General features: G+C 39.4%; 1 protein-coding gene across 1 annotated transcript; it reads right to left on the bottom strand.

Moving 5' to 3' along the window:
* Nucleotides 1-31,781: 31,781 nt before the first annotated feature.
* Nucleotides 31,782-68,561, bottom strand: Dnajc10 (DnaJ heat shock protein family (Hsp40) member C10). The gene is made up of 23 exons (XM_052182793.1): nucleotides 68,254-68,561; nucleotides 66,535-66,885; nucleotides 65,072-65,234; nucleotides 63,508-63,558; nucleotides 60,113-60,195; nucleotides 59,731-59,862; nucleotides 59,151-59,244; nucleotides 58,287-58,364; nucleotides 56,821-56,864; nucleotides 52,967-53,104; nucleotides 50,862-50,951; nucleotides 49,996-50,109; nucleotides 48,059-48,173; nucleotides 45,334-45,461; nucleotides 45,008-45,124; nucleotides 41,689-41,790; nucleotides 40,601-40,756; nucleotides 39,243-39,376; nucleotides 38,514-38,567; nucleotides 37,958-38,105; nucleotides 36,398-36,517; nucleotides 35,272-35,376; nucleotides 31,782-32,990 (listed from the first exon to the last, which is right to left on the bottom strand). The coding sequence occupies exons 2-23, from the start codon at nucleotides 66,736-66,738 to the stop codon at nucleotides 32,979-32,981; spliced, it is 2,382 nt and encodes a 793-aa protein (XP_052038753.1). The 5' UTR covers nucleotides 66,739-66,885; nucleotides 68,254-68,561; the 3' UTR covers nucleotides 31,782-32,978.
* Nucleotides 68,562-72,089: the final 3,528 nt, after the last annotated feature.

The raw sequence follows: 72,089 nt of genomic DNA, 5'->3' as shown, positions 1-72,089 counted from the left end.
GTGTGCTGGACAGTCCTGTTCTGAAGAGGCTAAGGTGGAATCTCCAAGTACTTTTCATTTCTTTGGAGGCTCACAAGGTTGAGAACATTTTGGAAGTGCTTACAAACTGTCCACATTTCTTGTTTTGAGAACCCTGCTCAGAAAGAGCCCATGCACAGGCCATTTTCAGCATCCCCTTGCTAAGTAACTTCAAGGAAAGTGGTTGAAAATTCGTAAAAATTATATCCCACCAGAAATGTACCTCTAGCTCAAATGTCACTTTGCTTACAGTATAATTCTGATACAACCATTTAAGTAGTTTTATTAGACAATTAAAATACTTATCACTAAATTCATTTTGTCCCATAAATTGGGATTTGAAATCGTATCTAACAATTTCTGTGAAATAAGGGTGTTCTTTAAGAAATATAAACATATTTTGTAACTGCCATTATATAAGAAGCAATAGCCATCTCTAAATCATGTTACTGTAAATAATTCAAGAGCATTTTCTACCATGACCTTATTGCTTCAAAAACCCTTCCTCAGAGCCTTCCAAGAAAAGAAATTGGATAGTAATTGGATAGTCTGTGACAATATGTTATATTTTTTATTAATTATGATTCCTATGTAGAGAAAATAAAATCTCAGGGTGTTTGAATTTAAAAAAACAACAAAAGCTCTGCTCAGGCCTATATTCCATTTTTAAGTTGGGTAGTTTTCCTTAGTTTAGTTTTTAAAGTTCTTTGTATGTTTGAGGTACTAATCCTCTTTCAGATGATATAGCTGGCAAGCATCTTGGGGAAAGTATTTTTACATAGTAAAAAATTCCTTGGATTTCACACCGACGAGCATGATAAACCATTTCAACAACTGTCCCCAGAAGTAGAAAATGAAAGAAGTACATAAAAATCATTTGTCCATGTTATGGTAAAGCATAGTGTCCACCTTTTGGGAATATTATAGTCTACATTATGAGTAAAACCTTTCCATGCCTTTATATGACAGTCTTTTCTGTCCCATGTGCTTTCTTTAGAATGTGAATCTGACCCTCATTTTTATCTGAACCAATGATTTCCACACACAAGCAAAGGATGCATTGTCCTTTTAGCCAAGTAACCAGAGGGAGGGTTTCTTAGAGATGTGAACTCTTTGGACAGAAAAGACATAGAGAAACAGCTTTCCTGAAATGCTGACCTTGTTTCCTGAGGAGATTCTCAGTGGCATCTCCTGAAGGTGCTTTTTGAACAGTCACATGGTACAAAGGACTTTTCTCACAGAACTTGCCATCAGGGTAGATTATAATTAAGGCAAATCAGAGCACAGTGAGACTTCTAGTATCCCTGAAAGAATCAAGAATCTATTCAGGTCCACCTAGACCCGCGGCTCTCAGCCTTCCTAATGCTGCAACCCTTTAATACAGTTCTTCATGTTGTGGTGACTGCCAACATAAAATTATTCTTGTTGCTACTTCATAACTGTAATTTTGCTACTGTTGTGGATTGTAATGCAAATATCTGTGTTTTCTGGTGGTCTATGAAAGGTGAGCCCTGTGAAAGGGTCATTTGATCCAAAAGTGCTTATAATAGGTTGAAATCATTGATCTAGATAATGTGGCTATGCTGAAAGTCTTGTATGTATGTGTGTACACACACACACACACACACACACACACACACACACACACACACATATATATATATATTTGTTTTTAAGAATTTGGGGGGCAAACCTGGGAGGACTGGAAAATGTGACTGGGATACATAATACAAAATTTTCATATAATCAATAAAAGTATAATTTTGGGAAAAAAAGAACAAATTAATTATTTTTATTTTATTCATATATGTATTTTGCCTGCTGTATGTACACGTACCACGTACACTCCTGGTGCATGTGAAGATCAAAAGAGAGCATTGGTCCTGGCAATGGAGTTATGGATTGTTGTTAGCCACCATATGGAAGAGGCTGGGAGGAGGTTAATGTGAAAAAAAAAGTGAAAATAGCTGAGAATAATGTCAAAACATAAATTACTTGCTTGCCAGGTGGTAGGCCCTGTTTTACGCTTCTCGTGTGTATGAATTTATTTAGTCCTAATGCTAACCCCATGAGGTAGGTGTTGTTATTTTCATTTTAGAAATGGGCAAACTGAGCATGGGTCTGTGATAATGACCACACAACTTTTAAATATCAGAGACCTCGGGCTCAAAGTTCAGGCCTGTTGGCTCTGTGACGCTATTCTGCCTCAACAATAAATCTGGAAGTAAGGGTAATACACAGAGTAGAGACTGTAAGGCCCTGTGGTTTTGCTAGAGATTGACCACAAATTTGCCTTTAAGATTCTTGGCAGACAAAGCTGAGAAGGGAAAATGATCCACAACACGACACAGTGTTTAGGAGATAAAAACAAGCCAGTTACTCAAGAGAAGCATAATTATTTCTGGTTAGGGGACCAGGAAGAAATTTTTCTGTAAATCCCACAAAGAAGTTACTATGTGATACAGAGGACACTATTTTCCAATAAATCTGACAGATTTTCACAGGCCCATTTTTTAATAACATCCCACACTGTTTCATAACGTACAACAAACACCCAGGCCAAATTCAGTGAAAGGCTCTCCAGTGGGGGTGGGGCCTGCAGAAGACGTGGTCGAGTTTGTGGTGCTCTGCTGGTCTGGCTTCGTCTGGGAAAACATTTTAGGCTATTTAGAGAATAGAATGGACTGTGGGTCCTGCAGTCCTCCGTCCAGAATCCTTCCACTCAAGCGAACTTCGTGAAAATGTGAGTGGCAATGAGTTGGAGGTTGTTTCCTTGCCAGAGGCAAATATCTGTGCTCGCTGCAGTGCCAGCCTTAACAGTGACCTGAGGTAGGGAATGATAGATGGTTTTCTTTAAAAAAAAAATTAATATACTATCTGTTCATTCTATGGGGTGCACATAAATACACTGTGAATTAATCATGATGAAATAATAGATGAAAGGGCTTAGTCAGCAAAGGAACGGACTGCCAAGCCTGAGGATCTGAGCTTAAACCCCAAGACCCACACAATAGAAGAGAACCAACTCCCACAAGTTATCCTCTAAGCTCCATATCACACTTTTAAACAGTTCTCTTCAGTGTCTTCCTATTGTAGGCTGTTTGGGAGGGGGTGTTGAGGGGATAGGAGCTGTCACAGAAGCCTTCCATGTCCCTCTATCTCAGTCAACAATCTCACTGCCAAACCTTGCTCTTTTCGGTCAGTGGGATCAAGGGCTTCCACATGGTTTCTGGTGACAGCACAGACTGGACAAGTCACCCAGCTGCAGCAGGACCACAGACCTAGACAAGACCCTCAGAGGTTTCCCCAAGCCTGGACATCACCATGGCCTCAGGTAGCAGTGCAGGCCACTCATGTCTATATGGCCCTGGTGGCAGTATTGCCAACACACATCAACATGGACTCAGGACAGGCAAGAGACCACAGGCATCTGGATGGTGTTAGGTGATAACATGGGCCTCAGACATCAACCTGGCCCTTGGTCACATAAGGACCACTGACTCACAGATGGGCTTCAATGGCATCACAGACCACAGGGGCCTTCAAAGAAGTCTAGTCCAAGAAGTAAGCTATTCCTCATCTAGGTCTCTGTGATTGCCCAGAGATTTCATTTTTGAGGCATTGCCATACTGGCTTTTTTAAACGATGTCAAACATGGCTACATTTATCTATATCCTATTCAGCATTTAGGTTTTATTTTCATGATAATAGCCATTGTAGCTGGGGTGGAAAATTGTGATTCAGAGTCACATTTCCCTAATGATTTGTGAGACACGACAATGTACTGGACAATGGGGACATGTACTGTTTGCATGCCTTCTTTGGAGAAATGTATATTCAGATTTGCAACTCACTTTGAAATAGGACTATTTGGGTTTTGCTGTTCAGTTTATAGTCCTTCCGGATGTGAATTTCTGGTCAGATGGAAAGCTTGAATGTATTTCAGTCCTTTCTTTGGGATGTTAATTTTTTTCTTATTGCTTTTGCTGTGCAGACTCTTATGTTTGTTACAGTCTTACTTGTCATTTTTGCTTTTGTAACCATTGTGGTTTGGATATGAAATGCTCCTCCACAGGCTCATGAGTTTGAATCTGGTCCCCATCAGGGGGTATTGTTTTGGAAGGTTATGGGGGCTTTTATACCTTTCCTTCTGTTTTTGAATTATGGGATGGAGTGGACTTTCCCCAGCCATATAATGTCCTGGGGACTATGGCATCAACACTCTGATTGAGGTTTTGGATCACAGACATCTTTTCTAGGTCCCATGTAGCAATTTGGTACTGTTGCTTGTAAGGACTCTTGGCCACATTCATGAAACTTCAAGTGGACAAAAGAGCAAGCGATTAAAAAGCACTAGACAGGGAAGGGTCATCAGCAGTGGAACCAAGGCAACAGGGTCCTGGCAGGCCCTGTGCCCGCTACCACTGACCATCGCTGGCCAGCTGGGCTTTACAGCGCCTTTCACCGCTCTGAAGCCACATTAGAAATCTGCCTCCCACCAGTCAGTTACGAGAGACTCGCCTCCATCTTGGCTCTCGGATGCCAGAGAGAACCGACAGCCCCAAGGTACGCAGACTTAGCTTGAGGCCAAGGGGGGTCTAAGCCCAACAGGCATTGGCCTGCACCCAAGCCCTGGGCTATTTGGGGGGCCATCGGTGTGCCAACCTGGCCAGGAGGTTGTTAGCCGGGCAGACTCTCCCAGCACTTTCAGGGAGCACATGCACGCTACCAGACAGAACCAGTTAACAGTCATAGCCCGAGGCGAACATTGCTCAGGCCTAAGCAGACCAGGCTTTTGCCTAAACTCAGGGCCTGAGCAGATAGGCAAGCCTTGTGTGCACCAACCCGATTGGGGGAGTGGCTGCCCGGCAGAGTGATCAGCACACTGCTGATCCTGCAGAAAAGGTCCCGCAGCATACATCATCAGCACTCCCTGAAGGAGCAAACGGGCACCACCTGCTTCACAGACACAATTGGGGGCAAGGCACACTAGGGCTCCAAGAGCACCCAAGAGGAGGGCAGCACATCAGCAATCTGCGACAGGGGAGACCCAGCCATCTAGTGTTGTGGAAATAGCCCTACAGTCCCACAGGAGGCTCAAACATCAGCCAGAGACAAGACCAACTAACTTCAGAGATAACAAGATGGCAAAGGGCAAACGCAGGAATGCTACTAACAGAAATCTAGGCAATATGGCAGCATCTGAACCAAACTCTCCAACATCAGCAAGTCCTGGATACGCCAACACTCCAGAAAAACAAGATTTGGATTTAAAATCACTGGTCATGATGTTGCTAGAAGAACACAAAAAGGACATAGATGAATCTCTTAAAGAAATACAGGGGAACATGAAGAAGCTAGAAACCCGTATAATGGAAACACAAAAATCACTTAAAGAAATTCAGGAGAATAAGGCTCAAGAGACAGAAGCCAATAAAGAAGAAACACAAGAAAGACTTAAAGAAATGCTGGAGAAAGTAAGTCAAATGGCAGAAGTCATGAAAGAGGAAACACAAAAATCTCTTATAGAATTAAAGGAAAACACAAACAAACAAATGAAGGAACTGAGCAAAACCATCCTGGATCTAAAAACAGAAGTAGAAACAACTAAGAAATCAAAAAGGGAGACAACTTTGGAGATAGAAAACCTTGGGAAGAAATCAGGGGCCATAGATGACAATATCAACAACAGAATATAAGAGATGGAAGAAAGAATCTCAGACACCAAAGATACCATAGAAACCATTGACTCAACAGTCAAAGAAAATGCAAAATGCAAAAAGCTTGTATCCCAGAACATCCAGGAAATCCAGGACACAATGAGAAGACCAAACCTAAAGATTATAGGTATAGATGAGAGTGAAGATTTACAACTGAAAGGGCCAGCAAATATTTTAAACAAAATTATGGAAGAAAACTTCCCTAACTTAAAGAGAGAGATACCCATGAATATACAAGAAGCCTACAGAACTCCAAATAGACTGGACCTGAGCAGAAATACCTCTTGTCACATAATAATCAAAACCCCAAATGTACTAAACAAAGGAAGAATATTAAAGGCAGTAAGAGAAAAAGGCCAAGTAACATATAAAGGAAGACCTATCAGAATCACACCACACTTCTCACCAGAGACCATGAAAGCTAGAAGATCCTGGGCAGATCTCATGCAGACTCTAAGAGAACATAAATGTCAGCCAAGACTACTATACCCAGCAAAACTTTCAATCACCATAGATGGAGAAAGCAAGATATTCCATGACAAAACCAAATTTACAGAGTATCTTTCCACAAACCCAGCTCTATAAAGAATAATAGGAGGAAAACTCCAATACAAGGAGGGAAACTACACCCTGGAAAAAGCAAGATAGTAACCTTCTTTCATCAAACCCAAAAGAAGATAACCACTCAAATATAAAAATAACATCAAAAATGACAGGAAGTAATAATCACTATTCCTTAATATCTCTTAACATCAATGGACTCAATTCCCCAATAAAAAGACATAGACTAACAGACTGGATAAGGAAACAGGACCCTACATTTTGCTGCTTACAGGAAACACACCTCAGTGTCAAAGACAAAAACTACCTTAGAGAAAAAGGCTGGAAGACAATTTTACAAGCAAATGGTCTCAGGAAATGAGCTGGAGTAGCCATTCTAATGTCAGATAAAATTGACTTTCAACCTAAAGTCATCAAAAGAGACATGGAAGGACACTTCTTGCTGGTTAAAGGAAAAATCCACCAAGAAGAACTTTATATTCTGAACATCTATGCACCAAATGCAAGGGCACCCTCATTTGTAAAAGAAACTTTACTAAAGCTCAAAGCACACATTGCACCTAACACAATAATTGTGGGTGATGTCAACACTCCACTCTCCTCGATGGACCGATCCGGAAAACAGAAATTAAGCAGGGACACAGTAAAACTAATTGAAGCTTTGGACCAATTGGATTTGACTGATATTTATAGAACATTTCACCCTAAAGCAAAAGAATATACCTTTTTCTGAGCACCTCATGGCATGGTACCTTCTCCAAAATCGACCATATACTTGGTCACAAGACAGACCTCAAAAATACAAGAAGATCGAACTAATCCCATGCCTCCTATCAGATCACTATGGTGTAAGAGTGGTTTTCAATAGCAACAAAAACAACAGAAAGACCACATACACATGGAGGCTGAACAATACTCTACTCAATGACACCTTGGCCAAAGAAGAAATAAAGAAAGAAATCAGAGACTTTTTAGAATTTAATGAAAATGAAGGCACAACATACCCAAATCTTTGGGACACAATGAAGGCAGTGCTAAGAGGAAAACTAATAGCCCTGAATGCCTCCAAAAAGAAACGGGAGAGAGCATACACTAGTAGCTTAACAACACACCTGAAAGCTCTGGAACAAAAAGAAGCCAATTCCCCCAGGAGGAGTAGACAGGAAATCATCAAACTCAGGGCTGAAATCAATCAAGTGGAAACAAAGAGAACCATACAAAGAATCAACGAATCCAGGAGCTGGTTCTTTGAGAAAATCAACAAGATAGATAAACCCTTAGCCAGACTGACCAAAGGGCACAGAGAAAGTATCCAAATTAACAAAATTAGAAATGAAAAGGGGGATATAACAACAGAAACTGAGGAAATTCAAAAAAATCATGAGATCCTACTACAAAAGCCTATACTCAACACAACTGGAGAATCTGGAGGAAATGGACAATTTCCTAGACAGATACCAAATACCATAATTAATCAGGACCAAATAGATCATCTAAACAGTCCCATAACCCCTAAAGAAATAGAAGGGGTCACAGATAGCCTTCCGTCCAAAAAAACCCACAGGACCAGATGGTTTTAGTGCAGAATTCTATCAGACCTTCAAAGAAGACCTAACACCAATACTCTTCAAATTATTCCACAAAATAGGAACAGAAGGAACACTACCCAACTCCTTCTACAAAGCCACAAAACCACATAAAGATCCAACAAAAAAAGAGAGCTTCTGACTAATTTCCCTTATGAACATCGATGCAAAAATACTCAATAAAATTCTTGCCAACCGAATTCGAGAATACATAAAAAACGATCATCCACCAAGATCAAGTAGGCTTTATCCCAGAGATGCAGGGTTGGTTCAATATACGGAAATCCATCAATGCAATCCACTACATAAACAAACTCAAAGAAAAAAACCACATGGCCATTTCATTGGATGCTGAAAAAGCATTTGACAAAATTCAGCATCCTTTCATGCTAAAAGTCTTGGAAAGAACAGGAATTCAAGGCCCATACCTAAACATAGTAAAGGCAATATACAGCAAACCGGTAGCCAGCATCAAACTAAATGGTGAGAAACTTGAAGCAATCCCACTAAAATCAGGGACTAGACAGGGATGCCCCCTTTCTTCTTATCTTTTCAATATTGTACTTGAGGTACTAGCTCGGGCAATTAGACAACATAAGGAGGTCAAAGGGATACAAATTGGAAAGGAAGAAGTCAAACTATCATTATTTGCAGATGATATGATAATCTACCTAAGTGACCCAAAAAACTCCACTAGAGAACTCCTACAGCTGATAAACAACTTCAGCAAAGTGGCAGGTTATAAAATCAACTCAAGCAAATCAGTAGCCTTCCTATACTCAAAGGATAAGCAGGCTGAGAAGGAAATTAGGGAAATGACACCCTTCACAATAGCCACAAACAGAATAAAGTACCTTGGGGTGACTCTTACCAAACATGTGAAAGATCTGTATGACAAGAACTTCAAGACTCTGAAGAAGGAAATGGAAGACCTTAAAAAATGGAAAAATCTCCCTGCTCATGGATCGGCAGGATTAATATAGTTAAAATGGCCATTTTGCCAAAAGCAATATACAGATTCAACACAATATCCATCAAAATCCCAACTCAGTTCTTCATAGAGTTAGAAAGAGCAATTCTCAAATTCATCTGGAATAACAAAAAACCCAGGATAGCTAAAACTATTCTCAACAACAAAAGAAATTCTGGGGGAATCAGTATCCCTGACCTCAAGCAATACTACAGAGCAATAGTGTTAAAAATTGCATGGTATTGGTACAGTGACAGGTAGGCAGATCAATGGAACAGGATTGAAGATCCAGAAATGATCCCACACACCTATAGCCACTTGATCCTTGACAAAGGAGCTGAAAACATCTAATGGAAAAAAGATAGCCTTTTCAACAAATGGTGCTGGTTCAACTGGAGGTCAGCATGCAGAAGAGTGCGAATTGATCCATCTTTATCTTATTGTACTAAACTGAACTCCAAATGGATCAAGGACCTCCACATAAAGCCAGACACTTTCAGTCAATTTCTATAAACAATAGTTGAAAGATTGATACTACTCACACTCAGAGAGCTTTGGAGCCTTCAGATGGGCACACTTATTTCTAAACATCTTTTTGACACTGACTCAACTCAATTGATCATTGGCTCAATTCATCATGAAAACCATGATCTTCACATTGACCAGCAATTCTCTTCTTCAAATTGTTTCATAAAATGCATTTGATTGACACCTCATCTAGAACCACAGATGAGAAAATTAAAAATGGGAAAGGAGGGAGACTCAAGCAAAGAAGAAAGCCTGGAGAGAGGCCACTCTATATAACATAGCACAGTCAGAGAAACTAAATGCTGAGAGTCGGGAAGTGAGGGAACAGTGCTATTCCTCCCAACCTGAGTCATCAGCTAGGTGTTTTCTGGTGATGTGAGGATTTGAGCTACCCTACATGATTCTCAAGTTAGAACATCATCATCATTATCAAAAAACCAGAGGAGATCATAGTAAAAGATCTTACACCTTTAATGATAGCGAAGGCCTCATGACAGGTAAATGTCTACATAGGCATGGTTAGTGATCCAGAATCCTATTGTTTATAGAAATTGACTGAAAGTACTTTCCACAAAGTGTGGATTGAATTTCTTGGAATCCTCAGGCAAATGTTACAAACTTAATATGTTATCATACACTTCTACCAAAGAAGTAGAGTCCAAGCAGCAGCGGCAGCAAATGATGAGTGACGTGAGGCAAAGGGAAGGAGGGTGTGCTAATCCCAGGAATAGTCATAATACAAGACGGTATGCTACTGAATTAACTATGAAATATGACTGATAACCAAAGAATATCACCAAGAAACTCCATAAATTACACATCAGTCTATCTTCAGGAGAAAAGGGTCACTGTATGTTGGAAGCATGAAGGTCTCTGCCTACAAATAACACTAAGACCAGGAATGTTAAGTTTTCAGAGACTTCTACTTGATGGAGAAGATAAAATAATTTTCCCACCCAGAAATCTTGAGTGGGTAGTGATAACATCCTGGTGTCCATTTACTATCTCAGGTGGCAGACTTAATCCAAGTCCTTCAGAACGTTTTTCTCAGACTTTCCCACCCTGGACCTTTCTCTTGAGTTCCCAGTTAATAAAATCTGTTCTTTAGAAAAAAAATAAAGCCAGACACTCTGAAGCTAATAGAAAAGAAACTGGGGAAGACCCTTGAGGACATCGGTACAGGGGGAAAGTTCCTGAACAGAACACCAATAGCGTATGCTCTAAGATCAAGAATTGACAAAGGGGACCTCATTAAATTTACAAAGTTTCTGTAAGGCAAAGGACACCATCAAAAGGACAAATCGGCAACCAACAAATTGGGAAAAGATCTTCACCAACCCTACATCAGATAGAGGGCTAATATCCAATATATGCAAAGAACTCAAGAAGTTAGACCCCAGAAAACCAAATAACCCTATTAAAAATGGGGTACAGAGCTAAACAAAGAATTTTCACCTGAAGAACTTTGGATGGGTGAGAAGCATCTTAAAAAATACACAACTTCATTAGTCATTAGGGAAATAGAAATCAAAACAACCCTGAGATTTCACCTTACACCAGTCAGAATGGCTAAGATTAAAAATTCAGGAGATAGCAGGTATTGGTGAGGATGTGGAGAAAGAGGAACACTCCTCCACTGCTGGTGGGTTGTACAACCACTCTGGAAATCAGTCTGGCCATTAGTCAGAAAACTGGGCATGTCACTTCCGGCGGATCCTGCTATACCACTCCTGGGCATATACCCAGAGAATTCCCCAGCATGTAATAAGGATACGTGCTCCACTATGTTCATAGCAACCCTATTTATAATAGCCAGAAGCTGGAAAGAACCCAGGTATCCCTCAACGGAAGAATGGATGCAAAAAATGTGGTATATATACACAATGGAGTACTATTCAGCCATTAGAAACAATGAATTCATGAAATTCTTAGGCAAATAGATGGAGCTGGAGAACATCATACTAAGTGAGGTAACCCAGTCTCAAAAGATCAATCATGGTATGCACTCACTGATAAGTGGATATTATCCTAGAAAACTGGAATACCCAAAACATAATCCACACATCAAATGAGGTACAAGAAGAACGGAGGAGTGGCCCCTTGTTCTGGAAAGACTCAGTGTAGCAGTATAGGGCAAAACCAGAACAGGGAAGTGGGAAGGGGTGGGTGGGAGAACAGGGGGAGGGAAGGGGGCTTATGGGATTTTCGGGGAGTGGAGGGCCAGAAAAGGGGAAATAATTTGAAATGTAAATAAAAAATATATCGAATAAAAAAAGTACTAGACAGTAAGAAACTGGCATGTGATTTAGGTAAATTACGTAAAAGAGGCCTGGAATTTGTTAGTACAAACGAAATAAGTTAAACTATAAATCTTTGGACCGACACTTCGGTGCCATTAACATGGGGAACCAAACAGGCAGTTAGAAATGAAGTCTCTTGATTTTATTAAGTTCTTTGACAAATATAATAAAAAGCATCTTAGTAAGAAAGAGACTGAACAGAATATACATTATTCTTTGAGTTCAAAATTGTATTCCGTTCCACAAACCCTGGAACCTTTCATAAGGGGTAAGCCACTACACTGGTGTAGTCTTATTTGATTCAAATTCAGTGTGTAGTTCAGCTGAAACATCTAGGTCCACAGAGACCTGTGCATGGTCACAGCATAAATGTGCCTGATGCTGTGCCTGCATTCGGGAGGCTATTGCTTTGTACACCTATTTTTTCTTTCATTCATTGATTTTCCGAAAATATATTGAGCTTTGAATCCATAACCTAGAAAGTGAAGGAAACATCACCCAGCTTTCAGCCTTCATGTAGTCTGCGGTAGGGGAGCCAGGCGAGTAACCAGGCTGAAACTTAGAAAAGTTTTAGCATCTGGTTCTCTGATTTCCTTAAATGTTCTATTGTTTAGAATTCAATTTAAAACTCATATGCCCAGTATTTTATAAAATACAAATGTAATTTACAGTCTTTAAATGGTCATTTTTTGAAATGCAAGTTCGATATTTGGGCATTAATTCAATATTCATGATGGAACAAATTAAAAAAACAAATAATTTTAAATAGAAACCTTTAAAACATTAGAAACCACAAAATTCCTGTGGTTTTTTTTCATCTTATCGACATATTTGACTGTGTGCTTGGACACATTTTGTACAGTTTATACACCAGAATGCTAGACTTGTTAAAGAAAAGTGAGAGACACAATCAGTAGGTGGAGTCCATAGAGGAGGCCATTGTGGAAAATATCTGGAAGACAAGGCGTGGGACTGATGTAGTAAGGACATTATTTTATGACCAGCTGTATAATCACCATGGACAAATCTATTTCCCAGCCTTGTATCAGAATACACATTGAGTTCTAGTAGGGCTGAGCTGTTATAGTTCAAGATGTTTATATGGTTTTTTTTCTTGTATAAATTTCACTTTACAGTAACTCATTTGAGACTAATTTGAGCCAAATGGTATGCAAAATGCTCTGTATAAATGTCTGCCTGAATATATTTCTCCCTTAATTTCTAACTTTTCAGGCCAGGTGAAGAGTTTTTATGTTAAGGCTTATTCACACCAAGGCAGGATAGCTTTGTTGCCAACTAGTTAGGATTCATGAGAACTGAACCCCAGGCTCTAGAGTTTCTTTAAATTGGAGAATTATTGCTCGGATTCCAATTTTATGGGTCAAGCTTGTAATGGATGAATTGCCCTACTTCTGAGGGAACACATGTAGGGTAAATCTCTGTGTGGGTATTTATCCTATGAATTTATATAGTTTGTACTTTATGGTAAACGAAGAACTATTAAAGGGTTTTCTTGAAACTTCACGTCATCAAGCTTAAGTATTAGAAGAATGAACAAAGGCAGAAAGAGTGGGGATGGGAGGGGGAGGGAAACCTGGAGCTTGGGAAACTAAGACAACACAAAACAAGGATGGTCTCAGAAAACCTGCTCACTTAGCTGCAGTGAAACCGATGAGCGATGTCGTGAAGTGCCTGACTTCTGTACTGCATGGTAAGCTTCTGTGACCTTCTTCAAGAAAAGAGAAAAGATTGCAAAAGCCAGTGCCTCTTGCCACATTTTATCCAGCAGATTCAAGCACATCTAAGTATTGTTCAGACCTGAATGAACAAAATATAAACATCTCAATATTTGGCTTTCTGTCATGTAAATGAAATAAGTATGTTTTATAGATGAACTGCAGCAAGTCTGTCTGCATAAAACAAAATTCTCCTATTCTTGAATATCTAGCAGTGTAGCTTGAGATAAAATGATGTGTGTGAAAATCAGGGGCTAACACAAGACTGAATATAAGTATGTGTGGGGTGTCTGTGATTACTAAGTCACATGGTTGAAGCTAAGTATTTTTTTTAAGATTTATTTATTATTATATCTAAGTACACTGTAGCTGTCTTCAGACACATCAGAAGAGGGTGTCAGATCTCATTATGGGTGGTTGTGAGCCACCATGTGGTTGCTGGGATTTGAACTCAGGACCTTCAGAAGAGCAGTCAATGCTCTTAACTGCGGAGCCATCTCTCCAGCCCCAAGAGTTAAGTATCTTAAGAAGTTCATGAAATTCTTAGGCAAATGGATAGAACGAGAAAGTGTCATCCTGAGTGAGGTATCCCAGTCACAAAAGAAAGCACATGGTATGCGCTCACTAATAAGCAGATGCTAGTTCAAAAGCTCAAAATAAACAAGTTGCAATTCACCCAGCACAGGAAGCTCCAGAAGAATGACTTAAGTGAGGGAGCTATGGTTCCTCTGAGAAATGGAACAAAATGTTCACAGGAGCAACAAGGGAGGCAATGTGTGGAGCAGTCTGAAGTAAAGGCCACCCAGCGAGTGCCCTACCTGGGGATTCATCCTATAAATAGTCAGCAAACCCTGACACTATGATGAGAAGCATGTACCAAAAGGAGCATGCCATGGCTGTCTCCAGAGGGGCCCTGCCAGAGTCTTACGAATTCAGAAGCAGAAACTAGCAACCAAGCTTGGACTGAGCTTGGGGTCCCCAACGGAGGATCTGGAGGGTTGTCCGGAGGAGCCAAAGAGGTATATAGCCCCATGGGAAAAACAATGACTTTGGAACCCAGACACCCTAAGACTCCCAGGGACTGAATCATCAACCAAGGGGTATACATGGTTCCAGCCAAAAATGTGGCAGAGGAATGCCTTTTTGGGCATCAGTGGGAGGAGTGGTCTTTGGTCAGGTAAAGGCTCAATAGAGGGCACAACAAAGGGAAACAGATGGGGGGGAAGTTGGGGGGAGGTGGGACTGTGTTGGGTAGAGGGGCATATACATGGAGGCAGGGGGAGGGAGAAGGGGGAGGGAATTGTTGGGGAGGTGGGTTTTTGGGAGGGAAAATTGGGAAAGTTTTTACCATTGGCAATGTAAATGAAGAAGATGCTCAATAAAAAAAAAAAAAAGAAGTTCACAGATCACTGTAGGTGAAGTAAAAATCCAATGAAGGCTCTACAGTAAAAGATTCACTTTGGAGTTTAAGGAATCAGGTCCAGGATGAATAGCATCCACACAGAATAATGTGAAGCAAGGTATAAAATGCAACTAACCAAATTCCTAAAATATTTGATATAGAAAAAAATGATTAAAAGAAAATCTAGGCAAGATTGGGTAAACACATACCTGCAGTCCCTGTTACTTGGGAACTGAGGCAGAATTATGAACTTAAATCTAGCCTATGCTGCACAGTGATCCTTACTCAAAACAAAAGAGAAAACAAACAAAACAAAACCATAAGATAGACTATCTAACAAAACCAAAGTGCCAGGCATGGGAAACTTCTTTCCAGTTGTTGGTCAGAGAGCATTCAAGAGACTCCTAAAACAATATAGACTTGGTAACCCCTAATGTCCTTGGTCACCTTCGTAAGACCCTGTTACTGCTGACAATATCCTACTATTGAAGATACCACACGTTTTGGACACAGGATTTGGAGGAATGAAGTTTAAATAGATCTAGAAGCCTCTTTCCTGAGGACAAGCTCTTGTAGTACCTGAAGGTACTATGAAAGCTGACAAAGGAGAAAAATCTATTAGTAGTTCTAACCAGCTGCAAAATCTACTAACCACAATGAACAGCCTAGAAAGATGTCCCCATGACATAATAGTGGTACTTCCATGTTAGGAATAACCAGCAGTTGTCTGTTAGATCTTGTACTGACTGGTTTTGTGTGTCAACCTGACCCAAGCTGGAGTTATCATTGAGAAAGGAGCCTCCCTGGAGGAAATGCCATGAGATACAGCTGTAAGATATGTTTTCAATTAGTGATCAAGGGGGAGGGCCTAGCCCATTGTGGGTGGTGCTATTCCTGGGCTAGTAGTCTTGGGTTTTATAAGAAAGCAAACTGAACCGGGCAGTGGTGGCACACACCTTTAATCCCAGCACTTGGGAGGCAGAGGCAGGCAGAGTTTGAGATCAGCCTGGTCTACAGAGTGAGTTCCAGCACAGCCAGGGCTACACAGAGAAACCCTGTCTCGAAAAACAAAAAAAAAAAAAAAAAAAAAAAAAGGCAAATTGAGCAAGCCAGAGGAAGCAAGCCAGTAAGAAACATCCCTCCATGGCCTTTGCATCAGCTCCTGCTTTCTGACCTGCTTGAGTTCTAGTCCTGACTTCCTTTGGTGATTAACAGCAAGGTAGAAGTGTAAGCTGAATAAACCCTTTCCTCCCCCAACTTGCCCTCTTGGTCATGATGTTTGTGCAGAATAGAAACCCTGACTAAGACTTAAATACAGCTTAACATGAGGAGTTTGATGCAAACTCAAGGCTGGAAAGCTCGTAGGCTCTAGAAGAGAACCTACTACTGCTATCTTCTTAAACCAATATAATTCCTAACTGTTTATCCTAAATATTTACCCTTATACCCACAGGTAAGTGTAGTTCTTGTGATCCACACAATGTAGAAACTCGGTGACCAAGGGATACTCATATCCAATTTGTACATCTATATGTACATAGGCTTGGGGTACCCCATGGCGGGTAAAAGACTGAAGGCGGGAAGAGCCAGAAGGTAAGATTCCTATTGAAAGGACTTTCAGCACCAGGATGAAAGGGCTTAAAAGGGGGGAGTATAGAGGGTTAGGTGAGTGTGGCTAGGCGGCGTGGGGGAAGGTGTCCAGGCGGGCCCTTGCCTGGGCACCTCTGCCCCTGAGGGACCACACACACACAGACATGGTATAGAATAGAGTTTATTCAGAGTAAGAGATGGGAGTTAGTGGTAGAGAGAGGTAGAGAGAGGGAGAGAGAGAGAGGTAGAGAGAGAGGTAGAGAGAGAGAGAGAATAGAGAGAGTGGAGGCCGGCCATGGCTATGTGGAGGGGGGAAGAGCCCCAGGAGCAGAGAGGTGAGAGAATGTGGGAGAGCAGAGAGCAAAGAGGGAGAGGAGGAGCAAGTAGCCCCTCTTATAGTGGGCCAGATCTCTGGGGCGGGCATACCTGGCTATTGCCAGGTAGGTGTGGGGTGGAGCTTAGACAGAACCCCAACACCTATGGCAAGATAGCGTCTTCTAGGGATGATGGGAAAGTTGCACCCGTGAAATCTAGGGAATATAGTTGACTAAACAAGACCCGCAAAATGACAACATGGATTGACATGCCAACACAGATGGGGGAAAATTCCACAAGGTCCCTCTCCTGGCTAGTTTTATGTCATCTTGACAGAGCTAGAGTTATTTGAGAGGACGGAACCTCAATTAAGAAGATGCATCTGTAGGACCAGGCTGTAGGCAGACAAGTCTGTAAGGGCATTTTCCTAATTAATGATTGATGGGGAAGGACTTGGTCCATTGTAACTGGGACACCACTGGGCTGTGGTCCTTGGTACTATAGGGAAGACTGAGCAAGCCAGTAAACAGCACTCCTCCATGGCCTTTGCATTAGCTCCTGCCTCCAGGATTCTTCCCTGCTGACTGCCTGGGCTTTTCTCAATAGTGTGTAACCAAGATACTAAACCAAGTAAACTCCTCCCCAAGTTGCCTTTTGTCATGGTGCTTTATCAAACAATAGAAACCAAAACTATGCCTCTAGAAGGAGACAAACAAAACAAAGCTCTAGAAGAAGAGCTTTAGGCAGTCAAAGGCTGCCCAGAGAGGTAGAAGCAGTTTTCTCCAGAGACTAGCTCTCTTGATGCTATTCATCCTTGAGTGGTCAGCCCTAAACAGATGTGCATATGAATGGGCTCATGGGATGGTTATTATCAGCAATCCCCAAATCCACCAAGTGGGTGAGGATGAGGAGAATTCGGGATTCTGTTACCTGGTTAATGGAACCATGAAATAGGGCAGCTATATGAAAAAGAGTATGGCTGTTCCTCTTAAAATTAAAAAACAATTACTTTCTATTGCAGGAATTTCACTCCCATGTGAATATGTCTCAAAGAACTGCAAATAAGGACTCAAAGAGATTCTTGTTCACAACAAAATTATCAACTGTGGCTCAAAGATGAACCAACTATAGTACCCATGGGTTAATAAACAGATGAATGGATTAACATCATATATATTTATATATATTAGCCATGGATATATATGTATATGTATATATGTAACATATGCATAACAGCCAGGGATATATATATATATATATATATATATATATAATATATATATATATATATATATATATATATCCTTGACTGTTTCTTAGCCTTTCCTTCTCAGTTTTCCTTTAAAAGGAAAATTCTGGATAGGTGTTACACTGTGGGTATTCCAAACATTGAGGACATTATGTTAAACAAACTAACCCATGTAGATTAGCTAAAATGAAAGTTAGAGGAATAGAATGGCAATCTCTAGAAGCTGGGGCCAAGGGAAGATGATTTGCTGCTTAGTTAATTTAAGTTTCAGTTTTTCAAGATGAAACAGTTATGGAAATTGGTCATTAGTAGGTAGCTTCCTTAAAATTAAATAGCAACAGTTAAGTCTGTGTGTTCTGAAAAAAAAATTGTCATGTGATCGTGAAGTCCCCAGAAGTTTCCCATTTTCAAACACTAGTAAATATCTTACAGTAAGAAAATTCTTTGGCTTTCCTCTGAGATAAAGATATCTGTAAGGTTTAATGCCTCCTTCTGCTTTCTGGAACTAAATGACAGGCACGGCCATCTCTTATAGGACTCATTACTGCTACCTATGAGGATGTTTCCTTTTGAGAGAACTATTTCAACTCCATTGTTACTTTCTTGGTGTTTTCTAAAATTTATGACTTTTATGAATACTGTTTTTACTCTAGTTTTCTCACTTATTTGATAAGCATGTGTGTACATGAGATGTGTGCCACAGGACATGTGTGAACAGAGAACAGCTTTGTGGAGTAGGCTCTTTCCGTCCACACTCATGTGAGTTCCTGGGATTGAACTTAGGATGCCACACTAGGGCAGCAAGCACCATTAGCCACTGAGCTCTCTTGCCAGTCCCTTGATTTTATCAAGAATAATTTTCAGTGTTTGTCATACCTATTTCTGAGGTTCCAGCAAAAGAGAAGGTTTTAATTTTTCTTCTTGTTATCTCATCTTCAAAAATGCCCAACTCTTAGACATTCTTTGCCTATTACAAGTCATTGAAAATACACATTCAGTCTTATACCTATTTTACTATAGAGCTGGTTTGTTCTAAGCAAGGGTAGAAACCACAGGTTTGTCATAACTGCTTGAGCAATTGAGCAGTACACATTATAAATTGTTCAGAGCCTATACACCAGGGAAGTAATAGATAAGGAACTAGACCCACACTCTTTTCTCTTTTAAAACGTTTTTAAAAGACTTTATTATGTGCCTGGTGCCCACAGAGGGCATAAAACGGTGTTGAATTCCTTAGAAGCAGACGTATAGATGTTTTGAGCCACCACGTTAAGAGCTAGGAACTGAACCCAGGTCCTCGGTAAGAACAACAAGTGCTCTTAACCACTGAGCCATCTCTCCAGGCCCAGCACTCTCTTTGTTACACACATCCCAGAGGCTGAAGAAACAGAGCTACAACAAGGAGTTAATGGCCATGTGAAGAGAGCTGTGTTATTCACTCTGATCCCAGCTGTTTCTAGCTAGTATTTTTTTCCAGTGATCCTTTTCAAGATAATCCTTTGGTCTGTAAAGTTTACCATTATATATTTCAAATGGCCAAACAAATTTATATCCATGTAATATCAATATGTCAATAAAATAACAAATACTCCAAAATGTGTTAGAGACAGTGACATTTAGCAAATATTCCAAACAATTTTATACTCTTCTACCTCTACTGTTGCTATAAACAAGAATAATTCTGCAAGGAATGTTTGCTACTTCTGCAAACCAGATGTAGTTCTCCAATGTCTCCTTCTGAGGAGGCTGTGATGGATTTTTCTGAGGGATTTTCACCCCTGTCCCTGGCTCTATCTGGGTGAGACATGCAGGATGAGAAAGAAATAAAGTTTTACTGTGGGAAGGTATGGAGGTTTTATGATTAATGTGTAATAGGTGAACAGAAAAATTGGGAACAAATCCAGACAATTCACAGAAGAAAGGGTAATGACTAGGAAGTATATGGAATGATTGACAAATGGAAGGATCATTGAAATATTTTGAGCAGTATGATGGGAAATGAGGAAGAAGATATAGCACAAACACACACACACACACACACACACACACACATCTCCTCATAGTATACACACACAGCATGGTACACATTTGAACAATGAATATGATATTAATAGCTTTCTCAGAGAGAAAAAAACTATCTAAATGTTTATTAATAAATACTTAATTAGTTTCACTTTATATGATGTTGTTAAAACATTATAGAACAGTAGAAAAAAAGTTCAGGTTTTAGGTAGTAGTGATTTGGAGCCTTCAAGACACCATGTTAGATGAAGATTCAAGTTACAAAGGTTTTCTTTGTTTTGATTATGTGAGACAGATTTTCACACAATAGTCCAAATTGGCCTGAAAACCATTGTTACCCAGCCTGGGCTCAATCTGGAGCTAATTTCCCTCCAAGAGTTGGAATTCTTGGCATAAGCCATAAATTCAGAAAACAAAACAAAACAAAACAAAAAACCAAAAACAACCCAACCAAACAAACCAAACCAAACCAAACCATTAATTAGTGTTTCTTCAAGGCAGTTAAAATTTGTAATTACTATACGTACATAAAGAGAGACCTGCCTATGTTGAGGTTGTAGGTAGGAATCTGAGAACTGAGGGCCTCTTGGGTTGATTTTACTTTACATGTTATGTTGAAGTCTATGTATTAATTGTATTTTTTAAGATTTTATTTTTACTTGCTGTGCATGGGCGTTTTGCCTGCATGAATGTTTTCCATTGCATCTTGAATGTCATGCAGTACCTACAGAGGCTAAAAGAGAGTATTGGCTCCTAAGGGACTGGAATTACCGACAGATGTGAGCTGCCATGTAGGTGCTGGGACTTGAACCTGGGTCCGCTAGAAGAGCAGCCAGTGGCCTTAACCACCAAGCCATCTTTCCAATCTACCTGTGTTGAATTTTGCAACAAGCCTATGTTCATGTATTATCTGTGCACTCAGGAAATTAGAGATGAGTCAAACAAATTAAAATACTCTTTTAGTGAAAGGGGGAAAAAAAAAGAAAGAGAATTTCTCACATGTGTGTCAATTGTGTTTTGCAGAAGGGAACGCGTGGCCAGATGAAATTGAAGTTATCAAATAAACCTTCAAGTCATGGGTCTCTAGGGCCAACTGCCTGCTTATTCTGGCCTCCCCACTGTGTCTGAGAGCTGCTGCTCTGCGGCTGAGCTGGAACTCACACTGTAGTGTTAGCTGGTGTAAGCTGCTGTAATAAGCACAGACCAGGGGCTTGTCAACAGCTGCCTGGGTTTTCTGAGTTTTGGAAGACAAGATGTTCAAGATCAAGGTATGGCGCAGGCTTAGCATCTGATGAGGATCAGTTCCTGGTTTGTATCATACATGGAACCTTCTAGGTGGGTTTAGGCTAGCATTCTCATTCTACATCATGAACTAGTCACCTCTCCAAACCCCACCTCCTAATAGTGTCTGTCACTGGGTGTTAGGATTTCAGTGGATGAATCTGTGTGTGTGTGTGTGTGTGTGTGTGTGTGCGCGCGCGCGCACGCGCATGTATACAGTGGGGAAAGAGGCACTAACATTCAGGCTACAATTTCCAATAAATATATATATATATATATGTATATAGATAGATATATGATATATGATATATAATATATCTAGGCTATTGTAAAATCTGCAAACTGTTACAGGTCTTTTTGCTACTCTATGGGGTCTCTTTTCAACCCTTCTCCACCCCTTTTCTGCTACCCTTTCAAGCCCCTAACCCTGGAAAAGAGAGAAAAGGAGAGGAAAGGAAAGAGATCCCTGAATGAAGTTAGGGGTCATAAATGGGCGACTTTATTCTTAGATTACTTCCTACTGATTAGGGCGTTGAATTCCTTGGGGCGAGTTTGATTTTGCCATCAAGATATCTAATTTCTTGTTGTTTTTCTTTGTGCATGCTACTTAACAAATTAAGACCAACACCAACCAACACCAACTACCAACCCACTACGCCTCTTGGGTCCCTAGCATTTATATACCCTCTGAAAAGTCCCCAAAATTCTAAATGTCACACAATCGCAGAAGCTATCTGCAGCTTGCAGAAATCTCACCCCTTCTAGAGCATGATGTAAATCATATTCAAATGCTGTGGACAATCTGAAGCAGTCTCATATCCCATATCTGGCATTACAACAAAAACATTCTTATTCTGTGTTTTAAAGAACCCAAAATTCCAAAATTATCACTACAGAAAACATTAAAACAAAACATTCAGTGCTTGAATCTTTAATTTTACCTTTTGAAACTAACTAACTAAATTCCTTTTTATATACTTCTACATTGATTAGGACTTAGTTTATACCCTTAACTTGGGGTATCAAGGTCTAGCTAATAGTGTTTATGGTTAAACTACCATATAACCTTTTAAACCTCATATCTGGAATATGCAAATAAATCGAGAAATAAATCTGTTCTGGGCTTCCTAGAGATCTCAATTTAGGTAACATTAAGTAATGATGGAAACTAGGTTTAATGGTATTATCCTGTAATCCAGCACTTGAGGTGAGGCCATCCTGCATTATACACTTGAAAAGGGAAAAAAGAATAATAAAAGGACTAATGAAATCTAGCTTACCACACAGGGAAGAGTGAGGGAGACTACCCCTCAGGAAGATGGAAGTCAAGTGAAATCCTTTGACTTTAGAACATACAAGCTTAGTAAATCCATATGAACCTGTCTCATACACTAATTATACGACTTAACTATTGTATGCATAGTGCCTTAGATAAAATTAGCTTTGTTAATAAATAGTAATATTCCCAATTCTGGAGAACCAGGTTAGATGTAGCACAATACATGGAATTCCCTTAAGGGAAAAGTTCTAGTTAATAGTATGTTATGCTTTATATTGGTAGCATGCATGTATGCTCGTACTACCATTCGCTTAGGCCTATTTTGGGGACAACAGAGGTCTTCTAGCTCCATAAGATGGTTTACCCTGTCCTCAGTTGATTGATCTTTCTTGGAAACAAGGTAAGATTTTTGACTAGACAGGAATTTTCTTGGTTTGTACCTAAGGATACAGTCTCAGGTGTCGGTTGGATAGGGTTGTAACTCAGCACTTTCAGAGCTGGAGCTGCTTCCAGAGGAGGACACTGGACTCCAAAGATCGGGAAGTGAAGGAAGGAAGGTGAGGAGATCACCTCACATGCTAGTTCCTCACTGCAGACAAATCTGTTTCCATCCAGTGACTTCCCTACTTCTAATTTAGTGAATTAACTTACTGGGAAACAATTATTGATGCTGTTTTCTCCTAAGCTTGCTTATTTATTTATTTGTTTGTTTATTAGCCTGATTGTAACCCTCTCCCTTCTCTCCCCTCACTTCCACCCTCACAAACGCCCCCATTATCTCTTCCCTTTCTCTTCAGAAGGGGAAGTCATGGGTACCAACCCTCCCTGGCATATCAAGTCTCAACAGGACTAAGCACATCCTCTTCCACTTAGGCCAGAAAAGATAGTCCAGCTAGGGGAACGTGATCCAAAGGGAGACAACGGAGTAAGAGAGCCTCCACTCCAATTGTTTGGGGATCCACATGAAGACCAAGCGGTACATCTGCTACATATGTGTAGGAGACCTAGGAACAGCTCCTGCATGTTCTTTGGTTGGTGGGTCAGTCTCTGTGAGACCCCATGGGCCCAGGTTAATCAGCTTTGTAGTTCTTGTGTCTTTGATCTCCCCAGCTCTCTCAATCTCCTCCACCACTCTTCCACATGACTGCTCAAGCTTTGTCTAATGTTTGGCTGTGGGTCTCTGCATCTGTTCCCATAGATGCTGGATGAAGCCATTACATAAGATGCTAGGTTCCTGTCTGCAAGCATAACAAAGTATCATTAAGAGTAAAAGGGTGTAATAGTGTAAGTGCCTGCCCATGGGATGGGTCTCAAATTGGACCAGTTATTGGTTGGTCATTCCCTCAGTCTCTGCTCCATCTTTGTGACTGCATTTCTTGTAGACAGGACAAATTTTGTGTCAAAAGTTTTTTTCCATGTCCATGTTATTTATTTAAATTTATTACCTTTACAACCTAAATCAGCCCTTCCTCTCCTCCCAGTCCCCCCTCATACGAGTTGTCCCCTCATCTCCCTTCCCCTTCTGAGAAGGGGAACCCCCCTCTGGGTGTCATCGCCCACCCCACATCAAGTCAATGCAGGACTAGCCATATCCTCTCTCACTGAAGCCAGACAAGCCTGCCCATTTAGGGATCCACGGGCAGGCTGGCAGGCGGGCAGGTGGGCAGCAGACACAGGGACAGCCCCTGCTCCAGTTGTTTGGAGAACCTGCATGCTGCTCCTCTGCTACCTATGTGCAGGGGTAGTATTGCTCTTTGGTTGGTGATTCATTCTTTGGGAGTTCTCAGTTGACTGTTTTTCCTGTGGAGTCCCTGTACCTCAATCTTTCTCCCCATTTTTCTTTAATCCTTCATTTCTTATTTGGGTGGGTGTTTCTGCATTTCTTACCACGGGCTGCTGAGTGGAGCCTCTCAGAGGTCAATTATGCTAAGCTCTTGTTTGCAAGCATAATGGAGGATCATTAGTAGTGTCAGCGATTGGTTCTTGCCCATGGACTGGGTCTCAGTTTGGGTCAGCCATTGATTGGCATTCCCTCAGTCTCTGCTCTTATCTTTATGCCTCCACATCTTGTAGGCATGACACATTTTGGGTCAAAGGCTTTGGGGGTGGGTTGCTGTACTTATCCTTCCACTGGGAGTCCTACCTGACTCCGGGAAGTGGCCATTTCTGGATCTTTATCAGCCAGTGCTAGGAATTTGAGCTATAGAGTCGCCCCTTTAGATTCTCTTCCAAGAACACATCAAAATGATCATCCACCATGATCAAGTAGGCTTCATCCCAGGGATGCAGGGATGGTTCAATATAAGGAAATCCATAAATGCTATCCACTACATAAACAAACTCAAAGAAAAAAAAAACCACATGATCATTTCATTAGATGCTGAAAAAGCATTTGACAAAATTCAGCATCCTTTCATGCTAAAAGTCTTGGAAAGGACAGGAATTCAAGGCCCACATCTAAACATAGTAAAAGCAATATACAGCAAACCGGTAGCCAACATCAAACTAAATGGAGAGAAACTTGAAGCAACCCCAATAAAATCAGAGACTAGACAAGGCTGCCCCCCTCTCTCCATATCTTTTCAATATAGTTCTTGAAGTCCTAGCTAGAGCAATTAGACAACAGAAGGAAGTCAAAGGGATACAAATTGGAAAGGAAGAAGTCAAACTATCACTTTTTGCAGATGATATGATCGTATACTTAAGTGACCCTAAAAACTCTACTAGAGAACTCCTACAGCTGATAAACAACTTCAGCAAAGTGGCTGGCTACAAAATCAACACAAGCAAATCAGTAGCCTTTATATATTCAAAGGATAAGCAGATTGAGAAAGAAATTAGGGAAATGACCCCCTTCACAATAGCTACAAACAGCATAAAGTATCTTGGGGTGACTCTAACCAAACAAGTGAAAGACCTATATGACAAGAACTTCAGATCTCTGAAGAAGGAAATCGAAGATGATCTCAGAAAATGGAAAAACCTTCCATGCTCGTGGATTGGCAGGATTAATATAGTCAAAATGGCCATCTTGCCAAAGGCAATCTACAGATTCAATGCTATTCCCATAAAAATCCCAACCCAGTTCTTCATAGAGCTAGAAAGAGCAATTCTCAAATTCATCTGGAATAACAAAAAACCCAGGATAGCTAAATCTATTCTCAACAGTAAAAGAACTTCAGGGGGATTCAATATCCCAGACTTTAAACTCTACTACAGAGCAATAGTGATAAAAACTGCATGGTATTGATACAATATCAGGCAAGTGGACCAATGGAATAGGATTGAAGACCCAGAAATGAACCAACACACCTATGGTCACTTGGTCTTCGACAAAGGAGCTGAAAGCATCCAGTGGAAAAAAGATAGTCTTTTCAACAAATGGTGCTGGTTCAATTGGAGGTCAGCATGCAGAAGAATGTGCATCGATCCATTCTTATCTCCTTGTACCAAGCTCAACTCCAAATGGATCAAGGACCTCCACATAAAACTTGACACATTGAAACTAATTGAAAAGAAACTGGGGAAGACCCTGGAGGACATGGGCACAGGGGAAAAGTTCCTGAATAGAACACCAATAGCTTATGCTCTAAGATCAAGAATTGACAAATGGGACCTCTGGGTCTCTCCCCATCCCAGGTCCTGGTACTTCCTAGAGCTTGCACCCTCCACCAATCTTTGTCGCTACCAAATCTGTCCAGCAGAATAAGGGAGACGACATGGGAGACTCTTCTCCACGCAGTTTATTCAGGAACGTTACTTTAGGAAGCCCCCGATCCTAGCCCATTGCCCTAGGTATATATCCCAGCCTGCACCAATCAGTGACTGCCACGTGGAGGCTTGTGATAGGATCGAGACGATGGCCCGAGAGTGGCCTGATATGATGTCAAAGGACACATGTGCACTTCTCCAGTGCGTACGTGACTCTTAAAGGGGAACATGGGGGAGCGTTGCTGAGACATGTGACTTGGCAACCAGCCCAGGCGCCATTTTAGACTGGCCTCGGTGCCCGCTCCCCACAGATCTTCCTTTCCTCTCCCCACTTATGATTCCTTCTCCCCTCTTCCTCCCCTCTTCTCAGTTCCCTCCTTCCATTGATCTCTGATACTTGTTTTCTCTTCTGAGAAAGATTCAAATATCCTTTGTAGGCTTAGATTTTCACAGCCTACTTTAATAAGGGTTCTCAAATGCTTTGATCCCCACTTCTAGCCCACCATCCAAAGGAGGGGAGAGAAGATGATAAATGGTACAAGGAGTAGTTTAGAAGTAGTTCTTTGGGGCTACTCCAGTCGCTGTTGTCAGGATATCAGCAGTCAGGCTCAGTAAAGTCAGGGCATCAAACACAAATCAGCAGTGGTGGGGAGCGATCAGAACGAGCAGGAACACCAGGAGTTCTCTGTCCTTTGGATCTAGGCTACCTCACTCAGGATATTCTCTAGTTCCATCTGCAAAATTCATGATGCCCTTATTTTTTAATAGCTGAGTAGTATTTCATTGTGTAAATATATCACATTATCTGTATCCATTCTTCAGTTGAGAGACATCTAGGTTGTTTCTAGTTTCTGGTTACTATGAATAAAGATGCTATGAAAAAATATAGTTAAGCAACTGTCTTTGTGGGATGGTGGAACATTTTTTTAGGTGTATGCCCTGGAGTGGTATAGCTGGGTCTTGAGGTAGAACTATTCTCAAGCTACTGAGAAACCGTCAGATTAATTTTCGGAGTGCGTGTACAAATTTTCACTCCCACCAGCAGTGGAGGAATATTCTTCTTGCTCCACATCCTCGCCAGCATGTGCTGTCCTTTAGTTCTTTTTTTTTTTAATTTTTATTTTAATTTTCTATATTCTTTGTTTACATTCCAAATGCTTTCCCCTTTCCAGGTTCTCCCCTCCCCATCAGTCCCATAAGCCCTCTTCCCTCTGCCCATTTCCCAATCATCCCCCTCCCATTTCTCTGTCCTGGTACTCCCCTACAATGCGGGATCAAATTTTTTTCAGAACCAGGGGCCTCTCCTTCCCCCTTCTTGGGGATCATTTGTTATGCTAACTATGTCTTGAGAATTCAGAGCTTCTGGGCTAATTAATATCCACTTATCAATGATTGCATTCCATGTGTATTCTTTTGTGATTGGGTTACCTCACTTAGGATATTTTCCAGTTCCAACTATTTGCCTAAGAATTTCATGAATTCATTGTTTTTAATTGCTGAGTAGTATTCCATTGTGTAAATATACCACATTTTCTGTATCCATTCCTTCATTGAGGGACATCTAGGTTCTTTCCAGCTTCTGGCTATTATAAATAAGGCTGCTATGAACATAATGGAGCATGTGTCTTTATTACATGCCAGGGAATCCTCTGGGTATATGCCCAGGAGAGGTATAGCAGGGTCCTCCGGAAGGTCATGTCCAGTTTTCTGAGGAATCACCAGACTGATTTCCAAAGTGGTTGTACCAGCTTGCAACCCCACCAGCAGTGGAGGAGTGTTCCTCTTTCTCCACATCCTCGCCAATACCTGCTGTCTCCTGAGTTTTTAACCTTAGCCATTCTGACTGCTGTGAGGTGAAATCTCAGGGTTGTTTTAAGCCTTTCTGATAGGTATAAGGTGGAATCTCAGGGTTGTTTTGATTTGCATTTCCCTGATGACTAAGGATTTGAACATTTCTTTAGGTGCTTCTCTGCCATTTCAGATTCCTGTTGAGAATTCTGTTCAGATATGTACCCCACTTGTGTGTGTGTGCACGCGCAAAACAGACCCAAGAAGTACACACAGTATATTTGGATGATATGATAAAAAAAATCCCTTTTCTGTTTCATAAAATTTCTACATTTTGGCTTTTGTCTGTACATTTAAAAATAAAACATGTATTTTTCCTAGCTGATAAAGTAGGCAGAACATTTTTTTCTGCTATATTTTTTTCTACTTAGCAAATTAACTAGTCATGGTACAGACAGATAAAGTAAGCAAAATTACCAAACTCACCAAGGAACTGGGTCACAAGACAGGAACTCCCTTTTTAGAGCAGCAGTCCTTTATAACCGAGAATGAGAATGTCATGAATTTAAAAGAACATTAGGAAGCTCAGAAAATTCTGAGAATTTTGGAAAAAAAACAAAAGCATCAGCACAATTTGATGACTGTTTTAAATCCTGGGAAGTGCCACATTTAGTAAACAAGGCAGCACTCTCGATCTCTATCTTCGGGAGTCTGCTGGGCTTCATGGCGCGGACGTAGCCTAGCACGCTAGGTGCCTATGTGCTATTACATGTTAGTCATGTTACATCAGGTCACAAACGTTAGCCTCTTACAGTTTCACTAGTGAACACTTGATATTCAGGATCCTTTTAGCTAGAAAACAATGCAAAGGAGGGGTCTGATTCCACAGCACTGCCTGAAGTAGAAAAGACTCCCCCCTATAGGTGGAATGAAGTCTCTTCTTAGTTTTCACTGCCCCCTACTGGTGCCTGCTATTTCTAATTAAAACCCAAGGGGAAGCCTGTCTGAGGAAGGAAAAAAAGTTAGGAAAACTAAGAAAGATTTTTTTCAAAGGAATAGGTGTTGCTTCATAGGCAAAGATACATTAGATTTTCTAATAAACATCTTAAAAAACGCTGATTACAACATTCTTAGGCGTTTGGGTACTAATATTGTGAGGGGTACTAATAAAACAGGGACATCACTGATAGACTTTTTTTAAATATGGCATTTGCACTTTTCTGGGCACAGCATGTAAATTATATATGAGGTATATAGTGCTCCATTCTCCTGTAAGTCATGGGCTTCTATTTCTCCAAGCAGTAAGCATCCCTGTGTTGGCTTCCTGCCCATTAGTGCACTGAAGTGTATTACAGATTTTTTTTTTTAAAGATTATTTGTGTTTGTGTGTGAGTATGCATGGTACACATGGGGAGACCAGAAGACAACCTAAGGGAGTCAGATCTTTCCTTCTATGACATGGGTCCTGGGGATTGAGCTCAGGATGTTGATATCGGGGTGGGGAGCTGGGGCGGGGGCTGGTAGGTTTACAGCAGGTGCCTTTAACTCCTCAAAACCACCTTGCCTGCTCTTTTGCAGGGCGCTTTATCCACATCGCTGCCAAAGAACCAAAAGAAGCACTGCTGTTTGACCAGCCTTGTTTTACTTTTCTTGGTCTGCCTCCCTTTGGTTTGTGGTGGCACAGTGGTCACTTCTGCTTCCTCCTCCCTTTGGTTTGAGGTGGTGCAGTGGCCACTTCTGCTCTTCTGGAAGCCTTATTTTTCGTTAAGAAAGACGTGGTATTTCTCTGTGCCTGGCTCACTTCACTTAGTAGAGTGAACTCCAGTTCTTCGCATGTTGCTTTTAACAGCTGAATGATGTCCTGTCACACGGCACTTGTATTCATTGGTGATGACAGCCACTGGAACAGGTGGACGCTGTGTGCCACTGAGATCTCATTTTGGGTTGCATTTCTTTATTAATGAGTCTGAGCAGTTCTTATTGCTGACTACAGACAGGTCATATTTTTATCCTACTTTGAATTTTTCTTTACAATCTGGACATTAATATCATAGACGAGGTTTGTACTTCCATATGCCATAAGGCTTTCTCTCAAATATTTCCTTTGTTATACAGCTTTTTAGTAGAATATAATTTCATCCATTTGTGCCCGTACCTCTGGTGTCTTTTTTTTTTTTTAAAGTCATTACTATACTATCTTGAAGTGTCCCTTCTGTATTTCCTTAATTACAAAATCTGAGGCTACTTCTGCATGTGTATTCAATTTTACTAGGACTTACTGGGGACACTGTATGTTCTCGGAGTCTTAGTTGAAAATCAATTGTCCATAGGAGCATAGTTTAATTTCAGGGCTCTCTCTTCCACTGACCTGCCAGTTTTTAATTTTGAAGTCAGGTTTTGTAGGATTTTCCAGTTTTCTTCTCTCACCAAGTCACTCTGGTTACTCTATCTTTTTTTTCCCCTTCTCAGTGTGATATATATTTTAGGGTTTTTACTTCAATTTCTATGATGAAGTATTTCTATTTGAACCCTCTCATATGAAATTATAATTCACTCAGTAATTCTTACCATAAATTATTAGCATAGTAGTTTGAATTAAAATTGGAATATATGTGCAGTTATTTAAACTATACATGTAGAGCTGTGGGTAAAGGCGCGTCCTAAGTTCTGATATGGAAGGAACTGTAAAGGCGTGGCTGGAGTGCAGGCAGAACACAGGAAGAACAGGGACGTAAGCACACCACCATCTCACCTGGCTTTAGCTGGGTTCTCAGTCCTTAAGCTTGCACTGCCAAGTGCTTCAATGAACCATCTCCCCAGTCCCTATAGTAGTAGTATACTCTTGACTAAAAAGATATTAAGGACCCAGGTACCCAATACAAGTTCTAATTGGCTGTGCACAGCCTGTGTCCTAGGATTCACTCTGGTCTGCTAGGACGAGCTGCACACAGGAATGGTATTGCTGCACTGTACATGTGATACTCCTTAGGGGGGCGTTCCCATTTAAATATCAACCTGCCGGCCAGTCTGAGAGTTCCAGCACTGCTGTCCAAGTACAACATGAACCTGAGGTCAGCTACTGCATTATGATCCGAGTGACCTAACCTCATGTCCAGCAGCATGTCCTGTGTTCAGCGCACACGCCACAGACACACAGCTCAAGCAAAAGTAATCCCTACTGTTTCATGTGCTGACTATAAAATGCTCACCAGTCAGTACAGGAAATAATTATAGGTAGACACTGAGTATCTATCCACTATTTATGATTTTGTGACAGGAGGGCAGTCTGTAGGCTCCCTTGGTGCACCTCTCTGTTGCCCCAGTTCAGTAGTGTGCAAGAAACTAGCTCACTAAATTAGTATAGTTTTACTACGTAAAATTTCTTTGGGCATCCCACTTGTAGAAGTTTGCATAAAGAAGCCAGTTTTAAAAGAAACTCTAGGCTTTCAAAGTTTAGTAAGTGAAAGGCTCTTGTCATTATCAGTCATGATTCAAAGAGTTGGTTAGGAATGTAACTCCCATGTGTACTCACATGTACGACACAGAGTCTGAGTCAGGGAGCTAAAATGTAATAAAATACAGGAGAACCTGAATGAGGTTAGAAAAGAAAATAAAGCACACTGCTTTCCCTAACTCACACCTGTGGCATAACCTTTATGAAGACAGACTAGGGAGCAAGGTAAAGTGATAAAATCTTTCAAACACAACAATCATCTTCAAAAGAGTTTTAGAAAAAATAATTTGACTTTATTCACTGGCATCCTCTGACCATCCCCCACACTAGGAGAGAACTGAACTGGAGGTCGCTCTGTTTTGGAGTTGCAGGACAGACCTGTGACCCTTTGGGTCTGTACAACTGAGAAGTGGGAAGAGTCCATCATGTGCTTGATTTTAGAGAGAAGCACTTCAGCTGTTATGGCAATACTTTACTGAAAAAGACAATCATTGAGTAACAGCATCATCATGAGCCACGTTAAAATAAATCTAAAATAACTGTTCCTACTGGAATAGTGCATATTACACAGAAGGAAAAACCACAGCTACAGGGGACACATAATCAGTGTGAGTGATCAAAACAGAACCCAGAAGAGAACCTTGTCAGTATCAGGAAGACACGTGAAACAGAACCGACAAAACCATCAGTAGGAACATTCATGGGAGCAAATAAACGACGGTGTGCACACTAAGCATGGACTCAGGGCTTAGATGCCACGCCCACACAGCCCACTAACCAGTTGTAAATGCTTCCTTTTACCTTGTGCTTATTCTTGGGACTGCAGGTTACAGGATTTTTACACTTACTGTTGTGATAAATTAAGAACAACTCTTCAACTCTTATAAGAAATCCTTTCTCTATACAGTAGTACACAGTTGGAAAAATGGGTACATTTTTATTTTCCCATGTTGTGAAAATAGTCAAAATAAAATGTGTGGTCATAGATGGAATTTTTAGAAGGGGTGATTGAAAATCAAGTCAGTTCTTTTTCAGGACCATCAGAAAATTACAAGTAAAAACCCCAGGTGCACTTCGTACACTATGAAGATAACAGACCCACATGCAGGGCCAAGTGTCCAAACATCAGCTCTGGTGGTCAGCAAACTAGTCCCCGGGCTGGACTCGGCCTGTGGAGTATTTCTATGTGGCCCTGAGCTAAGACTGATGTTTGTATTTCTAAAAGGATTAACAACAACAACAAAGACACAACAAAGAACCATATGTGGACTCCAGTCTCAGCCGGCGCCGCCTGGCTCTCTGCAGAAGCGTCTGCAGACCAGCACCACACAGGTGTTTCGTCTGCACAGTGCAACTGCAAGCCCAGGCCGTGTGCGTCTGCCTCCTCAGAGCATCTTACTTGGGAAAGGGATCTTCTGGTGCTATGTTCCAGATTCTTTTCCTCACAACTTTTTTTTCTTCAATATCATCAAAGCTCATCCTGTATTAATATAAAGGTGATTGAAAGGTATAAGCTAATCAATATTTTACTGACACATATTCAATGTTCTTACTGAATAGAGAGAGTATCACATAAACACTCTTTGCTTGGTTAACAATTCAAGTGTCAGTTTTCACCTGCACACAGTAGGTATTGTCATACCTATTGGTGTGTCATCCTGTGTGAGATGGTTACTACTGTCAACCTGACGGGATCTCTGGGAATTCCTGTGGGGAGTTATCATGACCATATGAGTGAGATGGGGAGATGTCCCCACTGAGGTGGTGCCACTTTTTAGCAGCGCCCTATTATAAAATGGAGGGAGGCACCAAGAGCAGCATGTGTTCATCAGTTTCCTGACTGGGTGTGACGTGACCAGCTACGCCAAGCACCTGCCTCTTGACTTCCTCCCCAGGTTAATGTGCTGTGCTCTTGAATAGTGAGTCAGAAGAACTATTTCTATCTTGGTTGCTTTTGTCAGAGTAGTTTACACAGCGACAGAGAAGATATTAAGACACTAAGTGATAATATGATATATTCTTTATCTTAATTTCAGTTATAGTATTTTGGTTTATGAGTAATAACACATTTTAAAATATTTAACTTAGGTAAAACAATAAGTTTTAAAATAACTTGAAAAAATTAAAATAACTCAAACACTAGAAAAATCTACTGAATGCGCCAAGAAGACGTGGATTTCTATGTCCTCTACCCTTAGATGTGGGCAGATGTTTGGGAAATAGGCCATAAGCCTTTGTCACCTAAGGCTTCCGTTCACTGCTGTACAGAACTAGGTTCTATAAAGCCTGAGACTCTCCAGAGGCTGTGCTAGGTTGACTGTATTAAATTCTACTCAGCAGCTCCCACACTCCTGGAGTCTGCTCCTCCACAGGCCGAGAACAGACTTAAGAGAGGTCAGACAAATCGGCTTCAGAAGAGCACCAGGAAGGAGCCTGCAGTGCCAATGAGCAGATAAAATTCACAAACAACTAGACTGAGGTTTAAACACAGTCCACCTAGCTCAGCACAAAGGAAACTTTGTTTTCTAAAATATGTTCAGGTTCTAGAATTTACTGCTAATAATTCAGTATTTTATTTACACTAAACAACATTTAAATAACTATTAATCACATCACTATTTTAAATTACATATATATATATATATGTATGTATGTATATATATAAATTTTTTTTTTTAAATATTTGAGATAGGACTCCTGCCTAGCTTGAAACATATTATGTAGACCAGGCTAACATCAAACTCAGAGATCTGCCTGTCTCTACCTCCAAGTGCTGAGATTAAAGATGTGCACCACCAAATTCAGCTTGTGTATTTTACATATTAAAAATAGAAAATCTGCAATGGTCATCCAGACAACTACTTTCCGAACATTTCCTGCACTTCAGAGCCAGAGTCCTTCACACTCTCAAGTAGTTCTACTCTCACCCAGGCAGCCATTACCCTGCCTTTAGAACATTTTACATATATTGAACCAAGCTATAATGGTCCTTTGTGACTAGCTTCATTCCACTAAGCATATTTCCATTGACTGATCAGTCCATTGACTGATCCATCGATCCATCCTTTCTTTCTTCTGAAACTGGGTTTCTCAGTGTAAGAGCCCTGGCTATCCTGGAGCTTGCTCTATGGACCAGGGTGTATCCCAACTCAGAGATCCACCTGCCTTCACATTCCAAGTGCCTGGGTTATAGGCGTGTGTCACCACTTCCTGGTTTACTAATCTTTTTTTTTTCCTAAAGATTTATTTATTATATGTAAGTACACTGTAGCTGTCTTCAGATACCCCAGAAGAGGGCATCAGATCTCATTATGGATGGTTGTGAGCCACTCAGGACCTTCAGAAGAGCAGCCAGTGCTCTTAACCACTGAGCCCTAATCTCTCCAGCACTAATCATTTTTTTCTCTCAAAAATTTACCATGTAGTATGGATGCATTCTTCATTTTTTTACCTTAAACAGACTCTGCAGGCAGCATCGATGTGTCACATTTGCTTATCTACCCTGTTGGTGGCTGGCTGTCTTTCCCTATTTTGCTGTATGAGTGATGTTGCTATACGCACTAGAGTGCCAGGTTTTTATGAAAGAAACTTGATCATTTTTTGTTAACTTGTGAGTATACAAATTTCCAAGCATTTAATCCTCTAGCGTCTACAATGCTGGCTGCCGTATCTCTCCGAAGTGAGTATGTCTTTGAATATTCATTTTTGTATGGGATGCACCTCTTGGCAGCCGGCCAGTCACTTGTAGGCTTGGCTCTTACCTTATTTCTTTTCACTTGGTTTTGGGGCGTTTCCAACTTTCCATAAATTAAGGCAGCAATAGTTTTTGCATCTCTGGAATTTATTTGCTCTTCCCAAATACTTTTCTAAAATTAAAAACATTTATATTATCTTTTAAGTACATAAACCAAAACATGACATTTCCACACAAGAAGCTTGCTTACTTATGCCTTAAAGTTTTTTTGTTCCAACGCTATTTAAATTTCCTATTTCTTCAAGTGCATAATGCTACAAAAGTAGTGAACCCACACCAGAAAGGATACTACTTGCAGCACTATGGGAACACAGAATGATTTCTAGGAAAACGTATCACTGATTCAAAGACTCTTATGTGGTGGGGTGCATGTGTGTAAGACTGACATGGGAGCAGCTGGGCAGTAGAGCACTACGCTTGCGTGTTTAGTCTTCAGCACTACAAAGTAAAAACCATGAAGATGAGCGTGCCGTCAGCTCTCATCCCAGTTCTTTTATTTCTTATAAAATACTTTAGTAGATAAAATGTGTCTTCATTTATCTTTAAAGGATCAATAATCTTGCTGCAATATCTGTTCAAAAGCATAGAATTATACCTGGGAAGACTGGATAGGCCTTAAGTGCTTTCTGTTAACAACTGGATCAGCTGAAAGATACAACTGTTGAAACTAGACTCTGGTTTGTTGAGACCTTTGTAGGGCTCTGGTTTCTTTCACTGAAAACCTAACACATCCAGGCACCATGGTGCATGAGGTCCTAACACTCAAGAGGCAGTTTATTTACAAACTAATTTTTCAGTTTTTTTAGAAGAAAACATTTTAAAAGACAATTTTATAGTAAAGAAATATAAAATATAAAACTGCACAGAAAATAATAACTTTGAATTCTACAACCCAGATATAACGTATATTAATATTTGGTTATATTTTTTTTTCTATTCACAGAGTACAAAGTCTGTAAGCACACAGACCAAAAAACCTTTTAAGATCCTTTGGTACACCAGAAAAGATGATGCCTCAGTAAGAATTATTTTTAAAAGAAGAAGGGAGAAACTGGATACTAGACAAATTTTCCTCCCATACAACGCCAGGGCTTGGCCTGCTGAAGGGAGGCGGAGTCAGGGCCTGCACACACCTTTGCTCTCTCGTAGCGGTACAGCTTGACGCTGGGGTAGGCTCTGATGCCGGCTTTCTGGCACGTCTGGGGGTAAGCCTGACAGTCCACTTTCCCGGCTTTCACTTTTCCTTTAACCATCTGAAAAACAAAACAAAACAAATTCACAGATCTTGCCACTTTCCAACATAATATATTTCAAATCTTTATATAAAGTATTTATACTTTTAAAACTCAGTTTTAATTCTATGCATTAAACAACAGAAACAACATTGTTTCTACTTTTTTCCAAGCCCTTTAAGCTTCACTCGCTGCCATTTGTCTACTTTTCTTCACCAGTACCTGGAGGCTTACCTCTGACCTCCCTAACCTTCCACTCACTGCACTTTGCCCACCACAAGCAAACATCTGTCTTTAATCCTAGTTGGCATTCTTGATCTGGTGCGAGGCTGAGCATAGCCCTTAAACTGTCTAGGTCAGAGACTCAGTCTGTCTATCCAGTCCAGGTCGAGCCTTGCTCTCTTCGTGCCTTTGCAGATGGTCACAGAGGGGTTTGCCTGCAGTGCTGTGTTTCCTCCCATCAGCAGCATGCATCCTGTCTCTGCGATATGGGCGCTCATCCCTCCCTCATCTTCTATGGATGTGGTACTCTCTCTCCACTGATATCTGTCAGCATTCCCAACACAAGAACAGCTTTAAGGTCACAACTGACTTCTCTTTGATTTAACCAAATAGACAATTACTGGACTTCTTCCTGAGTGCTTCATACTTCTGTCCACACGCACCTCTTACTTTCCTGACAGCACTTTCCTCCAGCCCCACCCTTGCCTAGAACAGGGAGCTCCTTCTTTACCTTCAGGTTACTACGTCCCACTGTCCCATCTTTGGTTATTTTCATGGTCAACAGTCTCTCGGAGAGATACTATATAATCCTATGCTGATGACTGTTCCCTTGATTTGGTAATTTACTCTACTGGACTGCTCTTTGCGAATGCCTCGTGAGCACCTATATATACAGCATTTGAGTCTTTTCCCTCTGTGGTCATTCTCAGTTGCCTTCGCTTCACCTATCTCTCACAAACATCAAGTTCTGCTTGTTCTTGTGGCTGCCACGCGTCTCCCTTCTTTCTACAGTCACTCTCCTCTACTGACTTATGGTATCCTCTCCAGCTCTAGGACAATGAAAGTGTCTTTGCTTCCTCTGGTTTGTATGGCTACTGAAATAAGCACAAACAGGGAGACTAACATAAGTTAGCAGTGCAGCTACAGGAATAACAGTGTGCACATACACAAGAGCACACTCGGACACCTGTAATCTGTCACTCAATGCCTTTAATGCTAGCACTTTCCAGGAAAAGGCAAGCAGTTTGAGGCTGGCCTCATCTACTTGGGACTTTTGCGTCAGCCAGGGTTAAAAATAGAAACCTGTCTCAAGAAAGACAGATAATAAAGAAACACATTTTTTTTTTAAAAATTGAGAGATATTTTTAAGAACTAAATAAAAATTAGTTTACAATATTTTAACCAATTGTTTAAACATACATGTGTGTAAAATTTATTTAACTAGACAACAATACTTACCCTAGCCAAGAGTTCAAACTCGGGAGCAAAATTCTGGCAAGGTCCACACCAAGGAGCATAGAAATCAACCACCCAGTGAGTTTTTCCTTGTAGAACTTTTTCATTGAAAGTCTGAGGTGTTAAATCTATGGATGCTTGGGGTAAAAATCTGCAGTAAGGAAATCAGACACCATTTTTATTATATAAAAGCAAAGCAAGGCCAGGCAGTGGTGGCGCACACCTTTAATCCCAGCGTTTGGGAGGCAAAGGCAGGCAGATATCTGAGTTTGAGGCCAGCCTGGTCTACAGAGTGAGTTCCAGGACAGCCAGGGCTACGCAGAGAAACCCTGTCTCGAAAAAAACAAAAAGCAAGCAAGCAACCAACCAAACCCCCAAAAAAAGCAAAGCAAGCATTCTATGGCAATACTGCAAGCATTCCTAAGTTAGAGATAGTTCAAATCCTTGATAAATGTATCCTTTTCCAAGTATTTTAAATGTCAGAATCCTAACTATCCACATGAGAAAATAAACAGCTTCAAATCAGTGTTATACAATAATATGCATTTTAATCACTCACCCGAGACCCCAGCTTCTCAGGGAATAAGCATCCCTATTCCAGCCATTGTAACTACTGCAAGAATAAACAAATCAAGTTGTAAATAGTATTTTCTATTAATGAATATGGTCAAGAAACAGTCTTACTGTAGAAATTAAAAAAAAAAAAAGCTCTTGACTGGTTAACGTCACCTCGTATCTCTTTCCACAAAGTAAATAAGAGTTATATGACCTCAAGTACATTTTTCTGAGTCTATCTTTCCCCACCCTTAAGTACTCAGTACTGTATGTGCTTTTTGTGATTATCTTTTATAATGAAACACATGGCTCAATTTTCACTTAATTACAATTGTGTTTTGTTTCTTTTTAATACCTATGCAGTGTAGAAAAGGTGGCCACTAGGACAGTCCTGGGTTCAAATCTCAGCCCCCAACCTTAGCAGGTGAACTCTAAGTCTGATGGGTTAGTTCCTTCTCAGCACAGGCAGGAGGGGCATGACCCCACCCCTCCAATACGCATACAGATGAGAGTGAACTAGGTAGGCAAGGCCTAGTCAGGAATTAAACCCCAGTCCTTTCTCCCATAGCTCCTTGACTAGAGCTCTGTGACTGGTTTTACAGTCCAGTTCCTTCTTCTTCTGAGAGAACATCCAGTGGCAGCCTCCCAATACATATCTGTTGGTCTGACTTAAATGTTGGCTGTGTAACCAAATGATTATAATAGATACCTTTAAATTTGACAGAATACTTACTGATACTGATAAGCTTTATTTGACTTTTGGGGATAAAATCTTATCTCGGGGTATCTTTGAACATTTTCTTGAGTACAAAAAGAATGATACTGTTGGCAATCCACACTGCCTACATTGATCAGTCCAGTTAATGTCTATAAAAGAACAAAAGTCAACACATGGGTCAATGATGAAAATTATCTCTATAACTCACAATTAAAAAAAACCTTATGAGTTCTTTGTCTACATGAACATGCACCATGTATATACACTGCCCTTAGAGGCCAAGAGGGCACTGGAACCCCTGGATCTGGAATTAACGATGGTTGAGAGTGCTCGGAACCAAATAGGTTTTCTGCAAGAGCAGCCAGTAATCTCTACTGTTGATTCAACTCAACAGTCTAGCCCTCACCGCAACTTTTATATGTGCTAAACAGATTTATCAGTATCAGAGGAACAATGGGTAAGGATTTAAAAAATGCTATTTAAACTAATGAATTCGAATGCCATAACTTTGTAATTAAGAAATTCCCACAGATCTTGCAGATAAATAACTGGTTCTACTCATTTACTATATAGGTAAATATATTTTTTCAAAAATTCTACACTAGAAAGCTGTGGTGATAATAAATCTTTGATCCCAGTACCTAGGAGGCAGAGGCAGGTAAATTTCTCAGTTCTAGGCTAGCTTGGTCTACAGAATGAGTTCCACGATAGCCAGCCAGGGTTATACAGAGAAATTGTTTCACAAAATAAAAACAAAACAAAACAACAAAAAACATTAGCAACCAAAATATAATCAGTATTTTTTAAAAAATATTTTTTTTCTAGTAAAGATAAGCTTTGTCTGATTCAGTATTTTAAATTTGCCTTTATTCAGTATCTTATAACACTGTCTGTTTACAGGAAATTTATATGTATGTTTTACTGTTTGAGGTTTCTTTCTACTTTGTTTCATTTTTGCTTGTTTGTTTTGGAGGAAGAGTCTGGAGCTCGGTGGCCCAGGATCATCTTGGTCTCCTGATCGTCCTGTTTCAGCATCTGAAGGCTGATATCATCAGGACTCACCCCACGCTGCCTACAAAGCTAGGTCACAGACCCGGCACTGTGAGCAAACAGCATCTGTAAGCTCTAAAAATAAAGTGATAGGAAACTTTAAACAGCAAATGAATGTTCTCAGGATTAGCACTGGCAGCACTCTTGTCAAAAGTGTACTTGACAGTTCAGTTAGTGGGCAGAGGCAGTGTGTCTGTCACCTTAATGATTCAATCAGGTCTGTGTAAATTGTCTAGTTATGGGTTTATCCCCTTGGTTTCAAAGTAACTGTTAAGCAGACATTCTCAGTAGGTATAAGATGTAAGTAAACTATGTCACTATACCCGGGCCATGCGTTTCCATTCTGGCATTAAGACCTGACAGGGATGACACCACGGAGAATAGAAATCAACCATCCAGACTTCGTCATGCTTTCTCTGTTTAACCAGTTCATTGAAAGTGGTGGGTGTAAGAGAGACCACTGAAGGGTTTCGGAGATCCTAAAAAAAAAAAAAAAAAAGACCATTATTACACACACCATGTTTTTCATGTCTTTCTGGCAAGTTGCTGGGCTTATCATTTAGAGAAATATTTCCTATTTTACAGAAATAGAAGACATAGATAATCAAAAGAAATCTATTATGAAGTTTAGATTTTGCCAATCAGTTTTCTTAAAAGGTATATTTTCTTACTAGTTTTAAAAAGCACTGCAAACTAGAAAAAGAGGTATCCTGGAGGAAATTGTGAATACATCATATAATCAAGTTCTAGGAGCAATCCAGATACCTACACAGGACCCACTATCTGTTATGGTAGCAGGAATATGTGCTTAGACGTGATCATTTAGTGACTAATATAAAGCCCACTACTATTAAACAGAGATGCTATATACCTTTCTAGACACTATGTATTCCAAATGCAGTTTTAACAGAGCTTCAGCTTGTATCAAGTGATACTAACACATTCGCTCCACCAGGATAGCAACAAACAAAACAACACAACATATTACTATGGAGGAGGACAAATGAATAGACACAGGAGAATGGACACTAGTGAATGACAATAAGCTAAAAGTTTTGATTTCTTCCAAAGTCACTGGAATTATTCTAGTCAAGACTGAATGAAAACAGGCCCTTCTGTGCTAACAATGACAAGCTCAGTACAGGATGCCTAGCCTTGATACTGTAAATGCACTGAAAGAACAGGAAAAGGGTGACAGGCTTCATGGAAAACTGTAATTCCCATAATCAACAGTAGTGTTTCCTAATGTATAAAACAACACAGTATATAATAAAACAAAGGCTTAAATTGAAAAAAAGGTTTTCCGGAAACAATCTTCTGGTACAAAAAGATTAAGTCCTAATACAAACTGTTGTCCAAAATATACATAAAAATAGAAAGATTTCTAGTCATAGCCTAAGATTTAAAATACCTCTATGAACTCCAAGATCTGTTCCGCAGAGTGATGTCCTTCATACTCATGAATACTGGACTGATTGAACACCACTGTTGTTGGATAAGCTTGGATGTTATACTGTGAAGAAGAAGAAATTTGCATACTTTACCTATTAGTTTCAATTTTCTAACAGTTTGCTTTTTATAGACATGTTTATTTTTTGTTTTATACGTATGGGTATTTTGCCTGAATGTATGCATGTATATCATGTGCTGTGTGGTGCCTGGCCCCTTGCACCTGGACTAATGGACAGCTCTTTTCACCATGTGGGTGCAGGGACAGAACCTGGGTCCTCAGTAAGATCAACAAATGCTCTTAACTGCTGAGCCATGTCTCTAGCACCCTTTTACAAGACCACAGAACTCCACCGCTATCTTCTTGCTGGGTTAGACAAATTTAGCAAAGACAATGCATTAAAGCTTGTACTGATGATCAGTTCATTAACCCAATGGCACTAAAATGTGGGAAGGGAACCAGTCATTCCTTAGTATTTACTTCATCTTTTTTGCTCTCTTCAAACTAGGAGGCAAGAGGAGAGAAAAGACACAGCAGTCACTACTTCTAGTGACAGCAATTAATCATCTTAGAGGGCAATGATTAGCAACATAAAATAGAAGAACAAATGACCACACCTATATTTTATATTAAAGAATTATGAGTCATGTTCTAAGAAAATTATCACTTTTTATTCTTTACTCAAGACAGTTCTTAAACTATAAAATATTTAATTCCCTCCTCACAGTTAACATGGGCATCAGCCCTGAGGGGATTTTGTAATTTTTAAAGTGATGAAGTGATTTCCTTGTCTAACTTATTAGTAAATGGGAAATTTAAAGGTTCATAATTCTAGAAAAAATAGCATATTGTGAGGTTTGAAAAATGTGTGAATTCAAAGCATTTATCAGGTTAACAGAGACTAGGTAAAAGTTTACACATTATCTTTTGAGTTAGTCTAGCCACACAGACACTCTCAGTCATACCTCAGAGCAATTTTACTCAGTAATTAAAATGACAAAACCTTTCCTGGTGGTGGTGGTGGTGGTGGTGGTGTGTAACCTCCAAGCCCAGCATTTAGGAGGCAGAAGCAGGCAGATCTTTGAGTCTGAGGCCAGGCTGGTCTACAGAGTGGCTTCTAGGATAGTCAAGGCTACACAGAGAAACACTGTCTTGGAAGAAAAAAAAAAAAAAGAGAAAAAAATTTCAAAATCTCCTTTACAGAGGAGGCCAGTGAGCTCCTGAGGAATGTGTGACCTGGTCCTGGTGAGCCCACTGCAGGAGGTGCGTGCGTAAGTGGGGAATCCTGGCCTTACTTCAGGTGCATGTGAGGCTTATTTTTATCCTTTACAGTTTGCTGATAATAAAATAAAATGTAGAAAAACTAAAGGGACTAAAATCAACCAGTGTTCCTCATGATGTCTGCATCTTTGGTTGGCATCTACTTTCCAAGTCACATAAAGGACATTAGACACCAATGACTCTTTTTATGTATTTCCTTAAAACACACTCCAACCCAACTTACTTTTAATTTCAACCACACTGAAACGGAGAACTCTCCTAACTCCCTCCATACCTGCTCCTTACATCTGACAACTAGTAGGTGCGGCCATGCCGGTGTGCTGCTGGCCTCCCTTGGTCTGAACCCGTCCTAGTCGGCTGCACAGGCAAATGTCCAATCCACTGCGCTTTAAGCTTTCCCACGTGTACATTTGTCTTAAAGCACTGCACTGCTTTGAATATTTAAAGACTTTTCTCTGATTTTGAGAATACTAAACTGCTGCCGTGTAACCTGCTTTTTTCATCTTACATTGAGTTTTTTAGGATTTATTCAAGGTGTTAAAGATTTCTTTTTCAGTGCAAAGCTTTGAACCCAGGAATTAAATATGGGAGGGAAGTGCTGTATCACTGAGCTACACCCTCTCCTGGCTTAGTTGTAGTGTTCTGCTATTTCATGATATGATTTCTAAATCTTGTTACATTGCTCATTTTTTGTCAATTTGATAAATTTTGGTAGGAAATATATCAAAATTTTGATGGAGCTTGTATTTTCTTGACTAGTAGAAGCTAAACATTTCTACTCTTTTTTTATGTATTAGAAAACAGGCTTTTTCCTTGCTACCATTTTAACATTTTAGTTTTTGAGTTAAAGCATTCATATTACAGAAAGAACATAAACCTTTATGTATCTATCCAGCTACAGTCACCATGCAGTCATGGCTACTGGAGTGGTTTGAATAGGTTTAGCCTCCATAGACTCCTTTGGATATGCTTAGCCCAGGGCGTGGCACTATTAGGAGGTGTGGCCTTGTTGCGGTAGGTGTGGCCCTGGAGGGAGTGTGTCACTGTAGGGTGGGCTTTGAGACCCTCCTCCTAGCTGCTGCCTGGAAGACAGTCTTCTTCCTGGCTGCCTTCAGATCAAGATGTAGAACTCTTGGCTCCTTCTCCAACACTGTGTCTGCCTGGACACTGCCATGCTTCCCACCATGATGATAATGGACTGAACCTCTAAACCTGTAAGCTAGCCCCAAATATATGTCCCTTATAAGAGTTGCCTTAGTCACAGTCACTACACAGCAATGGAAACCCAAACTAAGACTGCAACACTTACATTATCTATACCTGTCCTGTTTCTAGTCTATTCTTACACCATCACTATAAAGTTTCACATCCCTTTCATAAGTACCAGAGTATATTTAAAATATAAGATGTCATCATAAGCACATTATCACTTTGTCACCCACATAAGCACATTATCACTTTCACATCTTAAAAATGAGCAATTCTTTTAAATTGGATACCCTGTCTGGTCAAATCAGCTATTCAAAGCTGACAAATAAAAAGAAATCTAAGTAATAATAATAATAATAATAATAATAATAATAATAATACTATAGAAGTTTATAAATATGTTACAAAAGTATAAAGACTTAGATAAAATAGAAATTTATACTGCTGGGTATTGGTGGTACACGCCTTTAATCCCAGCGCTTGGGAGACAGAGATAGGCGGATTTCTAAATTCGAGGCCAGCCTGGTCTACAGAGTGAGTTCCAGGACAGCCAGGGCTAGACAGAGAAACCCTGTCTTGAATGCCCCCCCACCCCCAAATAAATTTATATAAGTATTTTATGAAGTCAATTAAATAAATACATGCTGGAGTCAGGCAAACAAAATCTTGCATACCATCAACGTTCTACATATCTATTTACAATTCAACTACAATTTAGTATTTTGTTCAAACTGTCTCAACATTACTGCTATAAATGGGCATGCATCTGAAAAGTCGTTTTAATATTTACCATGTTGCAGAGTCCTTCATGAATTGTGCAGTCTAAGGTACCAACTTTGAGTTGACCATAGAGTAGAGTAGATGCTTTCCGTAACTCTGGCAGAAGTGCACGGCATGGCGGACACCACTGGGAAGAGAGGGAGAAGGGTGAGCAGCAGGTCTAGGGAAGTGAAGAGCTGCACTGTCTCTGCTACTGACACACAGTCTGTCTGGTGGGCGCTCTGCCTGTCACTCTGTCCTGGGAGAGCCCACAGGAGCTGCAAAGCTGCAACGATTCTAGTACTAGCCTTCATGTTGTCAAGAAAACAGTTGTTTGAAACTTGACAGGTAACTCACAGGGGCAAAGAAGTCAACAAGCCACGGCTCTTTGTCACTTGCAGGGAAGTTCTGAGGTCCGAGTGTGGTAACATGCGAATTAACACTTTCTTTGGCAAAAGCAAGTATATCGTATAGAATCTTCTTTCCTATAAGTTGAGAAAAATTAAAGTATATGCTATCTTGTATCTACAGAAACATTCCAGTTTTTATATTTAAAATATTCAAGAAAGAAAGATGGGCCTATGGACACATTGGCTTTGGAGAGGTTTCTGTGTTCTCTATCTTCATCTTGGATTGCTGTTCTGGAAATCCCCTCCTACTATACGTCCTTTTTGTTTCTTGGACTAGTTAAATGAAAAGACTGCTATGGTTTGCTTTCTCACCATCAGAAGTACAACAATCACTCTTGAATTGACCTATGCTCTTGAATCCAAACTCTTACAAAATGTCCATTGGGAACATGTACTTGATGGTAGAAACATAGTATGTATCAATTGTAATGGGTCACACGTGTTCTTTTCTCATATTCTCTGACTTGTCATAATCATTACCCAGGTACCTAAATGAGACTTTCCAGAGGGATTCTTGTGTATGATTCTTGAATGATTGTCTACTCCATTTTCTGTCCTAGCACCATGCCACTGTTGCAATACTAAGGAGTGTCATGTTCACTCTTCAGAAGACTCAGAAGGCAGAGCAGTGGCATGAAATGGTGCGCTAGGTACTAAGTGCAAACGAGCAGGAAGCAACTGTAGACACAGTGATGATGGGCAGGAAGCAAGGAGACAGCAAAGGCTGTGAGAACACTTCAGAGGTAACGCATCTAGCTCCAACCTGGGTACACTGCTACAAACCTATACAGAGGCCAAGGCAGGAAGAGGGCAGGGGAAGAGTAAGTTCAAGGGCAGTTTCAGCTTGGGATACACTGAGTTTCAGACTAGCACGGCCCACAGTAAAACCTATCTTCTTGTGAGGCTCTAACATAGCTAAGTCCTAAGCTTTGGTTTTTGAGTTAAGACACATGTGTATGTAAAAGTCTACTTGGCAATAGTTAGGGCAACTTACTAAACACTTTTCCCCTCACTAGAAGCTGTGAAGAAGTCAACAGGTCCCCTTAGGAGGCCCTTATCTGACTGTAAGCAATACTGGTAGTCAGGGTCATCTTGTACTTCTGTTCACACAGTTCCGTTAGCCCAGTGCTTTTTAACCTTCCTAACTGAACAACCCTTTAATACAGTTCCTCATGTCATGGTGGCCCCCAACCATAGAATTATTTTTGTTGCTACTTCATAACTATAATTTTGCTACTGTAACGAATCGTAAATAGTTTTAGAGATACAGATTTTAGAGATACAGATTTGTGGGTCTCAACCTGTGACCTACAGGCTGAGAACTGCTGCTTTAGCCTAAAGGCCCCTACTTCTTTTATTTCTGTCTTTGCTTCTAGTAGGTAAGCAGCTTATGCTCAATTCAAATACTGTCACTTGATCTATGCTATAGACAAATACTTTTGGTCTTGTTGAGATTTATATAAAGTGTGCACTGAGCATTTTTCACATTTTCCTTAGAGTTCTTTCTCTTGTCCCTATCACACTGCCATCCAAACTTCTTGAGAGCACTGCTTTCGTGGTCTGAATGAGAATGGCGCCCATAGACCGACATATTTGAATATTTGGTTTCCAGTGGATGGAACTGCTTGGGAAGGATTAGGAAGAGTGGCCTTGTTGGAGGTGTGTCAACTGAGGTGGAGTTTGAAGTTTGAAAAGCCCAGCCCAGGCCCAAGCTCATTCTTCTCTCTTCCTGAACCCTGAGGAGAATAGATGCGAGCTCTCAGATTCTGCTCTAGCACCATGACTGCCTACCGGCCACCCTCCATGATGGTCTTGAACTAATTCTCAGAAACTGTAAGCAAGCAATACTTTCTTCTAAGTTGCCTTGGAAATGGGGTCTGTTTACAGCAATAGACTGTTTCATGCCTTACAACTCTGTCACCTGAAACTTGAAGCAGTCCCATAGGTACAGCTCAAGTAAGAGGCATCAAATCAGTATCTGTTACTCATTTACATGCAGGTCTTTCAGGACATCAGAAACATAACTGATGTTCAAGAGACAAAGCAGTTAGGCCTGCGGTCTAAAGCAGGCAAGGCATGGTGATATAGAGATCGCAGAGGCTGCTTGCTTTGACAATAAGCTAATTTCCACACAGCCATCTGACATTCTCAGATTTTTTTTTTGCTAAAATAGTTATCAAAATATTAAACAAACATCCTTATAAGAAGAATAAGCATAATGACTATATATACAAATGTCTCTACCTAAATTTGTGAGAATAAACTTTTGATAATAATTGTGTCCATAAAATACAAATCACAATTAAGTATTTCTATTTGAAAGTCAAGATGAATTTCTGTAATTTTTCCTACTCTCACTGTGATGGACAGTCATCCCCAGTCAGTGGTGCTCTTTAGGGGGGCTTAGGACTGTGGCTTTTTTGGAGGAAATGTGCCATTGGTAAAGACTAGGAGAGTTCAAAGCCTCATGGCAATCCTAGTCTGTACTGCTTCCCGCTAATAGTTCAAGATGGGAGCTCTCAGCTGTTCTTGTCGCCATGCCTGCTGTTGCTATGTTACCTGCAGGGATGATGATGGACTTTTTATTCCTCTGGAACCATAAAGCTTCCTTTTGCAAGTTGCCCTGGTTATGGTATTTAAAATAGCATGAGAAAAATAACTAATACACTTACCATGATGAATTTCATATTCTTTGGTTCCTTGTCCTTTAAACACTACTAGACAGGGCTGGAAAACATAAAGATCAGAACAGATGCCCGGTGCAGATGAGCAATCAAACCTTCCAACCTGAAAAGTAGAACACTGAATTAAATAAAAACATTTTATATAATTTTCAAATATTCACAAAGATAACTTTCCCAAAATGGTATGTTTATCATTAGAAGTCAATAGATTATAAAGTAAAGGGAACAGAAATGGTTTGTTTATATTTAATACTGAATTCATTAAAGAATGCTCCCTAGAGAGTTCAGAAGCCTCAGGAAATTTCCAAGAAAATGTGAGCTTTTTTTTTTTTTTTTTTTTTTTTTGGGTTTTTCGAGACAGGGTTTCTCTGTGTAGCCCTGGCTGTCCTGGAACTCACTTTATAGACCAGGCTGGCCTTGAACTCAGAAATCTGCCTGTCTCTGCCTCCCAAGTGCTGGGATTAAAGGTGTGCGCCACCACTGCCCTGTGAAAATGTGAACTTAAGAAAATATATCCTTGAAAAGAATGTAGGGGCTATTTCATCTATAGTAAAGCGAAGGTAATTTCACAAGCGAGACACTTCAAAAATAATGTAGAAAAAGGATGACGTTCCCAGTGTCAAAATAGCATGAATAACACAGGCAAATGATAAACTAAGGGGTAGAGCATAGCATTTAAGACAAAAGAATCATTAAAAATAAATCACACTCAGATGGACAAACATCTGAGCAGGAAGGAAAATGGGCTAGGACTATAGAGAGAGCAGAAAAGAACTGTGACTCAACAGTGACACTCGGGGGCCGAGGAGGTAGCTCTTGCAGAAACTGCTTGCTGTGCAGCCATGTGGACCCAAGCTCAGTAACCAGTAGTCATGTTAGAAACAAAACAGGGACCATGGGTTTGAAAGACAGCAAGGAGGAGCATATGGGAATGTTTGGAGGGAGAAAAGGAAAGGAAGAAATAATGTAGTTGTATCATAATCTTAGAAATTAATAAAAAAGTAACAATAAAATCTGAGCACAGTGATTTGCACCTATAATCTCAGTTATGGAAAGGCAGGGACAAAGGGATTGCTGGAACGTGCAGGGCAGCTGACCTACCTCAAACCAGCAAACTTAAGGTTCAGTGAGAGACATCATTTCAGAAATTAGGTCAGCAGTGCCTGAGGAGGGCACAATGCTGACCTCTAGCTTCCCCATGCACTATGTATGTAGGACTGACTATATTCACAATCATTACTATTTAGTGGATGCTACTAAGAAGTATCCTTTATAAGAACACTACAACAAACTATGTAAACCACAAACAAGGATCAACAACTTAAAACAACTCAAGTCACATGCATCAATTAAGACTACAATGAAATTAAAACAACAGAGAACAAAACAAATATTCGGACAATGAATAGGATATTCAATGGGTCTCTTAAGAAATGTACAAGGAAGTGAAAATGCCCTGAAACTGGGCACGCTGGCCCAGGCTCCACATCAGGAGACAGGAGGGGCAGGCTCCTGCCAGGCTCTGTTTCCTTGAAGTGAAGTAAGTGAACATATTAACTAACAGACCAAAAGCCAGAGGATAAATCACCAGTAAGACAAAAGCATTAAGTCTATATTCCAAAGATATCAATAGGGAAACTAAACATGTACTTCAAGGACCAGGAGTCTTATGTGGTTCAGGGTGGCTCCTAGGTAGTTGATAGTATCCACCGATACCATGGGGACTTCAAATCTGTGCGACTGGCAGGTTTATACACTGTGGGAGTGTATTCAGAGCCTCGTGCACACTGTGAAGTACTCTACTAACCAATCATATCTCCAGACATTTCAGCTGGTTTTGAAAAGAAAAAAAGTTAACAAACCTTCAGCCATACTGACAAATAAGGAAGCACACTAGTTACACAAAGCATATTTTTTTTCCTTACTTGAATATGTTCATTTTTAAGTAGAGTCTTCAGTTTTTTCAATTCAGGATCATTTGCGTTTTCATTTTTTCCAAAATGAAAAAATACAAGCCAGCGATGATGTGCCAAACGATCCTTGAAGTGACACAAAACATAATGTCAGCTAGTGGCAACTATAATTCCTAAGTATCTACTGTTTATTTCTTACATAAAATAAAGATTAGTTACCCACCCATTAATTCAAAGTCTCGCTAAATTCAAAGTCAACTATATTCTTAATTTGTAGTCACTAGTAATAATGCTACGTAAAGCACACAATAAGAGGTAGGTCACTGAGTTATAAAAATAATGCAATGGTTGTTAATGTAGCAGTGGTTCTAAGAAAATAATATAACTTTAGTAACTTAATATTTGGGGAAAGGCTGGAGAAGTCAGATTTCCTTTTAGGCTTAATAATATATTTTGTAAAAATACTAAATCCAGAGGTAAATGATAAACAGAATAATGTGAGTGACTCCACTACTAACTGTTCATTTGTAAATACTCTCAAAAGACATTCCCAGAATCTCAGATCAGAGCTGTATAAGAAGAATATAATGCTCAAGTCAGACCAAGGCTGCTCGGTCAACCGTACCCTGCCTTTCTTGTATCTCTGGAGCTCAGCTTCAGGGACACTTGGATCTTTTGAATTAGAATCACTGTGATTTCAGTAATTAGAACTGAACCCAGAACTAATGCATATAATATATAATATATGTATTATAAATTTTATACACATGCACCTTTTTAAGTGCAATTTGAATCTTTCTAGTAATAAACAAAATATATTGTTAAAATATTAAGACCTGCAATGCTACCAACAGTTATTATTATTGTGAAAACGTTACCTCTAGTTGATTTGCTGAAAGCAGCTCAAAGTCTGGAAGATTATGTATGATTTCCATGTATATTTCCTTAGCATCCAATGAATTAAGAAACTAAAACAAGGAAACCTCATTGTAAGCTTTTCAAGTAAATACTCATTTAGTATATTTGACATCTTATTTCAATTTCTATTGATTAAACTTTTGGAAAACAATCATGTACATTAAGCAGTTTTTCAAATTATTCTAAATGACAATGTTTAAAAGTATACCATATTTTGGTAATTACTAAAAATATTGTATAAATGAACTTGGCTTTATTTTTTTTAATTTAAAAAGTCTGTTAGTCATGCACACCACACATGCACTATCTATAGGTCTACTGCCTGTATGTGAGCACTCAGCTCACTAGGCTTGTACACGGCAGCACCTTAATTGAAACACCTTGTCAGACCTCTAGGCTTTTGTTGTTCTTTTTTAAAATTAAGGATGTAAAAGAATTACGAGATATTACTTCAGTAAGTGGAACTTTCTGTGGTAATCCTCTCTGTAATGTGAAGTGAATTCTCATTAGGAAAATGCTTGCTAATTTCAGTTTTAGTTACATTTTACACAATGTCTATCCTTCACAGTCTTGTATGATGTTTACTATTAGAACATTTCTAATATTACAGTATTTCTATCTATAAGGACTGAGAGCTGAAAAAATGATTTTGGATGTTTTCAGAAAACAAATCACATAGTGGGAGTTTTTAAGAGTAAAATACACAGAGAAAGATTTCTTCAAACATGTCTGAAATTCAGGTCTCTTATTTAAAACACAAATGCTTAGAAGAAGAACAGCTCTCATCAAATGTACTTTATTTCTGCCTGTATTTTATCCTCAGCAATCTACGACTCTGTGCTGTCCTACAGACAAAGCATATGCTACTATAAGAAATTCAACAAGAAAATGTGTAGGATATTAACCATAGGATTTAGTATATATCTTCACAGCTATGAAGTATTTATGTTTAAAAATTCAAATATTACTTAACTTACTAAAATTACTTTAAATCCACAGGAATTGTCCTGAGACCTATACTGTACTAGGGTCAGTGCTAGGCATACAAATGAACAGTGAATAGAAATGTAATTATAGCACCATGAGCAGAAAACTCACTTTTCTTCTCAATTTCTTGAATGTGCTCTTACAATAATTACAGCACAAATATTCTTTTTTTTTTTTTTTGGCTTTACAAATATTCTTATATGAAATAATTTCTTGACTAGGGAGTTGGCTTTGCAATCTGATAATCTGAATAGGGGAAAATTGCTGCAATGACCTCATTTCAAACAGGTAACTAAAGAAACGCACAAGAATGTGCAAGATTGTACAACACTGCTTATAACGTGAAAGTACACAGCTATGTCTCAAAGAGGATGCACTAAACTATGGATGTCACAGTCAGTAGGTTATACTTAGCAATTACTTCTAAAAGAATGAACATTCTAAAATAAATTAATGTATAAATGAATAATTATAATACTATAAATATAGTAAAACCTTTTTCTGATAAAGTGATTAAAAACTATTCACTACATGATCCTATTTATGAAAAAGTCCTATCTACACCTATCCATTTCATTTTACATATTAGCAGAACTTCTATGTACATACAAAAACATCTATGTGTATTTAATATTGCAGGGACCACACATACATTCTATGTGCTCAGCATTTATCTGCAAATGTAGGAGAGAGCAATGACAGCACACATAAGCAAATTATGGGATGGCAAGGGGCACAAGAGAGCACATAAGGTGGGAGGGATACGGGAGCAACCAAAGGGGAAAAATGGTGGGAGGAATACTAAATATTAAACGGAAAAAAAAAAGTTATCCTAGTCACAGCCATATCTAACAATATAGATTCCAAACTGAAATTACAGTTACAGGAAACTAGTGAAAATGTACTCCATTTTTTTTTTTGTTATTTCAAAATGTAACAGTAATGAGATGTTCAACAATCAAATGATATAAACTGATTAATTTCCGTCCACACTGTTCACAAATGTTACTACTACCACCTTCTAGTATGTGCATGTGTCTAATTATATGCAAAGGAATTTCCTTAAAGTTAGACATACCAAGACATTGGACTTTCCTTTGTCATTCAGTGCAGCTCCAGGAGGAAAATAAGCAGTGGTGCTGGCTGTGGCGTCCAAGCTCCTGCAGAGGCTTTCCTGCGTGTCACAGTCCACCCAGCCCACGTTAACAAGGCCATCCTTGGGAAAGTAGGAGGAAATAAAAATGCCATGATGCAAAGAAAGAAGACGGTCTCCGAGACTTATCTTTACTTAAAACTCAGTTTTTCCATTATAAAATAACTACAATTTTTCAAAAATAGCACTCTACAGTATTCTATAACCTCCAACAATAAAATGTAGTTTCCGCAATATTAAACACCTACCATAGTAAACATTTAGCTTAACATTTTTTGTACATACTTACAAGAACTACACCCCACAGTATTATTTTAAACTAGGCTGCCCATAGCCTCAGATATAAAAATCCTAAACCGTGACTTGCGCACGCACAGCACTCCAACCACCCTGCTATAATCATGGAGGTCCTCATGTGCTCTCTGCAGCTATGATGCCATTCAAATTAGCACAATGCCAGCTCTCACCTGTTGCTGGCTGACCTCCTGTAATGAGCGCCAAGATCCTACATGAAAAGTACGTTTCTTGAAATGTCAAGAAAATTTCCAGACTAGTGAAGCTGATAAAACACAGAGAACTAACATCTATTTAATTGGAATTTCAGAAAGGCAAAAGAACAGGAAAGCAAAAACTCAAATAATGGCTGACAGGTTGAAAAAAAATTAACCTACAGGTTCACAAAGTCCAACAGTATAAAAGCAAAACTATTGCACCTATGTGGTAACAAAACTTTAGGAAATTAGAGATATGTACCTTAAAAGCAGATGGAATTATTATTACGCTAATTGAAAACTTTCGATACACAATTCACTTGGGCTGGGGATATATCTAGCATACTTCAAACCCTGGATTCAGTTACCAGCACCATATACAGATACACAAACACACAAAACTATGCTCAATTTATTGCATGGAAGACTGATGAAAACTCACAGTCTAAATATTAGAAAATAAATCCTATTAATGGCTTCTCTATTTGAACAATTTTAGAACAAACTGAAAACAGAAAGAAGTAAATAAAGCATAAACTAAATAAAATATCAAATAAGTAGAAAACAATATTCATAAAACATGATAAACTTTTAAAGTCTGATCAAGAAAAACAAGCAAACAAACAAACCCCAGAAAGTACAAGTAACCAGCAAGTTCAGGCAACCAATGAATACATGAATGTCATCGAGCTACATAAACACATCCACATACTAATGCATGAAAAACTTAGCTGAAAAGCTGAAAATCTCTTTGAAACAGAGAGAAAGACAAGCCTTTGCAACATGGTTTCAAGGACAGTACATCCCTGATGCTAAAACTACAGTGTTTCCTGGAGGAAGAATAGAGGCCAGGAGTTCTGATGACCAAAGATTATAAACAAACCAGTAAAAGATACCGACCGATGTTCACATCTTGCCTTCAAATATTCTACTTTAACTGTTCTGGGAGATATATTTTTAAAGATCCTTAAGTGATTTTAAAGTAGTTTTGAAAGAGCAGTAGCATAATTTCAAAGTGAAATAAGGAAACAAATATGTTAAGTTTGCAATTTTAATATTAGCCAAAGCTATTTTTTAGGAAAAACCCATAATATACACAAACAGCTATCAGATGCTTATAATGATCATGTTGCTTCAAACAATGTCAGAGTATAGCCACGTGCTGCGTAAGTTCTCATGGTGAGCAATGGTCTTTGTCTTTGATTATGTATCTGACAGTCATCCTGAAAGATTACAAGGGAGCAGCAATTCTATGGCCTAGAGAATTCACAGCCAATAAAAGGAAAATGTGGAAGAAAAACAGAAACCTGCAATTCAGTGAAAGGCTTTGCCAAACTTTCTGTAGACTTTAGTAAGCTCCGTAAAAAAATTTAAAACATGGACACCTAACACAAATGGCTTCCATTAAAGGAGAAGGATGCTCAAAGCATATTATCTACTTAAAAGTAAATCTATGATGAATATAGGAATACAATTAACAGACTGTCACGGACATAATTCCCCCAAAGGGGTCTAATCTTCAAGAAGAGCCTTAGTCAGGTCCTTTAGAAGAGATCCAAAGGTTGTATTGCTTTCATAGTGATTCCCTGCTGCTGTCAATCAAGACCTACCAGTGGGACAGGATAAAGAGGTGGGAGATTGTTGGGGTTTGGTTGGTCTTGTGCTCTGTAGATTCAGATGCTGATTTTTATGCCCTGAGATCTAGTTATAGTTCTAGTCCTATTTCTGATTGGTTAACAAAAAGCTGAACAGTCAATGACTAGTCAGATGAGAGAGGAAGACTGAAATTCTCATCCCAGGGGTAGGAGGTAGAGCCAGAAAGAAGGGAGTTGGCCACTAGGCAGGTGAAGGTTCAGGAAAAGAGCCAGGAAGTGGAGGAAGAACAATATGGTCGACATGAGGTCAGGAATAAGGAAGAGTCACCAAGGGAGTTCTGCATAAGGATAGACCGCTACAGCCGGATGAGCCCAAAAGAGACAATGCAAATAACTTGGGGCCAGAGGCTGGCAAGTAGCCAGAAAGCAGATAGCTCAGTTATTGTGCTTAAAGCTTGTTGAACAAATCAAGAGGTCTCTGCTTCAATTATTTGGGAGCTAGCAGGTTAGAAAAAACTGCTGCCTTTAGAGTTCATCCTATAGGAGATAGTACAGATGACCCTGAGCAGGAGCAGGCCAACGTGTGCATTTGCCCTGTAGTTAACTGGCAGTCGGCTAAGAATAATTACTGAAGAAAAGACATGCATTTACAAAGTTGGTGTGGCCCAGTGTACACTGTATGTAGAGACTGCAGTAATAAGTTGCAGTCTCAGGCCTCCACAGCCACTTACCACTCATTCCCTAAGAGCAGCCTGCAATCACATAGTGCCTTTCATGTTACAAGCTTTGTAGAGGTTCCCTAATTCTTAGTTTTCATACTACATTTTTATCATATTCTTTCTGTTTATACACACACTTATTTAGCAATGTGCTGCCACGTCCTATATTTCCAGCATTGTAAGATGCTATACAGTTTTATAGCCTAGAAGCAAGAGGCTATACTATAAGGGTATAGGTTTTAGGGTTTTAGGCACCATGAACATACTAGGTTTGTCTTAGCAAATTCTATGATGCCTTATGATGATGAAGTTGACTAATATATTCCTTAGAACATCATCCTTAATCTTTAAATAACAGGTGACTATCCTACATACATGTAAACACATGCACACACATTACATATATAATAGATATATGTAATGGATATATAAATCAATTTTAATATGTCCATCCCTCAAATTAAACAGTATAGAAATGAGGCAGATATAAACTTCACAATTTTGGTCTACTATGTATAAAAATCATACCCAATCGATGTCAGTATCAGTATTACATAGAACTTTTCCAGCTTTTACAACTGCCAACCTCCCAGAGCACAGTGGGAGCTTTTGTAACACTGAAAGGATAAGAATCATTTACAGCACAATACCCAAGCACTACATGCAGTAAGTGGAAGAAACAGCAGGCTTTTAAAAACTGAGACAACAAAATCTAAAGTTTGGAAACGACGAAAACATTAGCATATAAGTGGATTGATTCATAGGAAAGAATAAACATGGAAGACTTGGAAGTGATCTTGTTAACACTGACAGAGCATAGCTAACATTTAGGAAGACATAGAGCTAAATCATGTCTATCAGAAAATCACATCTAAGTAGGATGATAAAGTGTTCAAAAAGCCCTAAGATACTCTGTCAATTTCTAGCTGTACTTTTCACATGGTGACGGTTTTACAGAAAGGATGGATGCTTACCAACATGCCACTAAGCCTGAGTCGGGTCTGTGACGACAAACAATCTGAGGGGAAGAAAATGTATGAGGCTATTTTAGTTTTAATTAGAATGGTTCCCTTGTATAAGAATGTTGTTTCCACAGCAGGTAACTGAGCTAGCTGTCTTGGTAAAGACTGACAGGCCCAGAGTAGACTTGGGCCCATCAACAATCGGTCTCTGGCTCACACACATTCTTTCATTCCCTCCCTTTAATGTCTTAGGACTTCCGCCCACAGAGAAGAGCAGCCAGTGTTTCTGTAAGGGCTTACTCTCTCATGAACTCTCCTTTGAACAAGAAACCTCATGATCTGAAAGAAGTAAAATGTAACATAACCATTTGAAAAGGTATATGCAGAATCCTCAAAATATAATAAAATTTTAATATTAAAACAGGCATATATATATATATATTGTTCACATATATGTGTGTGTGTGTGTGTATATATATATATATAGTATGTTAAATATGAACAATAGGATACATACAATGAGGTAATTTTGGGAGAAAGGGAACTGTGGAATGTCAGAGGCTAGAGATGAATGACAACATGTTAGAAAGTTTCAAAAGCTCATGTGTAGATAGAGAAATCAGTAGTTGGTATTGGCTAGATCAGTGGTTCTCAACCTGTGGGTCGTGACCTGTCAGACATCCTGCATATCAGATATTTACAGTACCACTCATAACAGTAGCAAAGTTAAAGTTATGAAGTGGCAATGAACCAATTTTATTGTTGGAATCACCAAAAACATGAGGAACCATATTAAATGGTCACAGCACTAGGAAGGTTGAGAACCACTGGGTTTCAAGGCTATGATTTCCTAACACAGGTCTTCAAGGATGGGTGAATGGCTCCTTTTAGCCATAAAACAATATATCCTCAGCAAAGGGGCACAAAGGTAAAAAGTGATGAGTAAGAGAAATACACATATTGGGATCAGACACAAAAAGTATTAATAGTGGGGCTGTTTTATAATATTTGGAACAACTTTTAATTGATCTCACTTGTTTGGCATGTAGGACATTGAATTTTAAACAACTTACAAAGGCCCTTAGAAAATGAGACTATCATCAACAAAGACTAATTTTAGGAGGTGGACACATTTTTTTATATATGTAACTTTCAAAATCTAAATTTCTAAAAACTACTTTGGAAGCAATTGTAGTTGATATAATTAATTACTTTGGACACTGCCCAGTTTATCTTTGGCTATCTGAGGTACAATATATCATGAGAATAACTAGGTTAAAAAACACATCCACTAAACATGAAATTATAAAGATACATTTACATATCACTAATTTTATTACCTGTTATGTGTAAAATAAAGACATATGCATTTACTGACAGCAAAAAAACAAAAACGAAAAAACCAAACAAGTTCAGCAGCATAAATTATCCTCTAGATGTAGATATCGGTCTTTTTCTTCTAACAAAAAGACAATTACCTTCTCCTTTAGAACAGAATGTGATCAGCCAGCCAACACCAGCAGCAAAAGCAGTTTCTATGGCATTAACAAAATTTCCTTTAAAGAAAATAAAATTTATGAGTGCATCTAACCCTTGTGTATTTCTTTCCAAACTTATCTCCTTCCAGTCCCCTCTAAACATTACTAATTATTTTTTTAAGACAATAATTATTTAAGGAAATTCTAACATTGGTACAGTCCCTTCTGACTGAGCTGTGCCTGTGGACTGGCTGGCCCCAGCTCTTCCTACATAAGCTCACCGCACTCCTCTGCTCCTAAACTGGGTTGTTTCGTATCCTTTCTGCTTAGTTTCTAACCATAAAAGTGACTGGACCGTGTTCCAGTTGCTCACCGAAGTGAAGTGGGATCAGATGCTCTTTTACTGTAAATACAGTGCTGAACACAGTGTCTAACACTCAGCTGGTGCTAAATGAATGAACAAGACATTCCTCTAGCTAGGATCTGTCTCATGGACACTTCAAATAGCCAACGTAAAATCATTTGGTGAATCAAAATCTACCACTAGAAATGCTTTTGAACTTTAAATGAAGTTTCTGCCAGTGGCCACGGGAGCAGGCGCGGCCTCAGTGTGGCGGTGGCTGTCCTCTCACAGCTCTCTACCCCTGAGCCGCAGCAGTCCTTTGTCAACCCACCCCAACCAGCCTGCTCAATGCAGGAGGCAGCGGCCACCTGCGCAGTGACACATTTCCTTCCTTTCTAAAAAGCACAGAACAAGATACCGCAAAATATCATTACTGTGACCCAAATGTACAACTAGCATTGTAAATTCAAAATACTGATTTTAAAGCATCAGTGAATGCCATGCAGTGACGACAACATTACCTGTAGACAGCTCTGTCACTGTGCTCCTGACGTGCTGCATGGCGAAGCTCACTAGGCTGTCCTTTGACCTATCTCCATTGTATTTCACCGCAGCCTGTTGGGTTCCATAAAAATATCTTTTACTTTTTCATTTCAAAAGCCTACTAAATACCTGTATTTAACATTACTTTGAATAATACAGGAAGTTCTATTTTTAAACAACACAGTGTATTTACAAATAATACTTGAGAGCCTTCACAGTACAGATTATGTGAGTACTCTTTTGCACCATTTGTAACAATTTTAGCTCCAGTTTCATCCATAGAAATTGGGAAAAAGGAAGGGATTAGAACTTTCTATCCCATGAGACAGCACCTAAAAAACTTTGTAAACCTTAAAACATGGTATGTGCATTAAGTATTCTGTATGACAATAATTGATGGTCCCTAAAAAGTTTCATAACACAATAAAAAAAGTTTATTATAAATTATCTCATAAAATAAGAAAAAGCAGAAACAGCTTAAAAGTTTACATATTGCTTTCTCTAGTATTTCACTAGTTATCAAGAGCTACAAATCTTATAAACAGAAATATTCCTTACCATTCCAGACCTAAAGATGAAGAGACTGGGGTAACTGTTGACTCCTTTCATTCGGCAAAGCATCCGGTCATCGCCACAGTTGACAGCGCCAATGCGAAGCAATCCATCCACTTCTTTAGCAAATTCTCTCCACTATGATAGAAAAAGAAAACAGTGTTTCTTCAGTCACGTTTCTTCTCTTGAACAGGCTTTACTCTATATAATCTTAAAGGAGTAAAGTTTTACTAAATAAAACATATGGGAAAAGTACTTGATAATGATTTCATAGTCAGTTACCAACACAAAATAATTTCCAACATACTACAATAAGAAAAAAAGAAAGTGCAAATAATATATCAACTAGGAAAAAGACTTTAATGGCTAGGCTATTAAACATACGTACAGTGGGGGCTAAGTCATGGCAATGCGAACATCCCGGGGAGTAAAAATTTACAAACCACAGTTCTCCAGAGTTGACAGCAGCATCTGAAAGCACATAAGCCATACAGTGTACTGAGGGTTACAGCACATTTCAATCACAAACCATTTTGCTAAGATCAGAATGAAAAAAGAAATCAGTCCTAAACAGTCTACACTGTCCTTGTTTCCTGAGCTTCCCTTAGTGTCATCTTTCCTTTCAAACGTCAAACCCATTACTTTTACAACCTCTCCGAAGTCTATACCCGAATGACCCTTGTATGGTCATGGCTACCGTGAAGCCACACAAAGCGTGGCACAGGCACTAAGAGCCAGGGCCTATGCCAGTCTGCGCACAAGGAGATAAAGAGGAGCACCAGAGCTGAGACTAAAGCTCTTCCACCACTGACAGCAAGGCTCAGGAAGGCCAGTGCCTCTCACAGACTTAAGCTAAGCTTGATCTTTGAGGCAGGGTCTCACTGTACAGCCCTGGTGGCCTGGAACTTGCTATGAGGACCAGGCTTGCCTTGAACTCAAGGGATCCTACTGCCTCTGGCTCCTTGTACTGAGATCAATGGTGTGTGCTAGAGACCTGTACAACAGAGGAAAGATTACAGTGATTAAATTAAATCCTCTTCTTAAGTAAGATCTTTACCTTTGAAAAGCATGTTGCTTAAGAATGCAAGGTAAAGAATTCTGTCATCTTAAAACATCAATATGAAGCACCATGTAATGCCTAGCCAGCAGCACAGAACTACGGAATGAGTTGATGAAGACAAATTTTATGATAGTAAGCAAGGATCACTCTAATAGTCTAGATAAAAATGTGAGGCCTATTTGGTTTAAGAGTGTTTGTAACATTTAATACCCAAATCAGCTGTCAGTGATTTTAAAATAAAATTTTCATAAATTGTAATTGTTAAGAAGTATGTACTATGCTTCTTTTGCTTAACTGACTGGTTAGCTGAAAACATTCAGAAACACATTTCAGTGGCCAGGCAGTGCTGTGGAGAAACAGTTCATCTATACATTGCATGAAAGAGTACATCACTTAGGATTTTTCTCAATCATTCTTTAGCAGACTTAAGGACATGTTAACTACTTAAATGATCTCAACAAATGTCATGTTGGCTTAGACCAGCAACTGGTATAATTTAGGGGAAGTCTTCAACAGAGTTAATGAAAACCTCCATAGAAAGAGATCCTTTTATGAATTATAAACACACAAGATGGAGGATATATTGCTGTAAGTATCCCTGAGTCAGAAATACTTCTAATCTCAGCAATAAGTATTTGCTCAGTTCTTACTGACTACGTAGTCAGTAAGACCACTTTCATTTCCTTCATTTATTAGATTTAGAAACAAAGTCAGTTTTGTTATGTTGTCTAATCTGGACAGGGACTCCTGCTTCAGCTTCCCATGTAGTGGGGCTCACAGGACAGGCCACTGTGCTGGGCTAAAGTATTTTTAAAAGTGTAGTAAAACAGCACAATAAAATGCTTTTATAGTTACTCAGTAACCGAAAACAGAACAAGAATATTAAAAGATGCAAATTTCTTTTAAATCGCAAAGCCAGAATATCTATTTATATCTGGGCAATAGCTTCTATTAGTACAGAAAATACAGCACTGTCTTAAGTTCCTCTTGTTTGAGCCATCTTCAAAAGGATGCCTGAACTGTGGCCTTATTTGGTGAGGTGTTTCTACCTTTCAAATACAGCCTAGAATTTGACCACATCCCATGTACTGTTGTACTGTGACAACGAAAAAGAATATACTTATGCTAAATGGAAAACAGGATTCCTCACATGCTTTGAAAGACCCTAACAGCTTTGAAATTGGAGCTAACTACTACAGTCTCCTCTGAACTGTACCCCAGGAAAAGTGAACTGTGTAATTTAGATTTTCTCAGTATTAACAACTGGAAACTGGACAAAATATAAAGACCTATGCTGAAAGCCTGAGGAATCCAATGCTAATATATGGGATGGTGAGAATCAGAGCCAATACTTGCCACTGCCTGAAGAGATGCCTGATGGGCAAGAAAGGGCAGAGATGCCAATGGATCCATCAGGACTTAAGGGTACAGAGGAAGGGTTCTGCAAGGAGAGATGAACTGCACATGACCACAGACAGCATAGCATGTGACCATTTGTTCTACCTGATTAGAGCTGATCTGAGAGTACTGAGGACAATCCCAGAAGTCACTAAGAACACACACATCATTTAAAAATGGTTCTAGCTATTTATTGAAAGATTAAGTAACTCAAACCAATAAAAAAAATGGTAATAGAAACTCACAAACAGGCCCAGTGGTGACATGGGCCCAAATAGCAGTTGTCTCTGTAACCCACGATTGTCACCTTCTCTCCACTTCTAGAACTAAAATGCCAGGATCATTTTATCACAACCTCCTGACGTGAAGAACAGAGCTAGTAGGAGTTAACTATCTCTGGATTACCTCCAGGATTTCATGGATGAATTTAAAATTATCATTTGGGGTTCTAAGTGACCTAATTAGGAGGCCCTTTTCTGCGACATAAACCTTAGTAAAGTCTTATTTTTGGTGGTCTCAAAGAGCAGTCAGTTGCAGGTTTGGTTCAGTTCCTCTAATTCTATATGCAATCCGCTGTTTCCTAACCACAAATAGTCCACAGAACACTTACAGATGAGATAAGTCAGTCTAAGAACCGCACAGGAAAAGCTACAGAGCTACAGAACCGCATATAGTGTGATAAGGTGTTAGTTTTCTCTGGCAATAAATGGAGTTCCCCTATTTCTTTTGTAGGAAAGATGTTGAAATATTCATATAAACAACTTACAATGGCTAAAAAGTATTAAAGTTTCTAAAATTTTATGTATGTGATAGTTCTGCACAGCATCGAAATCCTTGAAACTATAGTTAGCAATGTTGTGAGACACCATGTGGGTGCTAGGAACTGAGTCCAGGTCTCTGAAGAGAAGAAGGTTCTTAAGCCCTGAGCAAACTTTCTAGCAGTAGTTCTTCCTAATGCTGCAACCTCTCAGCTGTGCTGACTCCCAAACATACAATTATTTGGTTGCTATGTCATAACTGTAATTTCGCTGCCATTGTGAATTAGGTAAATATCTGACGTACAGATGGTTTTAGGCGACCCCTGTAAAAAGGTCGTTCGCTCCCCAAGCTGAGAACTGCCACTCTAGCCCATGCTGGTGCTTTTATTCTGAAACCCTGAGCCTATGCTCCATTGCTTCTCTGAACAGTTTAATGGACCATGCACAGCATATTCTTTTTTAAGACCTGAAGAATTTCTAACTTCTGATTACATTTAGACTGGTGAGTTTGAGGTAAGAGATGTGATTTGTATGTACTTTCAGAAAGTCATATGGCTATAAACTTACCAAATTCTCTTCTTTCTAATGTTATGATTTCAGGATCATCATCATAAATACCTAGTTTTAAAAGTGGATAAAAAAAATCATAAAATTAAAATTTCATTAAAACAAATCACTACATAAAAGATGCCTTAGCTATACAAAAATCAAATAGTTACACTGAACTCCAAACTTGAAAACTATACATCAAATTAAGAGAAAAGCCAACAGTAACTATGACTACTGATGACTCATTTCATAACTGACAGCAACTTGGTAAGCTTCTCCTTGGGGAGGTGACTAGTTCCTCATCACCCATTGGAATACTAGTGAATAGGTTCCTGTGTCTGAAGAGAGCAATGGTGTACTCATATACATAAAATAAATCAATGTTAAAAAAAAAAGAAATTGCAAAAATTCTCATGTACCCTTCACCTAACTTCTCCTAAAGACGACATGCTATTTAATATATGGTATCACTTTAAAATGTTATATTGCTTAAAATCCTATGACTATAAAATCTATAGCAGGTTTTCAGTACTAAGTATAAGTTTTATTTACTATGGCTAGACTCATTGTAAGAAAATTCCTAATTACTACCTAAAATAGCCAAGTAACATTAACAATGGTATATAGTATGAATAGCACATTTTTTAAAAAAGAGGTCACTTGTAAATAAACATTTTTTACTTTATAGGAAATTATAGAACAGTTTCTGTGGTGTTGCTTGGTTTTGTTTTTAAACACAAATACTCAATTCTACCCTTAGAGTCTTAGGGTAGACTTTAGAAGTCAAAGATCATATATAACAAATGAGTAAAAGTGCATTCCAATAAAATTTTATTTAAGCAAATAGCAAACCAGGACTTGCAGGAGAAAGTCAGTAGATAATATATTTAAATATTTTCATAAGCAAATCAAATCTTGAGTAAATTGCAGTAATAAATTTAAACTATTTTCTTTGTTCTAATATAAAAGCACATCAGGTCTTAGCCTGCATTCAAAGCAGCCACTAGTGACAACAGGAAACACTGGTTCTATGACCATACTCCTTCTTCCTTCCCTTCTTTCCTTTGTGCCCCTCTCCTCTTGTTTTCTTGCTTATTCTTGTCACCACATAAAATCATGATCAACAAAGGTGTCACACAAGGAGGACTGTGTTTTTACTAGACAAGCTGCCATTATACTTAAAAAAGTTTAGTTTTGTTGGAACATCTAATGCTGTGCAAAGTTATGAAAAGCTTTCAGAGTTAACTTCTCATGCACCATACTGCACGAAACACACATAAGAATATGAAGTATAAACTGACCAATATATTCATACACACACACACACACACACACACACACACACACACACACACACACAGTGATTTCTGAATATCAACTCAGCTTGAGAGTAAATTAGAAAATACTAATCAAAGTAACATTTATGAAGTATATAAACTAAACAGCAGAACAAAACTAACTTTTCTTTCACTCAAACTAAGAAACACTTGAGGACAGGAGGCAGCTTGGTGGCAGAGAGCACAAAGTCCCAGAATGGGTGAGGGAGGAGACAACTCAAGAGGCAGGAGTAGCATCGCCTTACCGAAATCGTATCGGTAGTAGCTCCAGCTCTCATACTGGCCGCCCTGATTATCTTCTAGTCCCTTTTCTCCATATTTGTCATACTTTTTCCGTAGATCTTCATCTTTGAGTACTTCATATGCTCTATTTATTTTTAGAAAATCACCATGTGCATTTGGGTTATTCTGTTAAAAAATATTAGATGCAATAGTTAATTCAAGTGCACAATTTGAATCTTTTCAGAAACACAGCTTTAACTGATCCCAGGGATTCCTGAATAGTAGATATCAGCAGAGAAAGCAGGGCAGTACAATAGGACATGAATCATCAAGATGAAAGAAGGAAGTCCTTCTAAGGAAGCAGTTCCAAAACAAGGGAAAAGCTTGACAGTTTTGGCAACAGTTTCTCATGTCTATATAAAGTATCTGAATAAGATCAGTGGGTAAAGACCAGTAATTCTCTTGTAAAAAATGTTGAAAAGAAAAATAGACACACTAAGAAAAGACCTAAGGAAACCTTGAAGCCTTTACTCCAAACTGTGTTACTTCTTTAACAGTGGTAATTTTCCCAGGTGAGCCTCAATATAAAGTGTATTTTTCAATGCATCAAGTTTATTAAATAAGAAATAATACCAAGGTAACAATTCAAAACTGGACTGAAAAATGTTAACTTTCTTACTGTTTCACAGAACTGGCTTCTGGAAATCACACTTGGAAATTTTTAAGACAAAAACTTGAAAAACAACAAGAACAAATATTTAAATATAATACAGATCTCTCTGGGAAAAATAATTGAGTTTAAATTTAATTATTAAATAACTGAACAAAATAATTTCATTTATAAATTTCTACTTCAAAAAATATCTCCATCATGTCCTCTCATATGACAAGCTAAAAATTCATGAAAAAAAAACCTTTAAATACCATAACATTCAAAATAAATGTTTTTCAAGATCCTTGGGTATATAATCAAATATTTACAACTGGAAATCCATTTGGAGCTCTCAACGTTTCATTTACAAGTTTGTAAGTCAAAAGTTTGAGCCGTGCATGGAAAACAGGAGTGAAAGTTAGAGCATGCTGTGACTAGTTACTGCTGTCACACCTGCAGGACACTTAAGTTCTTAGGGCAGATTTGTCTACAGTTCTTCTTCCACTTTACTATGAACACCGCTTCACAGACAAGGCTTGGGGTTAGCGTCTCTACTTCTGCTGGAAACCAGTTTACAGAGAAGAGGTAACGGTGTTTGATACCAACAAAATCACTGCACTTTGTTTCTCCTGGCTTCACTCTAACAGATGAACCTTTAGTTTCAGGCGGTGGGGATCAAACCCCCAAGCCTTGTGCGTGCTGCCAAGGCTCTACTTCTGAATTATATCTGCAGTTCTCAAATCATAATTCTTGACATTATGCTTAAGCATTTCAAATGCTTACTTAAAAAAATTAAACTAGAGACAGAGAAAAATAACCAGATATTTTACCTACCGGGTTTTTATCAGGATGCAACTTCAGTGCTAATTTCTTAAAGGCTTGTCTTATTTCCCTACTGCTGGCAGTTTTAGATACTCCAAGCAAACTGTAAAAATTCTGATCCGTGCCTACCACAACGACCACATACAGTATAAGAAGACAGAGACTTAGCCTCTTCAAGTCTCTGATAAAGTCATCTTTGTTTAACCAGACTCCCATTCTCCTTGTTATGCAAGTTCTGACTTATGTGAACATTAAGATACAATGCTGGGTCCGGTGGTTATAACAAACACATATGAGAATCTCTGTCCACATTACTTCACGGGTCAATCAAGCATCTTGGGAACACAGTTCAGAAATGTTAACCTAAAGAGAGCAAACGAGGCAGTTAAAATACTTTTCAAACCAAACATTTATAATGTGATTTGCCAAGTGACATAGTCAGCAATATGGTCTCCACTAAAGGTCACATCACTGTTAATAGCTTTGAACACCTGGCCTCTAGGACCCTCTCTTGCCTCTATATTCAGGCAGGCATGTTTGCAAAATCACTCTAGATAGCAGGAAAAAGGTAATGAGTGGTAGTAGCTAGCTAACTTACAAAGAAACACACACATACACGAGAGGGCAAGAGAGACAGAGAGACAGGGAGGGACAGAGACACAAAGGCTCTGGTCAGTAAGACACTACCAGGATAAGAATCAGCAGTATTTCCTTTCCCATCATGTTGCCCTTTTCTAATACCTCTTCCCTTTCAGCTCCTTCCACACCAGGAAAGCTGTTCGTTCAATTTCCTTTTTTTAAAATCTAATCTCATTTGTAGAGAATGCCTTTGAGGGAAATAAAAGGAAGCTTAAAGCTTTTCCAAGAGGGTTGTCCCTTTTACATAACCATTTAAGAACTTCAGTATAAAAAACAGATACCTTAAAAAAGCAGGCCACCCAAGTTTTCTAAAGTGTTAGCACCAAGAGAAGTTATTTTATATTAAGAAAAGAATAACTGCAAATCAATGCAATTTCATTGTCTGGAATAAACAAAAATAGAACAAAGAAGAGAACCAGGCATGCTTGAGGGTAGAGCCCTAGCATTGAACCATCCGGCTAATGTTCTTTAATATCTTAAAATGCTTCGGGAAAAGAAAAATATAACTTCCCTAACACCCTCAGTTTAAGCTCTCCTTATTTAAGTCCAGATAAGTTTCTAAGTATTCCTCCTTACCTGGGAACAGGCCTCACATCACACTTCTAACTCCTCCTTTTCATCCCCCACAAAAATACCTTAGTAAAATATACTAACAGGAAAACAGAAATATCTAGACTGACAACCATCAGGAAGGAAAACAAATGAACAAATCTCAATGAAGACTTTGGGATAGGGTGTTCCTCGGCTTAGCGTGGGTTCTCAGGCAGCCTGGGAATAACTGAACAGCCCGGGGCCAGTGAGGCTGCAGGTAAACGCAATGTTAATGATGGGGATGCTGCCATCGCTCCAGAGCGGGATCGGGGAGAGGCGAAAAGACAGAGGGAACGGGGCTGGCAAGGGTGCGTCTGAGGTCACAGGTCGGACCTGGGAGAGAGAACCCGAGGAAGAAAGTAAGAGCAGAAGGGGGCCCGCAGAGGTGGGTGGAGGCGGCAGTGAGAACCCGGCACAATGGGGTCGCCGAGGCGGCGGGATGGATCTAGCGCCTCCCTCCCTGAAGCCCCCCGCGGTGCGTGGAGCCCGGCCCGCGCCCACCTCGGCGTCCTCCGCTACTGCCCCATCCTTAGGCCGCCGAGCTCGGGACCCGGCAAGACTGGACGCCGCCTGCGAACGCGCGCAGCAGCAATTCGGTCGCTCCCGTCGCGCCGGCGGGGCGGGGCCTGGCGCGGGGCATTGTGGGAAAGGCGTGGAGAAGGCCAGACAGCGCCGGCGGAGAGGGACGGGTGGGACCGCTTAGGCTGACGTGGCCTTCTGTGCGGCTGCGGCGGTGGCTGCGGGTCCCGGTCCTAGCCAGAGATAGGGAAGAATCCCGTAGCGCGGCCCACAGGCATTTTGCAGCTGTAGTCAACGGCTGGCGGAAGGAAGGGTGTGAAGCCCGCCTTTTCCGGTCCCGTTGCCAGGGCGACGGGAAAACCCGGGTGGAGAGATCCGGCTTGCGAGTCCTCTCCTGAGGTTTGGTTAAAAGGGTAGGTATCCTTGAAAGGGCATATTTGGCAGATAGTGGAGAACTCGCCTGAATTGACCCCGTTTGCAAGGGACTGGATAGAATAATTAAAAAACAAAACTTTCTAGAAATAAAATTACTTATAACTTTTGTGTATCAACAAACATGAAGCATTTTACGGGATTTCTGGGTTTGTGAATCTGCCTTCTGATCCTCTCCTTTGCTCTATTTGATACAGAAACTACATTTTTTTGAGTCATGATATTTTAACCATTGAAGTAGACAACATTTAAAGTCCCTGAAAGAGGAAACGATGGAAGCTGATGGTCATAATTTGAAATAAGTAGAAATTGATAATGAGTCTTGGGTAGTAAACCAGATGTCAGTTAATAATTTTATGGCTGTAAGACCTGTTGCTAAACCAACATATTGTAGGAAAGAAGCGGAAGTATAACGAACAAAGGCAGAAATATGAGAAACAGCCTGAAGTAGCAGCTGTTAACCTGTACCAGGAACTGGACAAAGTACACATGCATCAATTCAGTCCTACAAATAATCTCGGGATACTGCTGATTATCATACACATTTCAGAATGGATAAATAAAAGGGTAACTCAAAATTGAGGAAAAAATATTAACACTTAAGCAAACTAGTTCATTATGCCACATTGATCCAAAACTGCTTAGAAAAAAAAATCTAAAAGCAAGACAGCTGAAGAATCAAGTGGAAGCTGATAGTAGGCTTTTGCTACCACAGTGAATTCATTTAGACTTTATCTTTTAGGTGATAAGGAAGTTCCTTAAAACTTCTGGAGTCGCATCTTATATCATTTGCAACTCTTGAAGGGAGGATACAAAGGAGACTTGCTTAGGAAAGGGAGGACAGAGAGAACACAGAGACACAAGCAGCTTGTTGCAAGTAATTTAAAGCAGTATGAAAACCATCCTCTCTTCTCTGAGATACATCCTGGTGGTAACATGAGCAAAGACTGACAGCTCCCAAGAAAGTTGATGATGGAGGGACAAATTAGCCTGCTAGCTATTCAAATAGGTCTGTAATTAGGAAGAAAAAGAATACTTAGTGAAACAAAAAGACAAAGAGACTGCAGCAAGACCAAAAGTAGAAACGACCTGTCCAAGAGCTTTCAGCTCATTTTAAGAGGTTTTGTGGCTCAGTGGTTAAGATCACCGGCTGCTCTTCCAGAAGACCTGAGTTCAATCCCCTGCACCCACAAGGCAGCCCACAACTGTCTGTTACTGCAGGTCCAGGGGATCTGGCACAGACAATGTAGGCAGAACGCCAGTGTACAAAAAAACCAAATCCGTAAAAATAGAATTTAAAAGCCCTCCTCTTTTCAATGGGAGACTGAAGAAGAGTTTTAAGTGATGAAATGTTTTATGTAAAGATGATTTTGCTTAGTTTGAAAATGATCTCAAAGTTACAAGGAATTAAAAATGTGTAGTACAAAAAATTTTGTTTTTCTCAATAGTTTGGGAGTAAGTTGACTTCTCCCATGACCTCCCAAACCTAGTGTGCATTTTTTCACAGGAAGTTATTGTCAACACATTATCAGTGTCTGGTCCACAAAGTCAGATTATGGTTTTTCCAACTATCAGTAAGACTTCCCAGTAGAAGGATCTAGTAAGGAGCTTTTTTTTCCTATTTAGCACAATAGTGTTTTAGACTTCCTTAAAGAGAAATGTGTATCCAGTTTTTCCAAGATTTCAAGGTCTTAAACTTGTATAGAATACAGGCCAATTATGTTATTGATACCTTCCTATTTTTATTTGACTGAAGATTTTTCATGATTTGATTTAGGTTGTTACATTTGACATGTAACAAATGGCACTGTATTCTCACTATCTTATCACATTTTTTAAATTTTTATTTCTTCCATGATTGGTAGTGGTAGATAACCTGATTATTAGGATTTCTGTGATTTTTTTCCATATAAATTACATTTTTTCTTTTAATAAGATGTCCTTTATGGAGAGCTACTTGGAGAAATAAATTCTTGTTAAGATTTTGGTTTATTCATTATATTCTTATGGATTCATGGATTCCTGTTTTATGAAATCAATCAAACCTATTACTCTCCTTTACTTAGAAATTTAAGTAGTTTTATATCTGGCCGATTGAAACTCTTAAAAATTGTTTTTTTTTTTTTTTTTGTGCCATCTTGCAAATCTTACCATTCTTTATATTTAGTTGCTTTAATTTAGTACACAGTAGGATTTTCTGGGGTCATTCAGGACTCTTCCTCCTTTGGTACTTACAGGAGCTATTTCTCCAAGAAGTCTTGGTTACTTTGAAGATGGTATTTGATTACAAGATCTAAGGCTTGCTCCTTAGTACTGTAGTACTTGTTGCTTCTTAGTAGGTAGAGGTAGTGACCATATGTTGATACACACACATATTCATGTTTACAAAACTATTAGAGACTGTATTTCATATACACAAATAGTCATGTGTGTGTAAAATTATGTTATACCAATACTTCCAAATTTTAATGTATTTCTATGTGATATAGAATTTATTCAGTCTATATAATTTTTCCCTTTTCAAATCTGCAGCCTTCTCTGCTGATGTTGAAAAGTATGATTTCCCTTATCCTTGAGATCTCTACTCATTTGTTTCTCCATGTTACCCATTTCCCACAACTCATTTTGGCCCTCCCTTCTTTAACCAGGTGGGAATCCTTACTACATTCTGATTGGCTCCCTTGACAGATGCTCTGTTCAATCCATTCAGGTCTAACCTGGGCTAGGCTATAATCTCACAATGACACTTTCTTCATAAGAGGGATACTGCCCTTTAATTTTTGAAGTAAATATCATGGAAGATTCAATATGTTTCTTCTGCAGACATTTTCTGTGTACTACAGAAAGTACACAGTAGAAAGAGATAAAGTGTATTTGACCACATTATCTTTTATTGTTATACTAATCACAACATATTGCAAGAGCATCTTATTGACTGGTCTACAGTACTGATTCTTTGAGATCAGAAATTTGGTTTAATTTCTTCCCCCAATGCCTCATTAGTCGAGAGCTTGGCATGTATTCAACACATGCATTAGGGTGGAATGAAGAATCAATATTTGGTTTGTACAAAGAGGAAGAGTAGCCCTTTGTTCCTAAAGCTACTCTGTGGGGCTGGGTAAAGGTCACATTCGCAGGGCAAAATAAATGACAAATGAGGGATAGAAACAGGATGGTCGAATGGGGAAAGTTAGGGTGATATACTCAGAGAATTAGAGGAAAGTATGTGTGATTCTAATAAAAACAATTCCTTAAAGTATTTGAATGTTCAGACATTGGGTATGAATGTTCAGACATTGGGTACGTTCTGGGGTCATTACCCCTATTCCTACCACTCACAGGAAGAAGACTTTGAGTAACATATGCAAAGTCACTGCATGGGATGG

This window comes from Apodemus sylvaticus, chromosome 5 (assembly GCF_947179515.1).
Source record: "Apodemus sylvaticus chromosome 5, mApoSyl1.1, whole genome shotgun sequence".
Taxonomy (NCBI): domain Eukaryota; kingdom Metazoa; phylum Chordata; class Mammalia; order Rodentia; family Muridae; genus Apodemus; species Apodemus sylvaticus.
This window is presented reverse-complemented; position numbering and strand designations above follow the sequence as displayed.

Bases quoted from the DNA above. Each gene is read 5' to 3' on its own strand.
- Dnajc10 (XM_052182793.1), bottom strand. From the start codon at position 66,738: ATGGGAGTCTGGTTAAACAAAGATGACTTTATCAGAGACTTGAAGAGG. The intron at 41,791-45,007 runs GTAAATATTAAA...TCTTCTTCACAG, and splicing joins ATGAAGGACTCTGCAACATG to TATAACATCCAAGCTTATCC. The intron at 40,757-41,688 runs GTATTTTAAATC...TTTTTTTTTTAG, and splicing joins AGATCTTGGAGTTCATAGAG to GATCTCCGAAACCCTTCAGT.